Here is a 70,978-nt window from a genome sequence, read left to right as displayed (position 1 = left end):
GACTCATAGGAAAAGAACTGGCACCACTTTATTTTAGTATTGGGCAGCGTGAAAAGGCTGCAAGTTTTTTAAATGACATGTTACAAATTTACTATCGGGAAAATTGGTCGAAGTTAATTGGAGAAACACAACTTGAACTAGCCTCTTTCTATGAAAAATTGTCTGATAACACTAAATACATGAAAACTTGCCTCAAAATTGCTGCCAACAATACTGTCGAGATGGATGTTAGGCAAGATTGCTTTGACAAAGTTTCAGAGTATGACAAAGGAGGTAAAAAAATTACTATGAAGACAGAGAGAATATTTGTTGTATCGAATACTAGGGTTACATGCGAAGATGACCCATTAAATAGTGAAAATATTGTTGAAGTGTCTCTCAGTATTGAGAGTTTTCTTGCAACAGATATAAATAATGCTACTGTTAGCGTATCTCTCGTCAAAGAAACCTATGTAAATAGCGCCATGCAGAAAAGAAATATAAATGAGCAAATGGGCTCTGCTAAACATAGGTTAATTAATTCAACTTTTGAAGAAAAACCATTTGCAAAGGAACTTTTTTTAGACCTAGTTACATTTCACGAAACTAAAGATGATGGAACTTTGCTGAGTAAAGTAGTGTGTACAAATTCGCATCAAGTTTTATGTCGTAGGGATAGTCAGAATATAAGCCTTCATCGTGAAACAGAAGTAAACGAAGATGATTATAGCTTAGCTTTTACCGAATCAAATGTAAAACTACCTGCTGGTAAAACCAAAATAAAGATCACAAAATCTGGAATGGAAAGTGGTGCCTACAGACTCGCCCAGCTTTGTATTGCTTGGGAGAATATACGTTTTCTCTATACTTATCCTCCACCAGCTCCTTCAATTGTCATTATTTACGAACCCCCCTCTGTAAAACTGCAGTCCCAGAGTGGTACTCCCATTGCTGGACTTGTCCAAGGTCTGGATTTAGTTATATCTAGTGGAAGCACTGTAATTCCTAGTGGATCTTCAGTCTCTCTGAAAACATCTCAAGGTTTATATATAATTTCCAAAGAAACTGATGGGTGTTCCATGGAAGCTGTAATCCAACTACAAAACATAAAGAGATTTAGCTCTGAGAAAATTCCATTTAATGTTTTAGCCGAGTTTGGTCCTCAAAGAGATGCCAGTATGATTGAATACCGAATTACACTGAAATGGACCCTTTCATCACAAACTATAACAGTTCCTTTTCATTTTTTACCACCCTTTATGACTGCTTTCAAATTGCATACTTGTAACAAAGAAAAATTTATCCAAATATTTGTTCATGGATTAACTAACGAGTCTTTCTCATTGAAAAATTTCACTTTAAAATGTTTAGATGAAAGTGATTTAAATTTAGAGCCTTTAAATGAAGAAGATCAGTTTCTCACGGTAAATACTGATCAAACTGCTCTTTTTCTATGGAAAATTGGCGAAATTAATTTGGAAAAACCACTGTCTAGATTTCTGTTCAATACTCAATACCAAAGTGTAAAAGTAGATAATTCTAAACTTTTGGAATATAAGTACGAGTTTAAATTAGGAGAATATAGAACTCAGTATACCATTAGAGCCATAGTCGAACCACCGAATGGGTCAGAGTTTTGTAGAGCAGGAACCATGTGCCATATGACCATTAAAATTGAAAAAGAACCCGTAGCCTCTAACACAATGTTAATGTATGAAGTTATTGCAGACCAAAGTGTTTGGTCAGTTTGTGGTAAAACTGCGGGAGTTATTAATTTAACTGAAAAAGACATTTACAACGTGACTTTCGACGTTATTCCACTACAAGGAGGATTTCTACCTTTACCAACAGTTCGCCTATCAAAATATATACCCGATAATCCATCCAACAGTTTGATTAAAGAATCCACAACTTCAACAGTGAAATTAGAACCATTTGACCCAGGTTTAGTCTACAATTGGAGTCGTGCCATGCAAGCTCACATTTTACCAGCAGTTAACGCAAATTCAAATGAACCTTGACTAGAAAATCAATATGTTGTGCGCAGTGTTTAACGTGATAGAAACTGTGATGAAATTGATTATTTGTAATTAAAAGTAACAAAGACAGAATATTAAAAAAGGTGAAAATATTATAAACTGTAGTCTGTATTTGTAAATAAAAATTTGTTAATCAAATAACAACAAGTATTGTGTTTCAAATAATTGGTAACAATACTATGTTAGCTTTCCTCAATCTAATATATTAAAAAATGGTTCCGAGAACTTAATGACAATATTTTTGTATTTCAACCAGGGAATTTAAAATCCTCAAAGTCTTGGCAAAAAGGGTATTTTAGCTATTTGTAATATTTAAATAATAACATGAGGCAGATTTGCACGAGGGAATGAAATAGTGAGCTTAAATCAAAGAAATAAACTTCAATACCATTATAAAAATTTCATTTTTTTTAATTATAATTGGCTTAACCGAATGAAAAGTCAATTTAACTTAACAAATACCAAAAGCCAAAATCATACCATTTATTTATATGCCCGGATAATGGGCTTACGAAATAACCGTTTTAAAATTTTTTTTATACAGTTATACTCATCAATTTGGCAAATTAAGCTTTTCAACTGGCCGAAAGGAAAGAAGAGTAGACAATGGCCACTGATTTGCACAAAAAAAAATCTTGTTTACAAAGTTTATACTTATCTAGCAATAAAAATATTCAAAATACTTTTTTATATCTAAAAAACGCTTAAATTGAGGGACTAAACAAGGCAGAAAATATTTTTTAATTAAATGAAACAAAATTAAGCTTAAAATACTAAGTAAATGTGGGACAAAAATCTTTCACGTACCTAGCAGACTTTGAAATTGCCCAAAATAAGGCCTTTTTTGGATTAAATAACTTCGTTTGAGCTTGATAAACTTTTTAGAGGTCATTGAAAATTGTAAAAAAATTCTAAACAAAACTGAGTGCCGATGCACTTTTTTAATAATTAATACTTAGTCAAATCTAGCTAGATGATGTATCCGCACCAATCCTCAACAAAATCTCGTAAAGGGGAACACCAAAGATATTATCAAACATTTAGAGGTGTTTTTTTTTTTAATATTTTTACGATTCTCAAAAGCTGAAGTTGGTGTACGGAAAAAGCTTCTAATTGTATCAGTTTTTATAATTTTTTGTTTGTTTTTTGGTCATAATGCAAGTCCAAAGAATTTTTCTCATTGTGTTCTTCGAAATCATTTATAGCAAATTACATTTCCTTTTTGGTTTTGGCTCAGGTGGCTCCAACGCAGCCAAAATTGCTTCATCAAAGACATTTTTTAGCCCTTTCTAAAAGTAAAAAGTATAAAATGTGTTTATCATATTTGAATGAGTGATTTTACCAGTACCTTAACCAAACAAAAATTTGCAAAATTTTAACTAACCTGTGTCAAAGCAGAGCATTCAACGTATTTGACAGCTTTCAATTCCTTGGCTAATTTCTCCCCTTGTTCGTTAGAAATTGGTTTCTGTTTATTTTTGGAAAGCTTTTCAACTGTTCCATTATCATCTCTCAAATCAATTTGTGTTCCAACAAGAAGGAATGGGGTTTTCTGACAGTGATGAGTTATTTCGGGAACCCACTGCAAATTACGTAAAGGAGTTTTTTAAATAATTGAAATAATAAAACAATCTACATATAATTGTGATTAAAACTAGAATTAAATGAAATCACAGATGCCACCAAATTTTAGATGGTTGTGTATGAATTTTTTGTTACATTGTACATTGGAACTTTAGATATTGAGTAATATATAAAATTGCTTACCTTTTCTTTCACATTTTCAAAAGACGATGGTGAAACCACCGAAAAACAGACCAAGAACACATCAGTTTGAGGGTAACTTAGTGGCCTCAACCTATCGTAATCTTCTTGACCAGCAGTGTCAAAAAGACCCAAAGTATATGGCTCACCACCGATCATGACAGTTACAGCGTAGTTATCAAATACCTAATAATGAATAATAACTGATTGATAAATATTGAAATTTAGGAAAACCAGAAAATTTTCCAAAAATAAACTTACTGTTGGTACATATTCCGATGGAAATTTGTTGGTGGTATAAGATATTAAAAGGCAGGTTTTACCTACGGCTCCATCACCAACCACTACACACTTTATTGTTTGCATTTTTTTAGTTCAATTTGGCAATAACTTTTGTAAAAGAACTGATTAAAGAAAAGGAAACAGAAAAGTTCATTAGAAGTATTTTTTAGTTTCTTAAGTCTAGTGTAGTTTCTAATTACTTTAATGAGAAATTAAATTGGTAAATGTACTCCGATAATTATAATAAAACAGTGCAACATTGTTTTCATAAATTATAATTAAAACACTTTTGAATATCATGATAGATTTTCGAAATCTTATAGATTATTTAAGATTTCAAGAGTATGATTCTGACAAATTGCTTTCACTACATCTAAAACCATAGTTATTTTTTACTTCTGCAGTATAAATGTAATGGCTTATTTGGAATGCAATAAACCTCGAATTCTCTAAAATTCCCATAAAAGGAATACAAACTATAATAAATCAACAGCTGCACTGCACTCTGTGCAATTTGTATTTTAAAAATGATAATAGGGATTTAAAAATTTCAGCAACTTAAATAAGCACAATATCCATTGTAATTTAGAGATTAAATAGCCCCTAGGAGCTTGAAGCAGCACAATAAAATTGAGCATAACCTAATTGTCTTTTGACTTAAAACATCAAATAAAAGTTATCCAAAGACAATAGATAGAGGGATTTAGGCCTCACCCTTATGTCAAATATTGTCCTTGACAGGCTAAAAATGTTACATGGAAAACAACTTTCATCCCCAGATGTATAACTATCATGACATAGATTATTCAAAGGTTACAGGTGTTAAATGTTTAAATTTTTTAAAAACAATACTGTTACCCACTAAAAAGAAAAAACAGAATCACATAATTAAATCTTCCTTTTATCCATAGAATTAATGGATAAAATAGGAAATAAAATGGATAATAGCAAACTAATGACACTTACTTTTTAATATAATCAAATTAACAGAATCTTAACTTAAGCTAATGAGCTTAGCGATATATTAATAGAATGTAACAAAATACTTGGGCTAGGAACTAGAACTAGCCTTAATTTTTAATTTACTTAGGAAGAAAATTAAGGGACCGGAATATCAATCCTATATATATATATATATATATATATATATATATATATATATATCAATCCTATATATATATATATATATATATATATATATATATATATATATATATCAACAACACTAACTTTAGTGTACTCTTTACACCACAAATTTGAATACGCATTTAATGAAAAATATATGTTCTTTAAAACGTTATAAGAATACCTTACTACAACCAATTTATTTGATTTTGAATAAAAATTTAAGCAAATTCACATACTACGAACTTGTTTCAATGCTATCAGTTCCCTTAATAATATAAATTTAAAGACCTTTATCAATAACTGACTAGCAGTATATTAAATGGTGACACTTTGTTAAGAATGTTTACAAGCTATTAATGTAGACTTAAATAAAACACTAAAGGGTTACTTTACAATTAAAAAAAAAGTGAGATAAGATATTACTAATTAGTCCTCTAGGCATAGAGTTTCAGGAATAGGAAGTGCCAAAGTGGGCAAGGCATTTTTCCAATAATTACCTAAGCCTTTGTTCTTTTCCGGTATGTTGTTTCGTCGTTAATCCCACCTAGTAAGGTTTCCAACTGATAATTTATAAAACGAATACTTCTGTTCAGAGTGCCAGTATTGATATAGCCCGTAGTTAGGCATGGACTACGCTTAAAAATTTGATAATTAAAGCCTCAATATTTCACAAAAAAACCTTACGAAAATGAGTAATGACTTAATGTTGAAATTATAGCCAACAGAGGCCGCGGCGAAACGTAAGGGGTGCTGACCATTGAGTTGTTAATATGGTACTTCTAGAGCCACAATTTATATCTGCTGTGGCTGTGGTCTTGAGGAACACTTTCTTGAGAATTGAAATAACTATCATTAGTTGGTAGCGTCACCTATCTTCCAAATAAAATATAATTTTTTCAAATGTCGTCTGCTTATACTCGTTTCACGGTAGTGGTCATAGATATAGGAAACGTATATAAAGGTCTAGATAGAATATTTCAAAGGGAGTGAATACGGAGGTGACAGCTAGCAGAAACGCGTAATTTCTGCAGGCTATCCTTATAAGGCGCTATCTATCGGTAAGAAAGCCATTGTCTCCTGCTTAAAAATTATACTAAAAGTCACCAACAGATAGTGTCTAAAGACTACGGCCTGCGGAAAGGTCAAACACTTAGTACTAAAATGCTAAGAGAGCTCACGCTCTTGGTCACGTGCATTCCTCGGTGTCTGCTAGGTGTCAATTCCGTATTTTATGTTAGGCTTAGACGCCCCGAAATTTATCTAGACCTTTATATACATTTCTTATATTGAGTTGGGAATATTAATCTAGAGGTCAAATCAGTTTCAGTATTTCGCGAAACAAGTTTTTAAAAATAAGAATACTGCCGTCTGCTCCCAAATGATGGGAAAACTTTATCATTCAACCCGTGGCGCCGTCTATCTCTCAATGATTCATTCAAACAAGACGCGTTTTCCGGCAAAAATATTTTTTCCAAAAATAATTGATGGCGCCACGGGTCATATGTTAACGTTTTCTCATCATTTTAGAGGAGACGGCACATTCGTGATTTTAAAAAACTTGTTTCGCGGGGAGCAAATTTGATTGGATCTCTAGATTAAAATTCCCAACTCAATGTTGGTAGATAGCGCCACAGACAATCTGGCTAAAATTATTATCACTGTTAACTTGCGGTAGATGACACCACCGGCTAATGATAACTTTTGCTTCGTACTTGATTTCAAGAAAGTTACCCAGCCATTAAATACAAATTTTGGCTCTAGAAGAACTATATTCCCAACGCAATGGTGCTGACTGAAGAGCTGATCAATCAATTTACACTGTATAGCGCCTCCAGTCCTCAAAAGTCAGAATACGGTTTTAAATTAATGGCAACTTAATGCTGTTTTTATTTTTATTTAACATTTAAATTCTTTTTTTTAGGTATTCAAATTTAATTACTCGACATTTTTTCTCTCATCGCTTTAATTTATTTGATTTTGTATCTGTTCATATCATTCTGTAGTGCTGCTCAAACATAAGCCATATCAAGGCTTTTTGAACAGTTCTCGGAAATAAATGAATTGCTATTAAATAATGAAATCTACGTGGACTGACCACTCATTTCTTCCTAACTTACCACTTCTATTCATAATAATAAAAAATAATCGAAGGGTCAGACCAGGGATAAAGATACACCTGAAACTTATCAAGAATAGGCTCCACTCTTAGTGTTTTCCCCATCAGTATTTCAGAGATAATTGATCAATAATACAAAATTATTGTAAATATCAAAAAACTATTGAGCTGTGGTCACCCTACGATAATAAACAACTGCAATATTTTACTTTTAAGCAAAATATTTATTCTCCAAATAAAGAACTATTATCACTAGTGTCATCATCATTAACAAATAGTTCTTTAAATTCTTCACGTTCTTCAGGATTGGCAATGTTTTTTCTCTTTTTAACTGGTCTTTTCTTGTCAATGATCTTTTCAAATTCTTCTTGACCATCCTGAAAATTAATATATATTAACAAAGTTTAAATTAGGATGGGAAAACCCAAAAAAATTAGTTCTTTAAACTTACATCATCGTCATTAGTGGCTATACTTCGAAGTATGTTTCTATCTTTCGTTTCCCTCCATGAAACGTAAAACTTGTTAAGTGGAGTGCCACTTTCTTTACAATTACTTTCCCACTCATACACTTTTTCAACATCTGATAAATTTATTGTTATTGTCTTCCTTCTGTTAAAAATGTACTTTGAATTTTCATCCAACTTTTCCAAAATACGTTTAACTTCCTTGCAGTAATTGGCTACTTTGCATTTTTTTAAAAAGGTTTTCATCTGAAAATTTTTAACAAAATGGTTTCACTAAAATTTAGCCAGTCTAAAAACCGATTATTACCTGAGAAGTTGCTGGTAAAAACAATTCAGGAAAACCAATTGTGTGGCTATAAACATTGGCATAGTCCATAAATAACTCAAAAAAATGCTCAATACAAGCATCCTTAAACCCATTTTCACGTTGTTGTGACTTAGATACTTTCAAAACACATGAGAAATTCAATGGTTTCATGCTCAGAGATGATGATTTCTTTCCCACAGTGATGGAGTTCAAAACCTGATCATTTAAAAATATATCAATAATGTGTTTCTAGCGTAAAATCAAACAGATTTCGCAACCTCCAAAATTTTTTTTATCAATTTGCTTTTAATATAATTTAGTATGTAGTTTAAAATTGATAAATTATTGGCATGTGCGAGTACTCGATTTTGTTAAATAGCTACCGCAGCGCCATTTTGGGAAGAAACTAAATTCTTATAAAATAATTATTACATTTTCTGAACTGGGCCTGTGGTTGGCACAGAGTATGGAGGAAATAGAGATATGATCTAAATTCATTTTCAAATTAAAAAGGTACTCCAAGAAAAGACCATGCGCTATCAAAGAATTCTCTTTGGCGCTATAGAGTAATATTGGCGTGACGTATGCTTTTTTCTATAGATAAAAAACGGCCCTCAAAATGGCAGCCATAGCCCAATTAAATTTGTGCCTTTTCCATAACGATGAATCCCGAAATAACACTGCAGTAGCTATTTTGAAGCAAGGTTTACAGATGTTTTTCCCCATTGTCAACACCATTGGGGGTGAATGTTTCGTTGTGGACCTCTCCCAGTTGTTTTATCTCTATTTAATCCATACTCTTTGCTAGAAACCCCCTTTTCAAGCAAAGACTTATTAAGTTATTATTCAAGTACTGGAAACCACTTTTTAAGCTAAGCCTAAAAGCTCGAAAGCTGGATAAAATTTTAAAGCTCGACTTGATACTTGAAAAGTTAAATTTTTCATACTTGAAGCACGGCTTGAAACCCAAAAATTAAAGCTCGCACATGCCTAATAAATTTCCACTGATTGCCTAATTTTGATATTAGTGAATACCTCCAAAATAAGAGGTAAAACTGGAATAAATGTTCCAGTTTCTTGAGAAAGTTTCGTTAGCGAACGAACAATGTGAAACCTCAATGGATAAAACTTTGAGGTTGGAACAAGCCTAAGAATAAATTGTGATTATATTAATAAAATTCGTAAGTTCAGCAAAATTGAAAAAAATAGAAATATACCGTATGGTTCCTAATGCAATTTGAACTAATGGATAAATTAACGGCTTGGTTACATCAGTCTTACGACTTTCAGATAGAAAATGGGACCAAAGTAAAATACAATGCACATATTGCCAATTATACACAGTTTGCAGAGAGTCCTTTGTTTTGGTCGTTGTGGCATTTCTTAAATGAATAGCTAACTGACGGATGTAAATAAATGCTTGATGATAAGCCGCATTGTGGTCCAAACAATAAAGCTCAACTAGAGACCTTTTCATGAAATTAATCAAAGGCCATGTTGAAGGTGAAGTGAATTTGCAGTTTTTCACGTACGCCATGTACATTTGCTAGAATTTTGGGAGAACTGTTTAATTTCCGTTGCGCATTTCTCTATTATTTGAAAATACCTTTAAAATGTAGTCTAAATATTCTTTGGGCATTGTTCGGACTAATCTTATGATACCAAGAAATGAAAGAACTCTGATGCTTTCTTCGCTAGTACACCAAAAATTTACCAACTTCTGTAAGTATAAATTAAAAATGTTATTGTACAATGCGTTGCAAATGAGATAAAACTGTAAGAAAATTAATGAAACCTTTAATAGCAATCTGGCATGTTTCAAGAACTGAAGGAAAAAAGGAATCAAATACAGAACATGCCTCAATAGAAGGGTTACAATTTCGCTTTCGGATACAACTGACATCATCTATAAAAACAAACCTAAATTAATTCTAAATTAAAAATAAGTCATACATTGGAGTGCATACCTTAACCACATCAGTTAAATAAGTTTTAAGTGGTACAAGAATCTTAGACCACTGTTTGGATTTTGAAGGATCCATAACTTGTTTATCACTTTTGGGCATTGTTGGTGGTGGCAATTTCAAAACTTTGTGCATTGCTGGGATTAGTCCGACAAGACAAAGCCTTACAATTCCATTAAAGGCTTAAATTGAAAAGAAAAATTCCTAATTATCACGTAAAGAAATAAAAAATAATATTTATTATAAGTACCTGTATTTCCTTCAACAACGTATTTAGAACTGGATGAATTTGAGTCACTAGCTTGCTCACATGCAGAATGGAAGGCATGAATCACGGAACGGATGGTCTCTATGTTAGGGTTTTCTTCTAATGTGTTTGTCCATGACGAAATCAATGACGAAGTAACTTTTACGCTCTTCTTTCCCAAATTTACGTTGTCACATTCACCTTCTGAAAATTCACTGTCATCGCTAGCAACCTAAATTGCAACGAAGAAATATACTTTGGTAATTCTCTTCAGAGGATAGAGATTTCATAAAATATACTTCAAGTTTTGAGTCTGGTTTATGAAGTTTTTCTTCTTGTTCTGGAGAAATTGACTCATCGTCAGAGACTTCAAAATTAAGAAGATTAGCATCATTTTCTGAAAGATACTTGTAAAATTCAGGATCTTTGTTTTGCAGACTATTCATCGTTTTTTTAAATTTTTTAGGATCAAGGTCATCTTCATTTTCACTATACCAACATCAGAAATAAATAATAATTAATACGTGAAATAACAATAACTTTTATAAAAATAACATACTCCTCGTCTTCTTCCCCGCTTTCAACTTTGGATGTTTCCTCATTATCGCTATCAGAATCAAAATCAATGACTGATTCATCGTCATCAATTTCTTCATCACGCAACTCTCGGGTACCCAATTTCTGTTTTTTAAGAGGTATTGTTACGGATCCTTCATCATTAGAAATGTCATCAAAACCAGTGGACATAAATTCGTCTAAAGATTGCACATTTTTCATTGGTTTCCTCATTTTCCTTAATTTTCTTTAAATTTCAATAAAAAAAATAGTTGGGTTGGTTTATTTTAACCTCAATCATAAGGTTTGTAAAAGAAAAGCACTATATGCCTCAATCATTACTATTACTGTTCTATAGGCCTAGGCGTATAAAATGTTTGGTATTACAATACTAGTAAGCTAAAACTATGTCCCCAACATGATTACGTTCACATTGAGAAATATAAGATGCTTTACTTACGGAGATTTAGAAACTTTGGATTTCACTTTAGGCATACTTATAAATTTATTAATTATTTTAAATTACGTCTATGCTTGAACCTAAACCACGTGAGTAACTAACTTGAATTTGCAGTGCTACCAGTTGTCAGAGTATTATTGTTTCTTCACTGGGGTCGGAAATGAACCCGGATGCTCACTGAAAAATGTAAAAATCTCTGTGTCCTGCTGATAAAGAGCTTCTCTCACAGATTGAAAATATAGTTAATTTCTGTCATAGCAGAAAAATTTAGTAATTACTCTAACATCATGTCTAGATTCTTTCGTTATTGAATTATATTTAGCACTTTGTAGAACTTAGGAAAGGGAACGCCGTCAAGTTGTACACTAAATGATTGATGACACTTTTTCTAGGCTGAAACTTTCAGCTGTGGTACAGAGATAATTTTGAATGAGCAGAAAGGCTTCTCACATTCAATTAGTTTTTTAAGCTGCTGGATTTTCTTATACTAAGCAGACGATTGAAATGCAAAGTATCTGCTTTGCAGACGAAAATCCAGCAGCTTATGAGCTTCTCGAGTTGGCCGCTAAGTGGCTCTATATTTAGCCTAAAATGTTAATTTAAAGCAACTGTCGGCTTTATCATTGCTACCAGTCCTGTACAAAGAGATAATTTATGGCAATGATTCAATGAATCTATCCGATTCTTTGAAAAAAACTACTTTACTGGAGAGCGTGGTGCCCTCTATTAAGGGCAAAGGAAGCTAAAATTCAAAATGGCGGTGACAGAGAACCTATGTAGAGAATTATAATTATGGCGTTTTCCATTGGAGTCCTCTGAGCGCTCCTGGAGCGCTCCTAAATATAAAACGTGTTCCATTGGGACAAAAAGGGCAACTCCAAAAAGGAGGCACGTCTTCCATTGGCACTGTTGCTCCCTCGCGGATTGATCCGAGCTGCCCCAACTCGAGGGACGGGGCAACCAAAAAAAGCAATTTTTAAGCAAAGTGACTCCGAGAAAAATTCGTATTCCATTGGGAGGGCTGGAAGTCTAGTCCTCCGAGCACCTAGCGGAGTTCTCCGTGGTAGAGCGATGACGTAGAAAGCAAATCCGGATCACACTCGGAGCAGTCCCAATGGAAAACGCCATTAGACAACTTATACTGTACTTAATGGTCTTTAACCTAATTTATATAACCCATATAAAATAAATTGCTAAAAATTACTATAATTTAAGTTATTGTCTAATTTACGAACGAGCCAATCAATGCTAGGGATACTTTTATGTCCCGCCTTTTCGTGATTTGATTTCGATGCTAGCGACATCTGCTGAAAAAAGAGCTACTTCACGTCGAGCCGACACTGTCTTGCTTTAAGGGAATTAGGAATAACGCTAAAAATCTTCTCAACATAGTCATTCTCCATAAGAATAAATAATTTAATACTTGGTGAAATGTGACCTATTAAAGGGGCTCCAAAGTTCGGTGGCAAAATGTATGTAAAGTCAGTAAAGTGCGAAATTTACGGTTAAAGGGGCTCCAAAGTTCGGTGCCAAAATGTGTGTAAAGTCAGTAAAGTGCGAAATTTACGGTTGACTCTGCCCGCCTCTGCCAAGGCCGAGTGAGGGGTTGGGGGGTATGAAAAGCTCGGTGGCAAAAAAAAAAAAAATTAGGCATGCTGCTTGCCCAATTTTCTTTTTTTTTTTGCCACTGAGCTTTGGAGCCCCTTTAATAAAGTTCAAGTTTTTATTCTCCATTCCAATCTCTTGGTTGCTTGGATATTTAAAGTGTTTCTATTGTACCTACGAATTTCTGTTTAATATTGAAATATATTTCGGTTACTGGTCGTTATTTAAAGAATTCATTCATGCTTGACTTCAAGATTTTTTTTGCGTTGTGAAAATAATTAATACACATATTTTTATTATTTAATAGTACTTTTTATGTGGGAAACCATATACGTGTATATATTGTAACATTTTTGTCATTAAATAATTTTTCTATTTATTAAAGGGCAACGCAAGTGGCCATGCAGAGGGTAAATTATCTTAAAGATAAAAAGAACGACTGCGCATAGCCTTTCCCTCTGTAAAAAAGCAGAACCATATTTGCCGAATTTATTTTGTATAAATGCGCCTCTCGTGGTTCTTACTTCTTAGACGATAGCAAAATCCATGCATTCCGAAGAAAGTGAAGTTTTCGAGGTTACCAACAAATCGGATCCTTTATACAAAAAAAAATAATAAAACAAAGATAAATATTCTGTTGGGGTATAATGATTTGGAAATTGTTAAGGGTTTTCGGTTTCACTTAAAAAAAATTAAAAAATTAAATTTTCAAAACTCACTGAAAAAGATGAATTTGACCTATTTTGGGTAAAAATGGGACAAGGATTTTGGGTAAAATTGATTAATTTGTATTAATTAATTAATGTATCCGCCACTGTCATAAACATAGGTTATTTCGCATTTTACAACTGTCAACTCCCTATATCGGTTTTATTCTCTAAAGTCACGGTCCCATTATTATTACAGAATTTGACAATTAAATCTAAATTGTTATTTTCCTGATTATGTGCTCTAGAAACTGGACCTAAGTAAAGCTCTAGGCCACAGAATCGTATGATTTTCTGAAATAGGGCTTGAAAAAAGCTTATTATCTGCTATCACGAGGTACGGTAAAGATAATTGAAATTCCAGTCGAATTCTTTTAAATGATTCTGGGGCCCTTTAAAGGGCCATGAAATCTGGTTTCAAGCGATAAAGTCCAGGTGGCAGGAAGAAATAAAATGCCCATCTTAGAAAAATGGCGACCGAAATCGGTTTTTGCCAATATAATCTGTTCTATTAACATTTTTGATATACTTCCCATGGGAATGCCATTCTCTACAGAAAAGGTTCCAATAACCTTTTCCATAAAAGTGACCCTTTCGGAGATGTTGAAAATGCTTTTTTAACTGCAATAAAACGATGTTTCACGTAACATTAAGTAGGCCTAAAACCAACCGCAACACCGAATTGCGAAAAACGAGGACCGTCTCATGCTTTCGTAAATCAATTAAACTATTTGATAAATAAAAAATCGATTGATTGAAATAAAATTTATTTTCGTTGCGTTGCAGTTCATACTCTTTTTGGTTTCATTGACACGCTACATAAAAAACGAAGATTGAAGTAAAGTTCACCAAAGCAAACATAACGACAGCGCCAACAAAGGATCCGGCTTGGGTAAACACCCCGCAATAAAACAAGGCTTTGTGTCCACCGTACTGACGTAAAGCTGAGGCTATACAAGCCTTAACGTATGACAGTAAACCAGTGAACAATATCCAAAACAAGATCTAAAATGACAAGATATATTCAACAAAAGTGAGCCGAAACAGAGACGGTATTGCTTAAATACCAATAGAGCTTCTCCAGCCGTAGTCCCTACGAGTGGAGAATTGGGACTCAAGACGGCGGTAGACAAAATATAAGCTCCACTGACGGCCCCGGCCAGCGTCAAAATGGAAATCACGTCCAGCCTGATTGTCCACTTGTAAAAGGCTACGAAACTCGCTAACGGATTGGCGATATTGGATAACGTTACCGATAAGTGATACGCGATGTTACCGTAAGGTAAACAGGAATAAGTCTGAAACAGAAACAATCTAAGCAATTACCGTTTCTGTGGTCATGTATTCCCAGACCTTTCGGGACTCACTTGAATAGCTGGCAGTACTCCGTTAGAGAAACAACAAATGACTCCCTGCAAAACCAGCAATGATTTATATTTTACTCTGCTCAATTCACCTGTCTTGAGTATGGGGGTTGTTTGGCTTTGTAGCTGAGAATCACCGTGACTAGAGGAGGTGTCTGCGGCATAAAGCGTGTCTTTCGACTTGGCATCTACACATTCTATTTCCGCTCCCTCGTGGTTAATCTTTGAAGTTAAAATCAAACATTTTGCTTTTCAAATAATGATGAAAAATTAGTAAACGTACTTGTTCCGTCAAAGCAACGGGGAGCGTATTTAACAAGACAAACGATATCCAACTGACTAGGAGCATACACGTTAAAAAGATGAAGAAAGTTTCTATGGAAAATCTGGCCGGAGTGTACACGGGCGTAACGGTGAAATTGTACTGTTCGGTAAAGTTGTCGTACTCCGTGGTATTCCGGCATTCAGGGTTCCCACCGACCCCTTGACCAAGGGCGACGATGGCCGGTATTAGGCCGCTTAGTCCCTCCCCGACGATGTATGGTATTAAGTAGGTCTGTTTAAAGTTGCTCATGAAGGGCAGATAAAGGACGGAAGACGTACAATCCACAAACGCCAGGAAGAAGGTCAACACCAGGAACGCTACGCTGAACGTGGAAGAGCCCACTATCGTCGTTTTGGACCAGAAGAAGATTAGCAGGAAACAAGACGTGGTTCCCACGAAGAGGGTGCCGTGAATTAAGTATTTGTCGTATCCCTGGAGAAAATAAAATGGCCACGAGTTAGTATTGATTATTCCGCCTAGAGAGTTTAAAGACGGGATAACAAAATACAAGCCGTGGGTACTTGTCCCCGAGACCTTTGGAAGGCATCGTTTCCTGAGGACACCGTAGAGAATGGGTCCGATATTGGCCAGTTGTGTGATGACCACGATGTAGGACGCCAACTGACCCGCCTCAGGCAAGCGAGGAATCAACAGCGGAAGTTCAACCCATAGTCCGTTGATTTCTATCCAGGAACTAATGCCGAAAAGAGCGGCTAGTACGCAGACAAAATTGTTCCGGCTCGAAGTCATCTGTGCTTGATCATACGGTATTTAACATTGCTTAATTCTGTAATTGAATTTGATAAAAATGTATACTGTTGCGTTCTTACTAATAGTAATAATCGATACCCCTCCGCAAAATATGTTTCCTATCTGCACATTTTGGCGGGAAAGCTAAATTGGTAATTTTAGGTGTTTTTCAAATAAAATAATCTGAATCTGACAGCACTGCTATCTACTTTTTCCGACTGAATATTTTTGCCTGGCAGCGCTGTTACTCTCCATCGAATGATCAAGGATTCTTTAAGTATTTTCAAGAATGTATTGAAGTTACTAAGAATATTTCAGCATAGCATTAACCCCTGGTGCCTTCCTCACAGCTTTAGGGGAGAAAGTTCGTCTGCATTTAAGGCGCGTTCAAGGTCATACCATATAGCAAACTTGAATGGGAAAGCAGACGAATTTAAGCTACAAAGGTTGCGAGGATGGGAATCAGAATCCTGTAGTCCAATATTCTTAGTAACTTCAAATCTTCAATACATTCTTGGTATTTTGGAATGATCGACACCAATATTTTTCTAAACTGTCGCGGTATTGTTCGACCGTAATTTTCAATTAGCGACTAAGACTATGAACAATTAAATGCAACTATCGAAAAACAGAACTATTAAAATAAATTATTGGTAAAAAAGAGAAAGTTTATACAAATGGTTACAGGGAGTTTATCAGCGTTGCCAGACGTTCTATAATTATAGGAAAAATCTATAATTTTGCCACAAAATTTTCGGTGTCCTATAATTTTAACAGTGTACTATATAGGGCGTTTTTTCCGTTTTTTCGATGTTGATGACCTATAAATCCTATAATCTGAAAATCTCTTACTGTAAGCGTTAACCGTCGAAGAATTTATCGGATAGCAGCCGACAAATGCGATGAATAAAAGTGTATTTATTATTTTTAATATTTTATTTATTTAAAAAGTTTTATTTTACCATACGTCAATGGATTTATTTGAAAGTGAAATTTTATCAAACATCAGTGGTATATCCGATGCAAAATTGAAATTACCGCCAAATACAATGTGTCCTGTAATTTGAACTGGAAATCTATAATTTTTAGTCCTTGGGCCTATAATTTGATTTTGGCTATCTGGCAACGCTGGAGTTTATTCTAAATCAAAATTTCGTCTGCTAGCACACGCCAAACTGGTTCTTAACAAGCGCCAGTTAGCCTAAGCGTCTGTTAAACCCGTTGACAGTAATGATAAATTAGTATATCCACCATAAATATGGAACTTACTTTATCCAGATCAGGAATAACCGATAACGTTTACAACAATTTTACAATATATAAAATTGTAAAAATTATGTTTTCCTACATGTATCTATCATAAAAAAGGGCGTGAATTGGATTACGTAATGAACACTCACGATTTAGGGGTATTTAACTCTGTCAGATTTCACATCAAAAATAAAGCCGATTTTATCTATTGATAATGCACGTCAAACAAGTCCAACTTAATTCCGTTCTGACGAAGCAATCACTTTGATATGAAAGACCCTTAAGTCTAAACTTAAACCAGTATTTCTTTGGTAAAAAGTCAACAATTAAATATCCCACGATTTGCGAAACAAACTCTTGGTAAGTTGTGAAATTTGGAAAACCAGGATATCCGCTCACCGCGGTGCGCCTTTCGCCCTTATTGAAAACTAAGTAAGAAAGTAACACAATCGTATCCAAAACGTACATGACTCTATCTAATTGATAAGATTAGTAAAATATTTTATTGTACGTGTACATTTTTTTAATTTAATGTTTAATGAGCGAGGGTACTCTTCAGATTAGAATTACCCATGTAAATAGATACACTCCAAATAAGATTAAAATCACTTAGAAAAGCAAATTGTTAGTCTTTCATAGACACTTCATCAATACCACAAAACAATAATTATACACCAATCGAGTATTTTCATTATACCAGTTTTGGCATCCGGAACAAAAGCCATTTTAAAAATTAAGAAAAGTTGATGAATACCTCAGATAACACCTACCTGTTTTTGGAAAGAAGTTATCGGAAAATAAAACTAATTTACGAAAATTTCGCCAACCAAAGAGGCTCACGAAAGTTGAAACGGGGGGAATAACGAAGTGGGGATGAAAATATATTAGTAGCGTCTACCCATTTTTTACCCCCTTAAATTTCCTGTATGCATTTTTGCTTCAGCTATATAGATATTTTTTAAACTGGGTATATATATATATTGTTGGCCTGTAAGGAATTTCAAATGTCTGGTATAGATAATAATATTATTCCACGACTTTTAACCATTACTCGGTCCAGTCAGTCCACCCTCATTTAAAGTTTGCATGGATTTCCCATAATAACTAGCCATTTTTTCCGCCTTAATGGTATTTCAAGTTTGAGTGTGGTCGGGGGGCAAAGAGTTCTCGGAGGCAGGTTAGGGGGAATGCGAATAATATCCCAAAGGAAAAAAAAGGAAGGGATTTTTCTAGGGATGAAGAATTACATTTAAGCCTGGGTTACTGTCTCCGTATCACCATTCCAGCGGACGCAACTCCATCAACTATCGTCCGCAATTAATGGCTCCTAAATATTAAAAGACAATTGAGTGTGTGATAAATCGCCAACTCGTGTTTGGTAGAGCTACGATTCAAGTTGTTGTACGGCCGGTTCGATTTTTCCCGCCTTCTATCTCGGGGTATCCACGTGGGATTCCATAACAGACGCTTTCTGTTACATTCACACGAAGTGCTATATAAAGGAACGGTCATGAGTGGCGAAGAATCTTCTTCGTTTTTCCATCCTCTCGTCAGCAGGGATAAATCCGAGAATAGCGAGGATGGCAAAAAGTCAAAGTTCAACGCTTTCAGGTATCAAATTTTACTAGTTTCCGAAGATATTTTTTTCAATTTATATAGGAACAGACTGAACAGTAATTATAATAATTTTAAACGGAGTTTAACTTCCATATTTATGGTGGATCAACATTTAACATTTTTATCACCAGGTTTAACTGAAGCTAGGGGTGATTGGCGCTAGTTACGTATTGACGAGGCTTAGGTCGTAAGATTAACGGAAGTTCATAGGCCTAAACTACCCTAAGACCAAAAGTCGTCCGAGTTGCTATTGTTCTTATTTATTTGCTATCGTCTAATTTATCGTGTTTTTTTTTCAAATTAAAACGCGATTGCTAGTATGCAACATTTAACATTCTAGGCAATGCACTACACGGTGGTACCTGACTACCTGTACCTAAAGTAACGTGATACCAAAGATATCGGAGGTATGGCAAAATGTACACCTAGACGTAATAGACAGAAAACTTCTTCTTACAGGCGTTTTTATTTGACGCAAAGTTCTACTTAAAGGGGCACAGCATCGTTTAAATGTCCGTGACATAATTACCAAAAGTGTGCAAGCTCCTATACTTTCCCATGCTAAAGATTTATAGAATAGATAAATAGATAGATGACATAGAAGACTAGGCTAGGATGAACTATGCACCTTTTTTATGGTTTGTTCTTTCGTTTTTTGTATTAAAACGTAGATAGATGGCAGTAGCGTTTCCGTCGAGTGACAAAAATCAAAACGCTTGCTAGCCTTCTCCAGGTGGCATTATTTCTACTTTTAAACTTATTTCCCTCCCCAATGTATACCCTTCCCTCTCCACTCCCCTTTTTACTTCGCTCCTAACATTCAATGAAAAAAGGTTCGATTGACACACTTTTGGTCATTATGTAACTTTTGTTAACACGAAGAAGGGCCTCATACAATTCGGGTCGAATTTTTCAAATGATTCTGTGATCCTTTAAGGGCGGAATTTTCGTCCGATCCACATTATAAAATTATTCGTAATATCAGAAGTATATACCTTTATTACATATAAGTATTCATATAATGTAGAAAAATGAAACATGTGCCTTCGCAGGCTCGTGGCACTTTTCAATTTCCCGCCAAATCGCGTTCAGGTACCAAGAATATAGCTTTTGTACGGTCTATAAATTTTCAATTCCAAAACGTAAAGATAGATGGCGATCGTTTGAGTGAAACCTAACAAACGACCAACGTGGTGAAACAAACGCTTTCCCTTCCACTGTGCAACTAACGCGAAGCTATAGTGAGTCTCCCTGAACCAAAAGGGACCTACCCGGGGTGGGAAAATAACTGAACTGAACTGAGCAGCGTCATGAAAAATTGAAGGTGGACAAAGTTTCGTTACTATGCGACGGTGGGATTTTGCAGTCCCATATTCTTGGGTACACACGTATATTCTTGGTCTAACCATAGTCTAACAATATAAAATGCAGAGATTACATTTAATTAAGTTATTTTTAAAAATAATTCCGCCAGGCGAGTTGAAACAATATAGGATAGTTTGGCCAAATCAATTCCGCACTCCTACATCCTACCGCTTTCAGTTATCAATATCAATTACTGTAAAAAGTTCAAAGCAAAATTTCAAACCCATCATTATTTCGCTATTTACCTATGACGAAATTTCAAGTCTATCAACTTTTACAACGCGGATAAAACAAAACATTTTAAAATATTAGGTCTCGGTAATAATCTTGCATCTTATGAATAATTTATAAGTTTTTACAAAAGATAAAATGAAAAATAAATTTACTTTTGAAAATTGTTCACGATCTAAACAACTACGTCATACGTATCGTTTCTCGCTGATTGATGGGGTAGCCAGAAAAGAAGGGGGCATACGGATAAACTGGAATTAATAATCACCAAACGCATAGCGTTAATAACTCACGTTCTTCAACTTCCATACAAAACCAAGAGCTCTGGAGATATTTTCTAGTGAGAGAAAAAGTCATTATTAATAGGTCGTTCACCTTGGGCCGCTGGAAAAACGGAGAAGGAACATCGAAAAATTAAGGCCTTTCCAAATTTCACTACGTTCACCGGATTGCGTTGAGAAGTATTTTGACGTAATGTGAAGCGGTGAGGACTTATGTATCTTCTCATATGTAAGATAATCACTCATAAAGTGTTCCATAAAACTGTTTTTTATAATGAAAACGTGTTCAGGGTAATGACGTAAATTACGTTACTTCCAACAGCCGTGACGAAAAACGCGTCATCCACTTTTTAGATGGGAAAAGAAGGGATTTTGAAAACGCGCGTTTCAAGCTTTGACAATCTGTAGTTCAAATGCATGTATACACACATTTCCTGTTTGCATTTATCATGATTAATTAAAAGTTCCTTCCTCGCGTTTGATTGTACAAGTTAAATCTCTTTAATAGACAGGTTAAGCAAGGCGCTCTAGAAGTTTGAACGATGTCTGGAGTACCTTAACGTTCGTGAAGAAAATTTATTTAAAAATCGATTAATCGTATTGAATTTTAACACATGTACATGACGATAAGAAAAAAGTGTTTGCATAATATTAAAGCACGCCTTACGTATGGTAGTGAGCATTGTCTAAGCCAGTGATTTTCAAGCTTTATTTTTCGCGAAACCCTTTGCTATCAGAAACAAAATACGCTAGATTATAAATATGTTATTTGACTTTTCAATTTAAAGCAGTATTGACGTTTTTAACACAATTTTACATGTTTTCTAGACCAGCTTGTTAATTAGGATATTTCATGGATAACCAAAAATTCCACGAAAATCCCCTGGTCGTCACGAATAACTATTAGATATCTATTGAACGTAGATTAGATATCCATAGAACATACTTATATCTAAAAGGATATTTTTAAAATCTCTGGTATGTCACTACAACATCCCTCGGATATTGAATATCCTCCGTTTTGATATCTATCTAACCTGGATATATGGATATCTTACAGACATCATGAATATCCAAAGTAACATCCCTCGGATATCTGTAAGACCTTTTCGTGTTTGCTGGGATGCTGTTCGAAAAAGAACAACTTACCTCACTGACAAAGGAGACTACCCGAGGTGGTTATCTCCGATTTGGTTCAAACTAGGGTGGTAAGTAGACCTTCATGTAACTTGAAAATCCCTAAAAGGGTGGACAAGAATGGGCTTTCGTTTTGCCATGACAACCAAAAATTTTTTTCTCAACTTAAAAACTGATTACTCGTATTTACCCAATATATGTATATTTACTCATATTTACCAAAATTTAAGTATATTGGTCCAAATGTACCAGATTTAGCTATGATCTGAATTATGTATCTAATTGATGAACCTTTTTTATTTTTTTAAAAAATATTGTTAGAGAAAATCAGTTTTTAAGTTGTGAAAAACATTTTTGGTTGCCATGGCAAAACGAAAGCCCATTCTTGTCCACCCTTTTAGGGATTTTCAAGTTACATGAAGGTCTACTTACCACCCGAGTTTGAACCAAATCGGAGATAACCACCTCGGGTAGTCTCCTTGTGAGTATTTTTGAGCTAGAAAATTCCAATATTCAATATTTTTTATTTAAACGCGTAAATATATTACATGACTTGTCACATAAGCTCGATAGAAATATGGCGTCGTCTTCCAGTGCATTAAAATATTCAACTCCGTAATATCGGTGCTTACGTAGACACCGGTACTATAGACGCGAAAAGGAAACCGTTGAGAGTGATCACGTGACTCTCGACGTAGACGTTTAAACGTCTTTCACGCTTTGCTTAACCTGTCTGTAATTAACCTTATTCTAAACCATATCATCAAACGTTTGAAAAAAGTCTTAAAAACAAAGTTGTAGTAGCAAGGCCAGAAAATTCTCGATTTCAGAAAGAATTATATCGTACGACTGAAAAATGGCCGGAAATTTGATTTGGGTACATTTGTTCGAATTTCATTCGTCCGAACGGTGGTTCAAATGTCCGAATGCCGGAAAACAGGATCGTATGTCCGAAAACGTATTTCATTTGCCCGAAAAATTTATCACAACTTTTGTTGGTGATTTACTGGCGAATTTCATTTGTTCGAATAATTGTTTGTCCGTTTTTTCGAACATTAGGAATTAGTTTTTTTTTAAATATTGTTAATATTAGAAAATAGTAACATTTACGTGAACCTAACCTAACCTAAAATATCCACAACATTGATCGATATTAATACGAATATGAAGTAAAATATACAATATAGCAGCAATTAAGAAAAAAAAACTTGAACAAACAACGATATTTACAATGTAGTTTTTTATTTTTTATTCTTTTACTAAAAAAAATCCGGACCAAAAAAACAGCAATAAGAAATACTAATTTAGCGACAGAATTCGGACAAGTGATTCTACCGATTCGGACGAATGAAACAAACAAGTTGTCCAATTCGAACAATTGAAACATTTGTTATTTCGGCGGTTCGGACTATTGAAATTCGAACATTTGTTCCACCGTTCGGACGATTGAAATTCGAACAAATGTACCTACCCCGGAAATTTGAATGTGGCCGAAATATTAAAAAAATCAAAAACATTTGTAACGCTCAAATGAAGTTAGGCTAATTGAAAAATAATCTCGATAAAAATATTTTCAGGTACGTTAAGCTCTTATAGTACCATAACGTACTCGCAGTCCAAATTATCGAAAATAGCGTATTATATATAGTACGCCGATGAAGTAATCGTACGGTCCAAAAATTTGCTCGCAATTATCGACAGTGTACTATAATTATCGTACGTCTGGCAGGTCGAATTATCGAAAACCAAATGGCGTTGAAATAATCGTACGGCCGGAAAATTGAATCGCAATTATCGACAGTGTACTATAATTATCGTAGTCTGGCAGGCCGAATTATCAAACACAAAACGGCGTTGAAATAATCGTATGGCCGGAAAATTTACTCGCAATTATCGACGGTGTACTATAATTATCGTACGTCTGTCAAGTCGAATTATCGAAAACCAAATGGCGTCGAAATAATCGTACGGCCCAAAAACTGTCTCGCAATTATCGACAGTTTACTATAATTATCGTACGTCTGGCAGGACGAATTATCGGAAAACCAAACGGCGTTGAAATAATCGTATGGCCGGAAAATTGAATCGCAATTATCGACAGTGTACTATAATTATCGTAGTCTGGCAGGCCGAATTATCGTAGTCTGGCAGGCCGAATTATCGAACACGAAACGGCGTTGAAATAATCGTATGGCCGGAAAATTGAATCGCAATTATCGACAGTGTACTATAATTATCGTAGTCTGGCAGGCCGAATTATCAAACACAAAACGGCGTTGAAATAATCGTATGGCCGGAGAATTTACTCGAAATTATCGACCGTGTACTATAATTATCGTACGTCTGGCAGGATGAATTATCGAAAAACCAAACGGCGTTGAAATAATCGTATGGCCGGAAAATTGAATCGCAATTATCGACAGTGTACTATAATTATTGTACGTCTGGCAGGACGAATTATCGAAAAACCAAACGGCGTCGAAATAATCGGCCCATAAATTGGCTCACAATTATCGACAGTGCACTATAATTATCGTAAGTCTGGCAACGCTGACTAAATGTCATCAATTCGATTCCACCGATTTGTAAAAAAAAAAAGGGTGGGGGGTTTAAAAAACCAGTCTGTTTCAATTTTATAAAATGAAGGGGAAAGTATTGTGCAAGGTCTCTGTTCAGCGACGCGTATCGCTTACTCCAATACTCCACAAACATTTCGACCTTAAGTTCCAACTGGCCCACTATCAGCCTCGATATCTGGGATATTAATTAGAACTACCCCAAACCGATTTTTTAGTTCCCGGGTTCGTCAGTGAAAGGTGCTGGATCGGGTGCTTAAGTTCAGTGCGGAAAAATGTTACTGGAAATGAAGGTCCCGAGATGAACGGAATTAGCCACTTTTGCGCTGATCACACTTTCATACTAGATTTGGACATAACCGAAGAGTTCACAGAGTAAGAAGGACTTATATATAACTATTATCTAATCCCCCCCCCCCAGGCTCCAGAAAAACTAACACCGTTTAAAATCCAAGGGTAAAATTATAAACAAAACATATGGTCTAGTAGACGTGTTATTTAAGTGGCTTATAATTGGGGAAATGCAGGGCTATGAAACTGTTCAAGTTATCATTTGGTAGTTGGTAACACTGTATAGCCCAACCCACAGAAAATTCACGCTTTTTACAAATTTTGTAATAATAATATATAATAATACTATATAATAGAACATAAAATATCATTTAGTAGATCCAGAACGAAACCAAAAATAGATGTAAAATAAACTTTCAATATAAAAAATATGCAACCATGCAACTTAAATTAGTCATAGGCAACTCCATAATAGAAATTAGCAGACTGCAATTTCTGGCTCCAACTCTATAGACGCCTGCTTTAAAGAAAAAGACCATAAACGCGGATCTGGAGGTGGATTGGGAGTCATTATCCCTACCTGTAAACAGGGTTGGCACTTTTTTATTTTTTTAATATAAATCAAAATAAAGTTATTTTATTTAATTGAATTTATTAATTTTTATACAATTATAGACCCTTTTCCGGTATAATTAACGGATATTTTACTTTTATCAGTTAGCTAATCTGGAATTAAATGAAATCTTAATTAAATTGAATTTAATTTATTATTTTAGTTTGCTCAGATTTTCTATGTATTTTAATTTTTAAGAACCTATTTTTGGTCATTTTTCATTCCTCCATTGAATACAGCAATGATTTTTTTAGAAAATCACTTTATTTAAATCAAAATCAACCCCCCTTGCCCGTATATAAATAACAGCCTCGCATTTAAGTCTGCCGATTTGTATATGCAGTTGCCTATCCTTACGACTGGATTCGGTTTCAGGCATTTTCGACTGGTAAATGCCTTATCTATTCTACTATTACGTGTAAAATAATTTAAACCATACTTGTACTTCTTGTGATAATCAGCTAGGCTAATAATCCTTTGTTCTTATACGCGAGTTCAATTCGATTGGATATACCGAAATATAACGATGTAAAATTCACTATAATTTCGCTGCGACGTTCTACCTGTTGCGAAGTACGCGATAAACTGAGGTATGAGTACTCGGATATTACGTAATCGCCCGTTGACGATAAAGGTATAGGTAATTCTACCTACTATATTCCCAGAAATCAAACCATTACAACAAAAAATATCAAAGAAAATATATATTGTCTTTCATATTAGTTATTGTTAAAATCAATAACATAATAATAATAAGTATGAAACTTCCTGTTCTTCCAATGTTAATTTTTTAACGAAGGTATAAATTATCACGTGGGTAACGATTGAACACTCTTTGTTACTAGTCTTTCGAACTTCCGCCAGACATTTTTTTTATTTCAAATCAGCCAAGGCCTAGTGAAAATTTAAACGCTTTCAAAAGAAAAATAAAACTTACTTTTAAATATAACGATGCATTGTTAAATGGGAATATGAATTTGACAATTATAAAGACTCGTTTCGTTCCTGTAGATTGTTATTTTCCAATTTGAGACCAATGCGAGTTTTCGCTCGTATTTATCGCCATCAAACTAACCAGGAATTTCCCGTTAGAAAACATCCGATTACGCAATCGCTGTGACAGATCTATCATTAATAGCATATGTAACATAATTGACGGCTTTTAAAATTCATTTTGCGCGTGAAAATACCTCTACATGTTATGGTCAAAAAAGCACGCAAAGAAGGCTGTGTGCCCAAGACATGTACCTGTAGTGTCGCGCGCTAAAACGTCATTTCAAAATCCGTCAATTATGTTACATATGTTAATAGGAATCATTCAGTGTCATACTTACTGTTACGTTACTTATGTTATTACGAACAAGGAAAGCTTCATTTTTCTTAGAGGAAAAACATTGTTTGATGTAGTTTCAGCGCGTGTGGAAAGACAACTACTTTAAAATACGAGATAGAATCATGGCCAAAATATCTAGAGATCCGAAGCTGTCATCGCTAGTGGATTTCGCCTTGAAAAATCCAAACTTAAGAAATGAGAAGGAATTATCTTTTTCTTTTACAAACGCAGAATTCGAGACTAGTTCTTTAACGAGTACCCGATAGAAAAAGTATAATTTAGTTATTATGTGGCTTATAATCGTTCCGCGAAGACGCGAAAGTTATTTCTCGAAAGGTAGGAGGGGGGAGAGGCAGCTGTGTCGCAAAACTCGCCATTTTCGCGTCTACGGAAGACACCGTTACGGAACTTGGATTTGGACTGAGATTGCGATGTCCCCAGTAAAGGTTGCGTACCGAAATTTCCCCGAAATTTATCCGTTTTAACGCGAAAGAAAAAGGGAAACCTCGACCCCCTTTCCAGGATATCGGCGCTGCTGGGCTACTCGCGAATTAGAGCTTGTCCACGGTTACCACTTTTTTTTTAATTTGCATCCCCTTTTTGCTGTATTTGTTCGAACGGAAAATACACGGGTTGGCCGCTAGCGGTTCTATTTATGAGAGAATCAACGTTGTTACGGTGTCTTTGTCATCTCATATGGGAAGTGTTAGTCACAACCAAGACCACCGACTCTGGTATCAGCCGTTTGCCACCACATTTGCAGGTAGGCCTTGAAAAGATTTTGTTGGTTTCGCTACTATCAAATCAAAAGACAGCCTCGTACGCGAGTTTATAATTTAAAACTATTGATAGTGGTTTTTTTATCGTTGATAAATATTTATGCAATTTTTGAGGGGGAAACGAATATGACCATAAGTCGCATAGTGGACGTAAGTATGACACTGATTTGGTTAACGGTAGTTTGTCGCGTAATTGTAAGTGTAAGAAGAGGAGACTCGTCACATTCCGATTCGATTATGTCTAAGTACAAGTTATTCTTACTGTTTAAAATGTTTTAATTTTCACTAAGCCTTGGATAATTTTTAAAATTTCTCGGACATTTTAACTGACATTTTCATTGAATAGTAAGCGCTCGCAGATGGTTCTTAGTCCTTGGCCACCTAATGGTTTATATGGTTATTTGCGAAACGGTCTATTATTAAAAGCATAAGTGGCATAATTACCCCAAGTGTGCTAATAAGAGCCTTTCCCATAGAAATTCATCAATGAGAGCTTGTTCTACACGGACCAAAGAAACGTAGGACTCGCGAATTCCGATCTAGTACCCTATGTGGTCTTTGTAATGTTCCCGCCAATTTCGTCCCCGAATAAAGTGACGTAAATGACGTCACTTTTTCCAGTGACGTCATTTACGTCATTTCCGTTAAACAAGGTATCATTGTAAAATTTATCTTACTGATACACTTAGGGTAATTATGCCACTTATGATAAAAGTAAGTGGCATACTTACTGACATTATATTACTTACGATATGACGTGGTTTGATAGTCAAATTTTTTTATAAAAATATTTGAGTTCAGCGTAGTTTGGTTGCTTAAACCAGGTACGACGAATCACAGCGGTGAGTTGGAAAACTATATTATTCTGCACTTCACTTTTCTGCGCAAATTTTATCTAAATGACGTGTTACCTGCTGTACCAGATGGTACAAACTAATTATTATCATAATAAGATACGAAACGAACCATACCCGGAAATTATATATCAATTTTAAAGAATGTAAGTACGCATTTCATTTGTATTGAAAAAAATACCTGAAAATAATAATAGTAAATACTTTTAAAAATGATTATCAAGAGTTTTTCCTAGTACAGATATTTTTCTAAGAATTAGATGTAATGCTTGGTTGAAACACTAACAAGGAGAGTACCCGAGGTGTTTATTGCCGATTTTGTTGAAAGTCGGGCGTAATGTAGACCTATATGAGAGATGAAATTTCCCAAAAGGAGACGTTGCACTACCCATTCGATTTGCCATGGCAACCGAAAATGTTTATGACCACTTAACGAGACAGCGTGTAATAAACAACGAAAATCGGCTTATACAAATAGTTTTCCTGATAATAAGTTTAGCCCGCGAAGGTACGTGTTTCATTTTTACGTTCTAGTCGGATACTTCTCTCGTAATTGCTATATACTTCTGGTATTCATAATGGAACTTTAGATGTTTTAATAATATAATACACCTTTACGCAGTCTGTACGACCTTCTCTTCAAACTTTATCCCAAATCGCGTACCAATCGAAAGTTTAAGTTTCCTATCCAAATCGAGTATCAATAAAAAAAAATTCCTAAACTAAACAAAGATGTCCTTCAACCGTAAATAAATCTTTCAGCCAAATTGAAATTCTCATAGTTCGCGTGGGTTTTTTTTATGTCGTTTCGCAGACGTACCAGATCCCTGAACGCACCGAACCCCATTTACCAATTCGGACCTTGTGGCCGGATTATGAAAAATTCCGCCATGGTCATGTAAGTGATACTATCTTTTTATCTATCTTTCTAAACGTAACTACTATGTCAGATATACTAACAGGACGATTCAAGATCCGGCCAGCCAAAGATTGACTTGGAACAAACCGCCGCTGACGGTGTTGGTAATCAAGAAAGTCCACGATTCTTTGGTCATACAGCCGTTTATCGACCTCATCAAATGGCTTAGTTGCGTAAGTATATAGGCTTCGAGCTTAGGAAATATATCGACATCAGACATCTGCCTTAATTTATATTCCTACTACACCCAACTTTTACTATTTTTCTGCAAATTAGGTTGGGCATCCCTTTAAAATGATACTACCTCAAATAAAACGTGGGGTCAAATTTCACCTCTCTCGGAAGACATACGCGCCTCCCACCATCTCTACTATCCCCATCGGCCTTGGATATGTAGTGTTGTTAATTTTCCGGAAAATTTTCCGAATTTCCGCAAATTGGAAAAATACAAAATTGAAACATAAATTACTTTTTAAGGGTTTTTAATGTTTTTAAATTTTTATCGATATAAAATGTCTAACATCAGTAAACATACTACAAAACATTAATAGCGTTACATTGTTAATCAGTTTAAACTAGTCTATAGGTTTAGTTTTACTTTTATATTCGAAAAAATGAGGCGAAAATTCCGCTTTATTTAAATTTGCAAACAATATATTAGACTAATCATCGAATAAAAACTTTTTTTATTCTTTTTCGGAAAAATACGGAAAATTTTCCCACTTACAATACTATAGTATTTGTAAACTACGTAGCAAACAAACGGAAAAATAGACGAAGAAGCAAAGATTCAGTAGCGCGATCGAGCGCGAGACGTAATATTTATTTATCTAGATTTCCAATAATTCTTTGAGTTTCTCGAGATTTCTATTATTTCTTTGGATTTATCTAGATTTCTATTATTTCTTTGGATTTATCTAGATTTCTATTATTTCTTTGGACTTCTCTAGATTTCCAATAATTCTTTGAGTTTCTCGAGATTTCTATTATTTCTTTGGACTTCTCTAGATTTCCAGAAATATCGAAAATATTTCAAATATTTCACCTGTATTACTAAATTTCCAGAAATATCGAAAATATTTCTAATATTTCTCCGGTATTTCTAGATTTCCAGAAATATCGAAAAAATGTACGTTTATTTCTCTAGATTTCCAATATTTATTCTGTATTTCTAGATTTCCGGAAATAACTATTTCGATTTCTCACTATTTGTACACCAGATTTCTTAAGTGGCTTTCCCCTCTGGAAAAACGTCACCGGCGTGTGCTTTAATCGCGTCGAAAGACGTCAGTTGTTAAGGAACCAATGAGATATCGGGCTGATTTGATTTTGTTTAGGGGGACGGATCTTTTTGTTAGAACGTGAGTGGGACTCGGAGCAACGCTAAAATCGCCTCTACATAGTCATTATCCCTAAAGAGGGCCGTCTTTTGGCCTATCGAAAATAGGCAATTGCCTATGGCTCGTATCCAGGGGTGGATTTAGGCATGGTCTTTATGGGCTGCCGCCCAGGGCCCCGTTCAATCGAAGGGACCCCTTCGTGGAAAAAAAAAATAAAAACATTTCAAATTTAGAATTTAAGAAAAATTAAATTTTCCATTTACCTTGCAAAATGCATTGGATAGGCCGCAAACAGTGTTAGTCCAGGGCCCCCAAATTTAACGGTCTGCCCCAGTGGTGTAGTCCTAAAACTAAAAGAACCGGGGCGCTACCTGGGTACGGCCAACTTCGATTTCGCGCAGAATCGAAGTTGGCTGTACTGGCCGGTATAAATATACGTCCAACTTCGATTTTTAGCGTGATAGAAGCAGGCCGTATCTAGCTAACTATTTTAAATTGTTATGCTATTTATAATAAATTCACACACCGTTTATTCGAAAAAAAAAATGATTTACGAAATAGAAGCAAGGCGCGCCCGGGCAAGTTGAAAAAAGAGGCAGGGCGCGCCCTGGATAAATGGAAAAACCAAGGCGGGGCGGGGCCCTGCCTTTGAAAAAAGCACCGGGGCGACGCCCTGTGCCGCCCTGGCCCGACTACACCACTCCGCCCCTGCTCGTATCCGAGAGGCTGATCACTCGCGTAATCAGCATACAACCCTGAAGCTTTCACTGTAGTAATTACACAGAAGTAATTACATAACTGATTACCAAAGGCTGTAATCAGTTTCGTATGACGGAAATTGGTGTACCGAATTTTAGGCAGTGGTTAACCCCTCGCCCGTATCTTTCGAATGTTCCGTATGCCCATATAAACTGCGTTTCAACAATCGGATTATTTTAAAAAAGAGTACAGAAAATGCTTTAATCTAAACAAATGTCCAAGACATTAAATTAAAATACTCATGGGTCCCGTGTTATGTTAAAATATTTTACGTCAGTAGATATTTCGTGAATAGAGAATGAGCTGTAAGCCTGTATACGAAAATTTCCAAACCGCCTAATTTCCCAACAGAAATGGTCCGTCCGTCATTCACAAATCGTAAAAGGAATTGTTCAACAATTCCATAAATTAAAAACGAAGCTAGCGTTTATATCAGTCAATTTTAGGTTCCGATTAAATAATTTTACATTATACCGACGAAGTAAGCGTCAGATCTCGCGTTTTAATTTTTAGTAGGCCTTGGTCTTAAGCAAAAATTAGCTGGCGAAGGAAATTCCTCGCCATAGTTACCCGAAAGTTGCACTCAGCGCCAAGGTCGCTTCCGGTGTACGTGTGAACTTGATAATCCGGTTGATAATGGTTTTAGGTGTCAGCAAGCGTTTAGATAGTGCCTTTAAAATAGAGATTTACATACTCATTTCATTATCAGAATAAGAATTCTTAGGGACAGGGCCGTGTTAGCAGATTTCCGGGTCCTAGGCAAGGTCTTCAAACCAGGCCGCTATACTTATTGTCTTTTATTTTCTGAGTTAATTGATTAATAATTTTTTTTAAATATTATCAACAATTTTAATCTGTCACTATATGATATATAAAAATAATTTAAATATTTAATATTTTTAAAGTTTAAAATTACTTTATTTTCTTTCTGACTTTTGTTTAAAAAAATTGTTAAATAGACGTTTCAATAAATCATCCTCCAAGGAAATAACCAAGAAATAATATTTCGGAGAGCCAGGACCTGCAAGTAACTGTTTATATAGTGCTTGTTAAAATAATGGAAACTTTTCACCGATACGGTAGAGCAACAAGTGTTTTCTTTTAACCAGGTAGCTTTTTTGACATATTAAGGCTTGGCAAAAACACGACGTTCTGTTTACAGGTTAAACGTTTCCATTATTACAACAAGCACTATATAAGCAATACCTTGCGGGTCATAGCTCTCGGAATTATTACTTCTTGGCGATTTCCTTGGAGGATGATTTATTTGAGCGCCTATTGAAATATTAATTAGTCCTATCTAGCTGAAGTATAATGTTTCGTCTATGTAGACGATGTTTTAAGGTCTTTTTGTTGTCTTTGCAGGAGAAGAGAATGGTGGTTTTCATTGAAGCTTCCGTTCTAGATGACGCCCATCTGAAGAATAACCAATCTTTTTGGGCGGTTAAAGAGAAACTATGTTTCTTCAAAGAAGGCAAGTATGAGTAACTTTGCACGGTTCGGTTTCAACTTTGGTGGGCCGGGTCGGGTTCCAATTTTGTATTTTTCAATCAGGTCGATTCGGGCTTTAAGACTAGCCCGACTTTTATCTTGGTAATCTTCCACTTCTTTTTACATACATAATTCGCAACCGAAAGCTGTCGCTACGCCGCCTTTTGGTTGCTGTAGAAAACTAGATAGATAACGTATTAGCAGGCGCTATTTGCGTATGTCTTCTGGTATCTGAAAAAATGAAAAAAAAAATTGTAAAGTTGAACACTTGACCTTATGCGCCATATTTTGGAACCCCAGAAAAAAATTTTATACTTTATTACTTAGGACCCAATCGAGATAGCTTAATTTCTCCACCACATTCCTCCCATTTTCCTAAATAATGTGAATGATATTAATGATAACTTACCACTTTTTATGTGATTATTTCAATTTTCAAGGCCCCGAAATTATTAATATTTTAACCTAAAAATCTGATAAATCCGAAATCACTGCCTCGCGCAGTGTAAATAGCGTTTACCCACTTCGAAAACGCTGGCTGCGTTCAGTAACTCTCAATGAAGTATCTGAAAAATGATTTTCGTTGTGACCGTTGCTAACGTGACTTAGCATCTTGTTGAACACTTTTACGCTTGTTGTAAATTCTGTAAAATATCGTCTGTTGCGGCGTCTGCAGCTAGCCTTACTCCGTGCTACGACATCACGTGACCGTTGAGCAACGGAAAAAGCTGCTCTTACAGCCGATGACTTCGTTGCTCAACGGACGGAAACGTGGGTAATCGCTTCGTTACAAAACCGTCAGTTCTCTGAATTCGAATCTAGGGTACCGTTAAAGTTGGGTGATGAGTGTTGCCACCTACCGACCGAGTTTTAAATTGAATGTATGAAAGCTAACCACTCCGCCTTTGCGAATATAGGTGGTTTCTTGTCGCCTGTTCTCGGACTAAAAGTGTACTCTTTCTACCTTAAAACGTTTTATTCGCCTGTTCTGGGAATGAGAATCACTCCGCCCCATAAACTATTCGCTTGTTCCGGAGTATTAGGGTTACTCTTTTTACTCCTGTAAAGGAGGTGTAAAAGAGTAAATCGTATTTTGTCGTCTGCTAGCCAGAATTTATATGCTAGAAAGGCCACAGGCAGCCATTTTGGAAAAACCTTTTTACTTCGACTCAAACTTTGCCACCACAGAATCTGAGTAAACTGACGTCATAGAGTTACTCTTCTTACCCTACTCCAAAATCCCGGAACCAGCGAAAAGAAACCACCTAATGACGCAAAAATCGAAAGAGGACAAACCTTAGTTACAAAATATGAGAGAGGTGGGTTCAGAATCTCTACAGTCCCATATTCAATAAATTCTGCCAAGCAGTACTGTTGTTGATAACCCAAATTTTTACCGAGAGACACATGCCGCACATTCCCCTATTTCTTCCACTGCTAAAACCAGAATTAAAACTTTACAGGGCAGGACGACATCACGGATAAAATAGACTTTATAGTGTGTCTAGGCGGCGATGGGACGCTCTTGTATGCGTCATCTCTTTTTCAAGTATGTTATTATAACGAGGTTCGTGATCGAGAGACCAGTCCTCTAAGTAGACGACACGAGTTTTTTCTATTCTGAAATAATCCGTTATCTGCTTAGAGTTCCGCTAGCGCGGTAACGAGCCTACCATTGTTTACATTGTTGTAAAAAAGAAGGGGAAAGTAGGAGGCGATATTAACATTTTGCAGTATTTCCTCAGCAAAGTGTCCCGCCGGTAATGGCTTTCCACTTGGGCTCTTTGGGCTTTTTGACGCCTTTCGAATTCGACAACTTCCAGGACCAAGTCACTAACGTTCTCGAAGGTACCGAGGTTTTTGATACTTATTAAAATCATCGTTAAAAATACCGTTTTAAATAAGTTGATCCTAGCCTGTTATGGAAACTGAAGAAACGGTGTCATTGCTTTTATTTCTGCAAAGCTCTTACAAACAATTCTAGATAATGACGTCTGTTAAATAGTGGTTGGGCAATTAATCTAGAAATGTCGGTAGTCTAATTACAAAATTTATTCTCTATACTTAGTTGCAGGTCAGTACTTTTACTGATTATACGAACCTTGGTTTCAGGTTAAAAAAGGCAAAGTATCTAGTAGATTTGGCGGTAAGATACTAGCTCGAATTTTCGGTAAATCGTCGGCGGGAATCTCGAATTTGGCATGTTTACGGTTGAATTTCTAAGCATACCTGCGCGTGTTATATAATTTTGGAAAATACCGTCTATTGCGTTATATTTAAGTGATAATTAATTAATTAAGATAGATAAGACTTAATTAGAAACAGTTGTAATAATTTATGTTTAGTACTACTTAGTGAGGCATACGTAAATAAAAACCGTTTGGTGACTCCAGGGTAAGTGTAGAACAGGTAATGACGATATTACCACGTTGATGTACTTAAAGGGGCTCCAAAGTTCGGAGGCAAAATGTGTGTAAAGTCAGTAAAGTGCGAAATTTATGGTTAACTCTGCCAAGCGAGTGAGGGGTTGGGGGAAGGAAAAGCATGCTCAATTTTATTTTTTTTGCCACCGAACTTTGGAGCCCCTTTAAAGGTGCGATTTGATGATTGCTTAGGAGCATAGTTCTAAAAGTACGCTATAATGAAGCTTAAAAATAATAATCTACATTAGAAATTTATTGATCACTTTGAAATTTACGGAATAGACATTTCCTAAAATGGATTAATATAACACGCGTAGGAACCTTTAGGAATTAAAAAAAAAAGAAGCGAAATTCGAAATTCCCGCCGCCGATTTACCAGAAATTCAAGGTATTATCTTTCCGCCAAATGTACTAGATATTTTGCCTTTCTTTAGCCCGGTATGATAAGGGCCAATCGCCTTGCTCTTCACCGGCACCCTCCCCCCGCGATGACTTAATTTCCCACGGGCCTGAAATGTAGGTGGAATCTCTATTATTTTTACAAATCTAGTTGGGATCGGCTTATTAATGCTTCTGAACGCTATGCAGGCATGTAGACTGTGATGTCACTGGGGCCCTAAATGGGTTAGAGTGTGCAATAACTGGTGGCTTTACCGGGGAGTCGGGGTCCAGCTCTTGTAACCCATAAGGGTGGTGGCGCACTGGGAGATGTTAGCTCTGATCAAATGGTCCTATCTCCACCTCCGACTTCGGTCAGGTTTGGGTTGGAAACTGAGCTTCGGCTCAGGCTAACGGAGAGGGTAAGGGCAAACTGGCCGCCTCGGCGGATTGGGTACCTGCTGTGGGGCGTCGGGCCTCCGTATTAGGGCACGGTGGTCCTGTTTCCCGGCCTTTTGGAGCACACCGGGATCTCCGGTGCCAGCTGTGCGGGGTTATGTGAACCGCTGTGTGCCCGTCGTTCCCCTTTAGGAGCTCTCTCCAAAGGGTATGACTCTTTACCTCCGTAGGTAGGGTGTTGGCTGGAGTTGCTATAGCATCCACTCTTAATCCCACTGCTGTGTGTGAAGTGGGGATTGGTCCACCCATTGCTGCACCTTCTGCTGGGTTGAGTGGCTGGCGTCTAAGGTGCGACCATCAGTATTAGGCTACTACTACCCAGGGCTTCCACATTTGATGTCTAAAATTTCCCTCTGGCGATAATTTCATTTAACAAAAAATCCCTTTTATACCATTTTTGGATTGGAAATACCCATTTTCATCCTTCTCTATATTTTGGAGCTTTTAGTACTAATTTATATAAATATTCAGTTTAATTCTGAAAATAATTCTAAATATAAGGTTTTATTTTGTACAAAATTTCTTAAATTTGAATAATTTTACAAAATCCTCAAAAGTCGCAAATGGATATGTAGATCATGACTTTCATTATTATTTAACGTATTGGAAATATTTTTTACACCCGTGTCTCAAAACATATCCATGGACTAAATTTACATTTAGAGTACGACTACAACAGGCTTTGTTATCAGAAAAGCTAAAAAGTCCCTGTCTTCCCGTGCTAAGAACACTTTTCCCTCATTTCTCCCCCGCGAAATGCCGTTTTCCCTCACTTTTCCCGTATTCCCTCTTAAATTGCATTATTTCCTTTTAGCATTTTGGAAGGTTGAAAAACCCCGGAAAAGGGAAAAAATCCCCGCACTGCTACTACCGATGCTGATTTTGTCACCTGTCCGGGCTTGGGGACGCTGGCGTAGGGAACTATGATGATAGGCCTTCGGTGGTATGGCCCCTGTTGCTAGGTACACACTGTGATGTCAGTGGGGTAATTTTGGGTTACTAGAAAGGTTTTATACTCCGGGAATTTTTCGCGGGTGAATGATACCGTCATAATCGAAATCTGATGTCATGATGCCATGTCACAAGACCCCTTTTCTAAGCCCCTTTCTCCCTCTAGTAAATGATTATAGTAGTGATGTGTTAAAATTGTCTTACAACACAGCTCCCCAACTTTTCTCCATGGTATAAAACGATTTCTTTTTTCAGGGCATGCCGCTCTGACGTTACGCAGTCGCTTGAGGTGTATCGTAACCCGGACCCAGGACAAAGGTGGTGTTAAATCGCCACATTCGAATACATTTCTGGTTAGTATACCTATAAGTATATTATATTTTTATATCCATCTCCCTATACTGCTAGTGCATGACACAAAGTTTTAAAGTTTCCGCTGCTTTTTAAAATTTGCCGGTTTATTAGGCTCTCGCGTTAGCCACTGGTTATTTTAACATCCATAACATTATCAGATATTTTTATATCCATCTCCCTATACTGCTAGTGCATGACACAAAGTTTTAAAGTTTCCGCTGCTTTTTAAAATTTGCCGGTTTATTAGGCTCTCGCGTTAGCCACTGGTTATTTCAACATCCATAACATTATCAGATAGAGTTCAGGAAGGATGGGGGAGATACATCATTGTAGTGACGTTCTATAACTATAATTATTAATAATAAGCTATGCAGGCCCGTAGCCACGGGGGGGGGGGCAGGAATTCCCCCTCAAAAATAAATGTTGCCCCCTCAAATCAAATTTTTATTTGCCCCCACCTACCTCCTCAACTTAATCCATTCCCCCTCAAAGAATATTATCTGCCCCTTCATCTTTATTAGTTTTTTAAACTTCTATTCGTTGAAATTTTCCTTTTGGACCACTTGTCTTTGTCTAAGGTTTAGATCGTTATTTATAGGTAACTATTTCTTAATACAAGTTGTAGAGTGGTCTGCTTGAGAAAGCAAGGGTTTTTTGTTGAACACCAAAAACATTTCATGGCGCCACTTATGTTAATTTTCGAAATTAGGTAACGAAAAAAATGTGCCCCCTCACCAAAAGCTAATGCCCCCTTAACGAAATTGTTCTGGCTACGGGCCTGAAGCTATGTGTATAATCCTATAAATTAAAATGTGTACAACTTGCATTGCAACAGACCTGAGACCCTTTTAACAGCGATACAGAGGAATTTAAACAGCGTGGGAGGGATGTCCACAGAAACCCATTAAATACGGTTTATAAGTCTATTTTACATAATCAGACGGTCAGTTGGACGGTGTTAGCTTGGTCGATGTAGAACTTACAAATGTGCATGTTTCACTTTCTTCGCATAAAACTTACGACCTAGTTATGCGAATTACTATTATTAATGAGTGGGGAGAAGGGCAAGATATGTGCCCATTTGTGCACTTCGCCCAGAGGTCCATTGTGCAACCCCAGACCTTATTAAAGCTTTAAAAGTCCAATGTCCGACACAAAAAGGAGAATCCGCTTGGCATACGTGTTAAAGAAATCCGAGGTTTTCAACTGATGCATACCAAAATGCTCGAACCCTTGGGCTGTGTAATATTCGCACCGATAAAGTACATGATATGAAGTTTCCTCTTCAACCTGATAAGCCCTATAGATTGGATCATCAATGATTCCAATAAAGTGAAGATGTCTGTTAAGTAGGCAGTGGCCCGCGAGTAGGCCAACGACCAACCTGATACTGGACTTGGAGAGCGAGAGCAACTCTTTTTCTCTGCCTAGATGGGCCCGAGAAAGCCTGCCTTTGGCCATCCATCTCAAGCCAAAGCTTGAGTTGACGGTCAGTCATAGAATTTGTGATCAGGCCGCGTACTATGCCAGATGGGATAGGAACGGCAGGTTCAGAACTAAAGTACCCATCCTCTGCCACCTTCTTGACCAAGACATCAGCTTTCTCATTCCCATAAAGCCCCCGATGGTCAGGAACCTAATAAAGCTGAACTTTATTGTTGGAGGAGATTCAAAAAGCTATAACCCATTTTAGAAACTCCCAACAGTTTATTAGGCTCTCGCGTTGGTCACTGGGTATTGGAACGTCGATGACATTCTCAGATAGAGTTCGGAAGGAGGGGGGTACATCATTGTAATGACTTTCTATAATATTAATAATTATAAGCTGTTTAACTTGCATTGGAACAGGCCTGTGGCCTTTTAACAGCGATACAGAGGAATTTAAACCGCGTGGGAGGGTTGTAGATAACCCAGCCACAGATAACCACTAAATACGCGTTATAAGTTCATTTTACATCATCAGACCGTCGGTTGGACGGTGTTCGCTTGCTCGATGTAGAACTTACAAAGGTGCATGTTTCACTTTCTTTGCATAGAACTTACGGCCTTGGTATACACATACTTCTAGTATAACATTTAATAGTAAGAAAAACCAAATTGAGTGACACACGAAATTGTCTTTCTACACTATAGGTTTTAAACGAAGTCGTTGTAGACCGAGGTCCATCACCCTATCTTTCAAATATAGATCTATTCATTGATGGAAAATACATCACCACAGTTCAAGGAGATGGTATGCTTATAAAACAACCCTTTCTTTAACCCTAGACATTGTAATTAGTATAATTATTTGAGTTTGGTTAAGGTTTAATCGTCTCAACACCAACTGGAAGTACTGCGTATGCTGTGGCAGCCGGCGCTTCCATGGTTCATCCAAGTGTTCCAGCAGTCATGATCACGCCCATTTGCCCGCATTCTCTCTCTTTCAGGCCCATTGTGGTGCCAGCTGGAGTCGAACTAAAGATCATGGTCGCTCCTGATGCCAGAAGCACAGCTTGGGTGTCTTTTGATGGAAGGCATCAACAGGAACTGCGCGTTAATGACAGGTGAGATAATGCCATTACAAATGTCACTGGTTTTATAAGCTACAATTAACACTACTTATGTTTTTGTCAGTTTGCGAGTGACCACTTCAATTTACCCTGTACCTTCTATATGCGCACGAGACCAGATTAGCGACTGGTTTGCTAGCCTTGGGGAGTGCCTACATTGGAACGTTCGTAGGAAACAGAGACAAATGGAAGACTATGATCAAATCCAAACACCCACCGCCATAGAAAAGTTGGAAACCATTAACGCCATCCCAGATACAGATTCCGTCATTCTACCAACCAATTTACCCACACCCTAGAAAAACTAATAATCCTGCTTGTGGAGTTTTATTTCTGGGTTGCATTAATTTGTTGACCCAAAAACCAGATTTTTAAAAGTGCGATTCCAAATGCGACAAATACAAAAATGAAACAATGATATTAACTAGTATATTTTACGATACTAGAATTTTTGATCTCTTATGAAATGTTTTACCACTGTGATAGATCGATATCACTGTTATATTGTAAAAAACAACGAAATTGTTTGGAAAAGGTTAGAGCGCATTTTCACTTAGTTTTTTAATTGTCATCTCTTATAATATTTTTATTTTGTATTTTTGATAAATATATAATAAATGTGAAATTTTATCCACAGTTTTAGATGAAATAGCATTTCTAAGATATTATAAACATGACACTTAGCAGGATCACAATTTATCTGATAAATACAACTTACAAGTCAAACAACAGTTTGACTCCTCCCAACAGTAATTTTTTATAGTGCTGATACCATTATGACTGCGTTTCGTTACTAGTCTTAGTCATCAGCCTTTTTTTGATGAGCTAAGGTTTAATGAAAATTGAAACATTTGAAAGTAAAAAAAGTTTATATTTCCAAAATAATGATTTGAAGTTTTAACTTTTTATATGAAGAATATTATTTTCTAATTTAAGACGTAAACTAGTGAAAAGTTTGGCAAAATTGAACTATAGCGGCCTCATGTATATTTGTTTTTTTTTGGCGGATAATGTAGCACTTGACGCGTAGATTACGAAGTGATTTTTTTTGGGCCGCAAATGATAATTTTTTAATTAACTTAATTTTAAAAAAGTAGTAACGTTTTTCTTAAAAATAGTATCGTCGTGTATCCGCCGACACCACTTTTAGGCGCGCACCCGCCCCATTCTGAGCATTGACGGTGGGCCTTCTTTGGGCCTAGTGAAATCGTATCAACTTAAATAGTAACAAAAATGAGAACAGGTTTAAAGCATACTTTAAAATTACGCCTATTGGCGCCGCGCACTCGCTTCGCTCAAGCGCTGGGACGCGCAGCGCCTTCCCAACCCCATACTAAGAAAAGCGATGGGCCATCTATAACGCGACCTAGAGGACAGTACGCATCAAGTATTTAATTTTAAATTATCAAAAACAACCAAAAACGTGAAAAGGCCCAAAAAAGTGCAAGCTTTTCAATTAAATTAAAACCTGAAATAAACGTTTGTGGCCCAAAAATACAAAACACCTAGAAAATGAACAAAAACTTTAATTGATTTTATAAACTACCGGAATATCACGTGGAAATTATTAGGACACCGAAACTGTGGTGTCGGCGAACACACGACGGAAATAAGTGCAACGAAACACGTGAAAATGCCCAAAAATGTGAAAATTTTTAAATTAAATAATCATTTGCGGCCAAAATAAAAAATAATCTCGGCATCTACGTGACAAGTTCTATCAGGCACAACCAAAATGAATATAAAATTCAATGAGGCCGCTGTAGTTCACTTCACCCAAAAGGATATTGTTAAGGCATTACCATTTACTCAAAACACTTAAATTTAAGTTTATAACTGATATAATTTAGTGTCATATTTATTATTGTTATGCCATTTATGCTGTAAATACCTCTGAGCTCAAAACTCCAAATGAGGATGATTTTCAACCATTTACCAGATAAACAAAGCAAAACGTTAATAACGAAAGATTTTTCTACTAGATGGTATATCATAACCAAATTAACCAATGGGTGAGTAGATGGTATTTAGTTTTGCATTCCTCAAAATTGCTTTTTGAGAGGAGTGAGTCAATTTAGAACCACGTAGAACCTTTGTAAAACCAGATGATGATAAAATTCAACACTCATTTTAAGAAAAAAGAATATCTAGATCCTGTTTATATTGTTTGTTTATCAATTTTGTCATATCATCCATTCCTTTACTTTGTTTTGTTGCCAGTTCCGTTTTAAGTTGTTCACATTTTTCTCTTAATTTTTGGTTCGCTTCAATTAGTCTGTGTTTTTGTACACGAGAAGTGGATTTCCGCATCGATATGGTTGACGACGATAAATATTTCAAGGCACACTTTGAGGATGGAGATGCATAAGCTTCCTCATTTCTCTGTATTCCTAAAGTGCGCACATGTCTTGACACATCTCTACATGGTTTACATTGTGGTACTGTTTTTTCAAATTTCTTTGGCATATTTTTAGGTGACTTAAACCAAACAGCACACATCTTTGACGATGATCTTGTATATGGTTGAGAATAAACTGAAATATTTTTAGGTACGTATGGAAGGGAGGATAACTTTTCTTTAGCTTCACTTGAAACACCAGCGCAGAAAGTATAGCCTTCTTCAAATATTGGCTTAAAAAATGACAAGGCTACAGATTCACGTAACTCTTCATTTTCAAACAGGTTTCCCTGAACCACAGGTCCATCAAAAACAGTGTACATCGTTGCATCACCACTATCATTGACCAAAAATTTCACAGGCTCTGAACCTAGTTCAGGTATGAATATGTCCTTGCGAAAAATTTCTAAATACCGCTGCATCAAATAAAGAAATCTTACTTGTAAAATAATGTAAAACATTTTAATAGTTCATGTACCATTGGCTTACCATTTTAGAGGTAAGGGATGTTTTTTCCAGCAACGTAACATTCTGATTGATTTCATCAGAATCCTTTAATTTGTTGATCCATAATGTAATCTTCCCAATGTAATCGTCACTATCAACATTTATTTCCTATAACATTGGACAACATAAAATATTTTGTTTTCGTTAATGACCGCGTTAAAAAATTTTGGTTGTGATGTTGTGTTGTGTGTTGTCCGGCTGACCAAGGCTTACCTTATTGTGGAGTTTCATCTTTTTGGATTGACCTCCCTTGCCACTTACTGCTTTCTTTGATTCACAAGTTTGACATGATTTACTTACACAATCTTTGACATAAAAATTACATTGCGTTTCCTTGTCAATATCAATTCTAATTTGGTCTAAACCAGCCATTTTAAAATCTAAATAATATCTTAAAGACGTCCTGTCGTCATAGCCAGGGCTGCCAGAAAATCTTTTTGGTATGACGCCCAAATTGTTCAAAAAATCGCCCAATTTCTAGCCATAGAAATCGGATAACAAACGAGAACGCTTAATCGAATGGCTGACAAGGTACCGATTAGATTTTTGGCTAAAACGACAGTAACGCCATCTGCGCTGCCTAAAGAGGCGCGCTCGCGTGTAACTTGGTTAAAAGGTTTCCCCCACCCCATTGAAATTAATGTAAAGTTGGCGATAATTAAATGTTAATTAACCTACCAAATGATATAAGAAATATTCCACTGACAATTTCTCCCGTTTATATGAACTTAAATGTAATATAAAATCGTCTTGAAAAATCGTTTATCGCTTTATAACATTCAAAAATAATATTTTTCCCGCACCATGTAGATAACCGAGCATCTGCTCGTCTAGGTAAAGTTTGTGTTGTCAACGCACGTATTAGAAAGTAGGTTGTAATTCGGAACGATATTAATACTTTTCACGAATTTTGTCATCGGTGAATTATAAATATGACTTGAAATAAGTTTCAAGGTTTATTTAAAAGCTAGTTTCATAACTTTTCATCCATTGGTTCGTTCAGAATGTATCTTTAAAGTAGACGAAAATTTTAAGGCGCGGAATCTTGCCCATTCTTAAGCCTCGGTTTAATCTACTGTGTATTTTGAAACGGAAAAACCCGATCACTATCGTTAAATCTTGGTTAAATGATGGTGAAAGCTCCTTGTAGTAAGAAACAAATAACGAAATACGTTCTAAGCTTATTTAACGCCAAAAATTCCACGTATTTCGTTATTTGTTTCGTATTAAAAATATCATATTATTAATCCAAGATTTAACAATAGTAATCAGGTTTTTCCGTTTCAAAATACGCGCGTTGACAACGCAAACTTATTATATTTTTAATGTTAATAATTTTAATATTATTTTTTAATGTTATAAAGCAATAAACGGTTTTTCAAGACGATTTTATATTACATTTAAGTTCATATAAACGGGAAAATTTGTATGTTGAATATTTCTTGTATCATTTGGTAGGTTGATTCGCTCGCGTTCTACATGTCGAACAGTCTCATCGGTGTCGTGTTTTCTTTTCAAAGCATTGATACTGGTCTTTTGGATTTATACCTTACGGCAACCAATATGAACTTAAATTGAAGTGACCCATTATTCCGACTTTCCCATCATTTTGTCTCACACAACCTTCGCAATAGCTTCATTTTCAAGCGATTTATTGCAAAAATAACAAGAGTTAAGGCGGATGCACACATAGCCTTCGCGCGCGAAATTTCGCTGGCAAATCGCGTCGCGTCGCGTTACTTAAATAGAATGGAAGTCATGGCGCATGGGCGCGTGCGCGAAAATTCGCAGGCGAAATCGCTTGCAAACCGTATGTGTGTTTGGGCCTTTAGCTGGGTGGTAAATTTTAAACGCGGTTACATGAAGAGCGACGGATGCGTTTTAAGTCAACGAAGGCGCAAAATTGTTAAGCTTGTTTTCCACTGGCACGCGCAACGAGTCGTTGCCAACGACGCGTTTCTCAGCTTTGAAACGTTCAAACGTTTTTACGCGCGTAAAGAAAATAACATTATGACGCGCGCTAGTGGAAAACAAGCTTAAGACGCGTTTCAGGTACAACGTTAAAACCGCGATTACGACACAACGATTGCTCGTATGTAAAATGTTCATAGAACATTTTTTTGTAGGAAATAGCCGGACCCTAATGCTCATACTTGGGTTTATAGCCGTACATACAATACTAACGTAGATATTCGCGATAAACCATTACTGTGCACCGGTTTTCTCCATAACCATCGCTCGTAAAACAACTATTTCTAACAGTAACCTGTGAAAAGATATGTTTTTTTTGAGTAATTACTCCTTAAATATTTAATTACGGAATTTTGAACCATTCTTCATTTTTTATTTAAAAAACTATCTTTCTGTGATTTGAAAGAAACGCGTTTTCTAGTGCGTTCTTAGCGATTGTAAATTATGGTAAAAAGAAAACTATTTCTAACACTAACCTGTGAAAAGATATGTTTTCTTTTGAGTATGTACTCGTACACGATTTGATTACTTTAATTAAACATAAGTTACTTTAAAGATGTAAAAAAAACCGGGTTAGCGTCGAGCTAAAGTCGGCCATTTAATTTTAGGCGAAATAGAGTGTTAGTCCACCAGTTTGGCACCGATGGCGTAACTTTCGTGGCCAGCCAAACGAAAAGCACGGGCCAAAGGCAGGGTTTTTTTAAAAGTTCTAATCGGAACCCACGACAAAATTTCAAAAATCGTTCTAGTTTGTTATCCGATTTCTATGTTTCTAGCCCAACTATAAAACAACGAGTTTCAAACTAGCCCAAAATTCAGCCCAAATAATTTTGGAAAGTAGCCCAATTTACCGCCCAAAAACGTAAATATTTTAAGAAAAAGCCAAAGTTTAAAATTTTCGTTTAAAATTTAAGGAATATTTAGATTTAATAGAAAATATTATAAAACATTCATTGAGAACTTGGAAAAACTAGGTCGTCGCAAAAACCGAAAACTGCATTTTCAACAAAGACTTGAGCGGAGCGAGCTACAAATCCAGTGGTTAATTAGGCTTAGATTAATTATACCCAAGTAGAGAAAGAAAAGCGAGATAAATAATTTAGTTTACCAAAGGTTACTGTTTATTTGGTAAAGATAAAATATACAGCTAATGCTTATCTTTTTTGAAACTTGCCCTATATGTGGTAATACCGCAATGGATCTTAAGCCTTTCAAGTTCAGTTTTTTAGCAGATAATCCACTCTTATTGTTAATTTTTAAAAGGCGTGCAATATTTAAACCCAGGTCAAATATTATGCCATCTAATGATTTAACTCGTGACACGGCCACATACGTCATTCCAAGGGCAAGCTCCCCTTTTCCCCCAACTCCTTTGGCTTCCGACGGACAGCAATATTTTCTCTAGAGTCGCTTTCCGAAGCTGCCTTTTTCCTTTCCCCCAATGCGTGACGGACAGCCAACAGTAACTTTCCACAGTGGGTGGGGTGCATTTGGCCAACTCCTCATTTGGCCGACTGCTCATATGTCCGAATGCCCATTTGGCCAACAGCTCATTTGGTTGAGTTTTCGGTCGGCCAAATAAGCAGACCATATGGCCGACTACTCATTAGGCCGACTACTCATTTGGCCGACTACTCTTTTAGCCGAAATTCTGGTCGCCCAAATGAGCAGCCCATTTGACCAACTACTCATTTGACCGACTGCTCGTTTGGCCGACTGCTCATTTCAACGACTCTTATACTCTAGCCTGTCATTATATATGTCTTTAGTGTTATTATTATTATTATTGAGTGGGGTGGCAAGCCAAACACTTCGACCTAAGGTCCATTGTGCATCCCCAAACTGGTTGACTTAAATAAGTCCTATTGCCGACATAAAGCTTAAAATCTGCCCGGCCGTGATATTAGAGACGTCATACGTCTCCAACCGATGCATACCCAAATGCTCAAACCTCTGGGCTGCATAGTAATCGCAGCTACAGAGTACATGTGAGGCAGTTTCCTCCTCAGCTAGACAAGATCTGCAAATCGGGTCATCACTGACCCCGATAAGCGTTAAATGTCTGTTAAGATGGCAGTGACCTGTTAGTAGGCCAGTAACAATCCTAATACTGGACCTAGAGAGTGAGAGTAATTCTCTAGCTCTCTCCCTAGAAGGGCCAAGAGTGAACTCTTTGGCCTGCCTTTGACCCTCAATTTCAGACCATTGTCTGAGTTGACGATCCGACATAAACTTGGAGATTAAGCCGCGTACAAGTCCTCGGGAGATGGGGAGAGCAGGTTCTGGACCAATGAACCCAGCCCTCGCACCTTCCTTGGCCAAGGCGTCGGCCCTTTCATTCCCAAGATGCCCCTTATGCCCAGGTACCCAACAAAGTTGAACTTTATTGTGCAACCCAAGAGTGCAGAGGAGATCTAAGCAGCTAAAAACCAGTTTAGAAAGAATACTATACTGGCTGAGAGCTCTAAGAGCAGCCTGGCTATCTGAATAAATCTGGATAACCTTCCCATGATACCCCTGATGTAAACAGTGAGCAACACAGGAGCAAATTGCAAAAATTTCAGCCTGGAATACACTAGTGTGTATCCCTAGACTTTCATAAAAGCCAAAATTATTAGTAAGGCAATACATCCCCGCACCAGTGCCATAGTGTGTCTTAGACCCATCAGTGAACCAGACGATCTCTCCTCTGGTACCGAGGGTCAAGTGACTCCACTCCGCACGGCTAGGGAAGTTGACCTCAAAAGGTTTACTAAAGTGGAGTTTAGTAACCATCAGATCAGAGCCCATTGTTAAAATCGGCATCTGATTGGACATATCTCGGAAGAGCTTGGTGTGGCTATGCTCCCAATTATTAGCCTTCCACCAGCCATTTTGGTTAAGCCTATAAAATAAAAAGGTGGAGAGGAAGCATATTCAGGAGTATTTCCAGAGAAGCGCTTGGGGCTGTTCTCATGGCTCCTGTAATGCCGACACAAGCCAGCCTTTGCAGAGTGCGCAGATCAAACTGCACAGTCCTTAAAGTAACCCTTGGCCACCAGACCACAGCTGCATAAGACAGGATAGGTCTGATGATCATGGTGTACAGCCAGTACACAGTCCTGGGGCTTAAGCCCCAGGTCTTGCTAACTGCACTTCTAGTTCTCCAAAATAACATTTTGCCCCTCTTGACTATGTAGTCAAGGTGTGGTTTCCATGTTAGTTTGCTATCCAGGATGACCCCGAGGTACTTCACCTCGGTGCTCTCCACTAGGTCCTTTCCAAATAAGGAAATACCCTCAAACATACCTTTTATCCTTCTACGAGTAAAAGGAACCAAGACAGTTTTATTAGGATTAACCATGAGGTTGACCTCCCTGCACCAGCTCTCAACTGATGCTAGGGCCCTCCTCATTACGTCCTTCACTGTTGCCGGGAATTTCCCAGTAATGATGATAGCAATATCATCGGCGTAACCGAAACAGCGGCATCCTCCCCTGTTCAACCTCCGAACGAGTTCATCCACCACCAGGCACCACAGAAGGGGAGAAAGAACTCCCCCCTGTGGGCAACCACGACTGGTGGAGACCATAAGGGAGTCACCCAGCAAGGAGGATACCACTTTTCGGTCAGTTAACATAGATTTGATCCAAAAGCACAATGTGTCATTGATACCAAACCTTTTCGCAGCCTTAAGTATAACTGCGCTGGAGACCTTATCAAAGGCTCCCTCAATATCAAGAAAAACTGCTAACGCAATTTCCTTGTGCTCAATTGCTTTTTCCAGGCAGCTGCTGATACCATGCAGGGCGGTCTCAGTAGACCTGCCCTTCTGGTAAGCATGCTGCGCAGTCGACAGAGGAGAGTTGCAAAGAACCTCCTCCCTAATGTAGCTGTCCACCATTTTCTCCAGAATTTTTAGGAGAAAAGAGGTAAGACTAATTGGCCTAAATGCCTTAGCTTCCAGGTAATCTGAGTTACCAGGCTTAGGTATGAAGATCGCTTGAGAAAGCTTCCAGGTGCTAGGTAAATGCCCTAGAGCAATACAAGCCCTGTAGATTCTCAGCAGCATAGGGCATAGAATATCAATGCCCTCCTGTAAGAGGATAGGAAAAATCCCATCCGGTCCCGGGGACTTATAGGGTTTAAATGACTTTATGGCCCATATAAGTCTGGAATGCGTGGCGACCTTATTCGCCACTGCCCAATCTTCCCTTTTGGTTCGATTGATCCTCAAAGGGCGATTGTCAGTGTTACCATTGCTAGTGAGCTTAGAGTCCGGAAAGTGTACATCTAACGCTTCAGGACCTCACGCTGGATGGTGCCCATTTCCTCTGCGGAGATGGTTTTCACAGGATAGCCTTCTTTAACGATGGCCATCTTTGTGGAGCTTAAGGTTTCGCTATAGGTTTGGTCGTGAGACTTCACCTTTTTGGAAACCTGAGACTGGGAATCGGGGGAGTCATTTTCCCTGGAACGTTTTGAAAGTGATGGCGGGGGGTCGTCCTTACCAGAGACCTCCTCCTGCATCAATCTTTCCCTGCGGCGTCGATTCCGCTTTTGAGTTTTACTGAGGGGTTTCTCCCACTTGAACCCTTGCTTCACCGACTGGGTCTTGCCAGAGGCAGACCCTTGAAGGCTAGGCCGGGTTCTTGTAGGGGAAAGTCCCCCCTCCAGGTTAGAAACAGGGGGGGTAACATCCTGACTTATAGAACGGGCAATGTATTCTAAGTATTGGAGCCTGATGGTGACGCGCACTCACTTCGCTCGAGCGCTGGGGGGCCGGACCGGCGCCCCCCAGCCCCGTTCTTCATAACCAAGCTGGGCCTTCTAAAACGCGACCTAGAGCACAGTACCTAGCCAAACGCACCTAGTATCGTCCAAATGCTAAATGAGAGGTCGGCCAAATGAGCAGTCGGCAAAATGAGTAGTTGGCCAAATGAGTAGTCGGAAAAATTAGCAGTCGGTCTAATGCACTGTCCATTTGTCCTACTTCACAGTCGGACAAATGTGCAGTCGGCCAAATGGACAGTCGGCGTAACGTGTATTTTGTGGTCGGCCAACCGAAACTCTCCATCCACAGTGATCTAGATCTATGACAAATTTTATGATTATCATTTATTTTCTTGAAAGTTTGGCTAATTTTTAAACATTGTAATAACCTTTTCACTGAAAATTTTTGGCCTTAAAAAGTCAGGAAAAATCTCTTAAAATGGTCAGGGAATACGAATCTAAAAATTTCGGGGCAACCCTGTTATTGATGGACGAAAATACCAGATTCATCATTCGTAAATGGAACTATTAAATTTTAATAGACTTGGTGGAGGGATAAATTGCGAATTTTTTATAACAAGTCTTGATAATCCAAACCCGACGTATAAAATGCTTTCTAACAAGTCTAATCCCATGCAATTCCTAAACTAAAAATAAAAACGAGGTAAGTCGAATACCGAAGAGATGATGACTCTTAAGTTCCAATCGCAAATATGAAAATGACCTAAAACCGTATTCGGGTCTTTCTTTACCCCCTCCCCTATTTACCAGCACCCTAGGCTATATAACTATATTAGGGTCTTTGTATGTAGAAATAAGCAATAAGGAAGGCAGTTAAGGGGAAAACTAAACACGCACCTGCACAGAAAAATGCCACTATAAAAAATGTATTATATGTATAGACCCCATGGAGAGCCGTCTAGCTAACAGGAGTAAAAACATAATTGCAGACGATAGTTTTTCAGAAAGAAATAATAAAGAAGAATAAGTTCCATCAATTGCTAAAAATAAATTCTATCCCGAAGGTCAAAGCGAGGAGTCTATCGACTAGCCCAAAAAATCGCCCAACAGCCCAACGATAAATTTATCGTGAATGACTGTTGAAAGTAGCCCAATTGGGCTGGAAAATCGCCCAACTGGCAGCCCTGGTCATAGCAATGATAGCAGGGTTATTCAACTTTAGCAGGTTAGAATACGCATGGACTAATTAATTAGTCAATGGAATACGGTGCCCGGAAGTGAGACTCGATTCCTTCTCTTTTATCGTTATTCCACTATTATTTAGATTCAGTAAATAAAATTATAACTTTACATATTTATTAGAGATATTTATTTATATTGATGAACTTTTTGGAGAATCAAGCTACCTACAATCATGGCTTCCTCCATGCTACAATCGATGCTCATTTTGGCGAAACAAGCTATAGGTACTGTGTTGAAGTTTTCATGTTTTTAACTTAGTAAGCAAAGGCAAAGCGCAACGAAAATTAATCAAGCCAAGTTCATGAGAATCAAATCTGGTTAAATTTATTATAATTTAAGTTACATTAAGATACAAAGATACTATTAAAATAATAAAGAGCCAGGATACATGAAGTATCCTGACTCTTTATTATTTTAATAGTATAATTTTAACGCCATGACTAAATCGATTTAAAATTAAAGATTCAAAGAGTTATACTAATTCATGAACGTGAGGGCGTGTATATATACACACACCTGATAAAAAACTATGATAAGATAAGATAACAAAAAGTCTACATAATTTTTTTCAACACTTTCTCGATGAGAACTTTTTCTTGCGCATGTAAATTTAACTTATCGCGTTGACGATCAAAACAAATAGGGGCTTCGTAAGTATGTCCGCTATATCTGATCTTCGTTCGGACATAGGTGATATCAAGAACTCCCTCTTCGAACAACTCTCGAACGTAGAATTGCCGGATACTGATATGTTTAGTGCGCCTGTGAAATTCCGGATTCCGGATGAGCATCATGGCGGCAGCGTTGTCAATTCGAAGAACAGGCTCGTCGTTGTCTCGTTTGATGTGTACGTCTGATTTTTTGCTCTGTACCCAGACGACATCCTTCGATGCTTCAGTGGCGGCTGGATAGAGCGACAGATAGCTGCTTCCTCTGAGAAGACATACAGGCAGTGATCACCATCGGCTCGTTTGAAACCATTATCTCGTATTACTTTGTCAATTCGTACATTCCAACAGCGTGGTAACTGCTTCAAGTCGTACAAACTTCTCCGGAGTCTCCAGACTCTTCCGCTGTCATCTTCAAAACCTTCTGGTTGCTTCATATAGATTTCTTCGGACAATTTCCCATGAAGAAACTCCGTCTTTACGTCAAATGGCTTTAGACAGAGTCGTTTCTGGGCGATGATGCTGGGGAAACGGGCAACCGAAGCAAAGGTTTCGTTGTAATCGACTCCTTCTCTTTGACCACAGCCCTGTTTGGCAATTGTCCCATCTTCATGCGAAAGACCCATCTGTTTCCAATGATTTTGCGCCCTTTAGGAGGTTTAACCAGTTCATAGACGCCATGCTCGTTCATGGACGATAACTCATATTTCATCACCTTCTGCCACTTGACGGCGTCGATACTTCTTCTGCTGTTCGTGGTTAAACGTCACATACCAAGAAAGCTTTGTTCGCAGAAGGACGAACGGTGAATGGGAGAGTTTTCTTTAACTTTGAACGATCTCTCTGAACGGGTCTGGGTTCTACGTCTTTTGAGGATTTGACGGGTCCGGGTTCCATGTCCGAATCTTCAGCGTCGGAGGACTGCTCGCCCTGGATGGACTCATCATCAGAATAGTAGGGCTGTGCGAGTACTCGAACATCATCGAGTACTCGGTCTTTTTTTAGGTCGAGTACCCGAACTCGACGTCGTATAAGTAATTGGAGATTACTCGTTAATTACCGTGTACAAAAAATTGCATAGTTGGGTACCCTATTACTCGAATAAGCTGCTCTCTAAACTCGTCGGGTATTTGTTTTTTCTATCCTCGTTGCTTCAAAGTTCAAATTGGAGTTATTACCTAGAAAGTTGTGAAAACTGTGGTTCATTTTAATTAAACGAATATTTTTCAGCATTGAAAGTTACTTTATATTCCTTTTAAATTGAATTTCATAATTTCTTGAATAAAACCAGCTTCTAATCAAGTACTCGATAACCCGACTCGTTAAAAATATTCCTCGATATTTTTTTTAGTTACTCGACTCGAATAAGAGAAAGTTTCCCCTTAATCAAGTACGCGATTACTCGACTCGACTTCAATATTTCTCGACTCGAATACTCGATTAAAAAATTTGATACTCGATAACCGACTCGATTGCCTAAAACCACTACTCGCACAGCCCTACAGAATAGCCATCGACGGATTCAGATAAAAGGCTTGCCCTGATTCGTGATGTCGTCTGACGTTGAAGAATACGTCTCTATGCTGCAACGCTCTGGATTAAACCGAACATCTCTAGTCCGCAGGACATCATTGAGCTTTGGAACGTAGATTATATAACCATCTGAATCTCTTTCGTATATCATGAGAAATCCCTTGTAAGCCTTCTTTGTCAGCTTTCTTCCTTTCTCTTTTGGAATGTGCACGAAGCATTCTGTTCCAAAAACGTGGAGATAAAATACCCACTTGGAATTCGGGCATGGGGGAGCTTCCCCCCCCCCCTAAAATTCGAAGAGTTTGTCAAAGCAATGCGCACTTGGCGAAATGAAAATTTTGATATTCTATTCCAGCATTTGGAAAAATAGTGCTCAAATTGAAAATGGTTTCATATTTTTCCAATCTTGAAGTCTTGAACACTTCGTTTAGAAACCGACTTCTCGAGTATCGCACTACGCTACGCATATCTTCATAGTTTCTAAGGAACTGTTTCGTCAACCTCCTAGATTTATTGTATTATTTTTACGAGTAATGTCTGTTTAAAAACATAGCTACGTCTCGCGTCGTGCTATCGTTTGTATCTAAAAGTCTATTAACTGAGGGAATAAATGAGGCCCGTGTCTTACAATTTAACGGTTAGTTGGTTTAACAAATTTTAAAACTTCAGAGATTCAGGTAATGATTTGTGTTATAATTTTTCATACTATTATAATTTTAATGTATAAGAACGGTGAACGGTTTCGGAACTTTCGGTTAATTGACTGATCCGACTGAAAATAGTTGTTAAGCCGATTAAAAGCTATTATATTTTCTGGAGAGGCTCTCCCCCCTACCAGCCAACTACCTACACGAGCCGTACACTATCTGCCGGCCCTAGATACAGCCTTCACAGAGCTTGTCGGTCTTCTGTGCAACGACTTCATATCCTAGTCTTTTCAGCGTACCTGCTACATATGAAGTTTAACCTGGTGCTCCAGTCTTTCATGCCAAGTCTGAAGATCTGCTTTTCGAACGTTTCTGGGACCAGCGGCTAGATAAGCAGAATGTAACGGCTGCTCTACCTTGATGTCCAGTCTATACAGACTTTTTTCAACTTTTCCAGGCAGACGGAGACTTTTCTTGCTCTTGATATTCTCGTAGAGAGCGCACAATGTTGCCGTAGCTTTGAACTCAAAATTTGAATTTCGCTTCATGACACTCTTTAGAGAGAAAACGTTACATGCGAAAACGTTGATATGCCAGACATTGTGGATGACCTCTCGACAGAACTTCTTCCCGATTCAAAACTGGATTATGATGTCTCCTTCACCGTCTGCTGTCTTCTGCGCTTTATTTCAAAACCAAAGAGTTTCAGGGGTATCAAATTTTCGAAACTGGATGCACTTTGAGGCGTCATTCGTAATGTGCTGTGTGGCTCCATAGTCAAAATACCAATTATATTCTGATGTCGTGCAAGCAACCAGGCCTTTGGCTGCGAAGAACCCTCTACAGTTCTTGTTGCCGCAATTTTCTCGGGTATTTTTGCCTTTTGACGCTCTCTTAGACTCCAAACAGTTCTTAGAGATGTGGCCGAAGTTATTGCAGTTATAGCATCTGAGCCGGCTTCTTCGTTTGTTCCCATTGTTCTCGCTCTCTGAGGATGACGGCATTTTCTTCGTACTGTAATTATCAGATTTTCGAGCTAACAGCCGGATCACTCCCCGAAAGCGTTGCCATCCCGGGTGGCACGACTGATCAGCAATTTCTCCAGCTCAGCGACAGTCAGCTTTCCCTCTGGCAGGTTGTCCCAAAACATCCCAAACTCTCGATACTCGTCTTGTGGCAGCGACTCAAATACAATGAGGATACAGTCATCCAATGAGACGTTTTTTTTCCCTTTTCGCTGTCGTCAGGATATCTGCCCACAAGGAACGCATTTGGACGAGATGTGTGGCCATGTCGACATCTAGAGATTACGTTGCTCGCATTATCTGTGAGAGAAGTTTTCGGAGCCGATTTGATGACTTTAAATCGAAAATCTCCAGGACTTTGTCCCACAGTTCTTTGGGCGTCTCGCAATTTTTTATTTTTTTTTGCTCCATAGTATTTACGAGCTAGGGCGTATTATAGCTATTCAGCTCCAAAATAAAATAAAAACATATCCGGTACAACGAAAACAATAATTAAATTTGAATTACTGTCAAAAAATGTAGTTAAAAATTATTAAGTGGTAGTACAGAAATTAACGATTATGGACCTGAAAGCAAATAACAAAAATTAATTAGAGAGAGAGAGGTGTTTCCTTAGAAGGGATTTAAATTGGAGAATGGAAGAAGCCCCAGTGATCGAGTCGGGAAGCGAGTTCCAGGAAACCGCAGTACGACAGAAAAAGGAAATTTTTTTAACGTCAGTACTACAATGTCCCAGGGCAATCTTTTTGGAACTGCCACGAGTGACCCGATCACTGGTGTTCTTAAAAACGAAAAAGGACTGTTCGGGGTCAGTTAGAATTTTATAAAGGTTTACAAGATCGAGGAAGGAATGACGATCAACCAGAGAAGGCCAGTTGAGAGTGGCAATTCTCTGCTCACGTGATAGGGACCGCAATGGAAAAATTATTTTGAGGCACGAGCCTGGACATTGTCCAACCGATTAATATCGACTCCAAAATGCGGATTCCAGGCCGAACTACCATTCTAATATGGGACGTACGTAACAATTGTACAACCGCGTAATGACTTCCACGGGAACGCACGAAAAATTCGTGCGGAGAGAAGCGAGAAGACTATTTACACGCGAGCAAGTTTTAGATATATGACTATGAAATTTCAAGCCAGTCTGTAGCCAGATGAGATAATGACACCCAGGTCACGAAATTCTGAGACTCTGCGTACATTCACATTAAACAGGTAGTACGGTGTAGGGAGACTAGCGTCGTGGTTGCATTTATCAATTGACAATAGAACAGATTTCGATTCATTAAAATTAAGACCATTATTGATTGACCAGGACTCCAGGGCCCCAAGATCCTTTTGGAGCGAGAGAACGTCTAAATATGATTTTATTACGTTAAAAAGTTTGAGATCATCGGCATAAAGTCTAAAGTTCATAATGTTCTGGACCTTGACTGACAGTGCTGACCAGATGACTGTGCGAGCGGTACTGAATACGCAGCCGGATACGTCTCTTCTGCTTCTGTAGTCCTGATTTGTTCTGTCTGGCCTCCCGTGACAATGTCGTACACGTCTCCTCTCGTCAAGACATTGCTGACTTGTCTCTTCCAACTACGCCAATTCTCGGGAACAAACAGTTTGTCAATGTCGTGACGTAGGAAGCCGTCCATCGTAGGAAACCAGGATACACTTGACACCAGGAAACTAAGCGGATCATCTTACATGGCGTGGCGCAGTGGAAGCGTGCTGGGCCCATAACCTGTTGAAGTTTTCAACTTAGTAAGCCAAGCGCGACGAAAAATGATAAAGCCAAGTTCATAAGAATTAAAACTGGTTTAACTTATTATAATATAATTATAGTTAAATTAAGATACCATTAATTAACTGAACACACTGAGAATTGTGAGTTATACTAATTAATTAACGTGTTAAAAAACTAAATATTTACATCCGAGATAAGCTAGATAAGAAAAAGTCTACATCATTTTTTTCAACACATTGAGTTGGGAATATAGTACTTCTAGAGCCAAAATTTGTGCCAGTGGCGCTATTTACCAAGTAAATAATGAGTATAAGCAGACGATACTTAAAAAAATATATTTTCTTTGAAAGATATATGATGCCATCGACTAATGAAAGCTGTTTCGGTTCGTACATGATTTCAAAAAAGTGTTCCTTTGGAAATTATGTACATCTTTTACACCGGTGGGGAGCAACTCCTTGACCTTCAAATAAAATTTAGATTTGCCCAAATCTGTTGCCTCCTACAAATTGCCTAGCTTTGACCCCCTCAAAAGTATCCTTTTCCTCCTTATCTAAATTAGTTTTTCCCTTTATTAGTCATGTTGACTTACAATCATGCGATTTTCCTTACAAGTGCATTGGTTTTTATCAAAGACTATATATCCGCTTCGCTAAATAGACTGGCTTGTTCAATGACTCAACTTGCATACTTGGGAGGCAAAGAATGCGGCGGGTCGTTGGAGGATGACCACCAACCACCAATAATCGGGTGGTTTTCGTACTCCCGCCGCGGGTGTTCTGTCAATATCCCTTTGTATGCCCCCGTTGGTGTGGCCCTAGGCATATCTAGCAGAGACGATGAAATGGTGTTGTGAATGCTAGTATGCAACAAATGATTATGATACATCAATCGATTGAAAATATCGTACTCTCGCGTTTGAAATATATATTTGGGCACTGTTGGTGGACAAAATTGGGCATTCGATTTATCTGCAACCGTTACGGCAACAACAGGGCAACTGATATTATGATACATCAATCGATTTTAAATATCCTACTCTTCTGTTTGAAATATATATTTGGGCACTAGGGGCCCCACAAAATTGGGCATTAGATATATCTTTAACCACTACGGCAACAAATGATTATGATACATCAATCGATTGAAAATATCGTACTCTCGCGTTTGAAATATATATTTGGGCAATGTTGGTGGACAAAATTGGGCATTCGATTTATCTGCAACCGTTACGGCAACAACAGTGCAACTGATATTATGATACATCAATCGATTGGAAATATCCTACTCTTCTGTTTGAAATATATATTTGTGCACTAGGGGCCCCACAAAATTGGGCATTAGATATATCTTTAACCACTACGGCAACAAATGATTATGATACATCAATCGATTGAATATATATTTCGGCACTGGGGGTCGACAAAATTGGTCATCGATATCTCTGGAATTTATATACTATATCTTTATTCACTTTTGGTATACCCTGTGCCATTCGGGCAAAAATACCAATGATAAAAATCCTATTGAATAAAGTGCGAATTACACGGATTTTCCTTGCAAACTCGATGTGGAACGAAAGATAATATGGAACTTCGTACCCTAGATTTTAATTCAGAGCTTTCCGATTGACAGTTTGGTATCGAAGCGATTACCCACTTCTGGCACGTGACCTCCGAAAACTTTTCACGATTATTGGTGTTTTCAATTATATATACCTCAGATATCATAGTTTGCAAAAACTTTGCGCAAAATAATATATTTTTGCAAACTTTGATATCTGTGATAATTAGAATTGAAAATATCAATATCGATGAAAATTTTGCAAAAACCTTGCACAAAATAGTATATTTTTGCAAACTATGATACCAGAGATATATATAATTGAAAATACCAATAATAGGGAAAGTTTGCAAAAACCTTGCGCAAAATAGTATATTTTTGCAAACTATTATTTCTGAGGTAAATAGAATGTTGGGAAAACATTTTTTGGAGGACGCTTTTAATGGCGAAATATCATTGAGTACCGTGTCCAGTAGTTAATACACCCAAGGGCAAATTCTTCCGAGGAGAGGTACATTTTGGCAGGCTTGCCAACTTGTTCAAAATCTACTTTGCACTTTTGGTTGCAATTTTCATCAACATAATTTTTCTTTCAGTTTGATCTCATTTATGAATGTATTATTATGGTATCTATTTGGTATGTTTGTACACAAGCAGGGACGTCTTAACATTAAATAAATAAAATTTCAAAGTTGGCACTGCATTTTACCTGAGAGTACTCTTATTTTCGCGTTGTCACGATAAGCAGACTGATCAAAATGAACCCCGCAAATCGCGTCTTCCTGTTGTGGACCAGGTGTCGCATCAAGTTGCCTTATAGCCCAAGCCATTTCTTTACTAAAGTCGGTCTTTTAATTGGGAAGAACACATCCTTTTTATTGATGTTCAAGGAGTGGGCTGATACGCTCGAGAAAATGGATTTATCAGAGGAGCAGTAGGTGAGATGTGGAGTTAAAAAAAACGGCCCTTTTCAGAGCCACTCTCTTTTTGGAACAAAGGTTTCACTTATTATGTATTGGGCAGTAGATAACTTTTACTCTAATAGTTGAAATAAGCTTGAATAGAGATATCAGTAATGGCCTTGGTGAAACGTTGGCTTGACTGTCAAACCAAATCAATATGGATTTCATTTTATGTGGAAAAACCAATCGGTGGCGTCAAAATACTTCGCTGTTGAAGTTAACAGTCGGCCTACACGTATTTATTTAAATAAGCTTACTTGTAATACATGGACGAAAACCACAAAATTATCCGCTTACATTAAATAGGCATGCATTAAATTTGTTGCAGTGCAACGTTAGATTCTCTTATCAATACTATATTCCTAAGTGTCTTCTGTCTGTCTTGCGTCTGTTTCTCTATAGACGTCCGAGCCGTTCAACCTAGGACCTCCAAATTTCTCACAGCTATTCTTATGGCGCAAAGGCAGCGAGTCGCGCTATTTTCATCGATTTACAATTTGGGTTAAGTTAATTAATTAAATAATGTTAAAAAGCGAGTCAAAATCTATGTATTTTTGCCCCTGGAAAGGTGCCGTGAATCCTGCATCTCAGTGATGACTGTGGTGTAGTCCTAAAAAAAAAGAACTGGTGCGCTACCTAGTATTTATATATTGCTGCAAAAAATGCGACCTAGGTATCTACGGCAACCTAAAAAAAAATTAAATGCCGTCAATGTTCACTGTTTTTGCACATTTCATGTTACAATATAACGGAGGTTGAGCTACCTTATTATGAGAAAGACGGTGTTACGAATTTTAAATGTAATGATTGCAAGATCTCGAAGACCGACGAGTCATTATTAGAAACTCCGAATGACCAATCAAAGGTTTCGTTAACGTTGGATTCCTCTAAAAGCGAAGTCTCTGACGATGAATAAGTTAAGTCTGAACTATTTCCGATAATAGCAATTCAATAGGTGATACTCTGATATTGGAATCTCCAACAGTTTTGGAGTTACAAATTGAAGTTACCGCACTTAAAGCTCAGAATGAAAAAATGTCCCTGCATGGAAATTCTACAACCCTAACCTCTCAAATACATTCGCATCACTCAACAACATTGTCTCAAGTGTCCGTGACATTTCTATTCAAAATTCGCGCATTACTGCGAGACCTTAAAAGTGTGCGAATCACTAACGCGCCTTCCCAAGATTCTAGTCAAACGTCTCCTCTGTCCGTGGACGCAACGAAACTTAAGAAACCGCCAAGGGCAAATGAAAATGAATCCTGGGCGACTAAAGCGATACGGGTTAAAAATAAGAGAAATACGAAATCGACCGATTCCAATAGCAACCGGAGCTCTAATAATAAAACCAGAAGGAGATAAAGGGGAAGGATGGCACTGCCCATATGCTAAAATGCTTTACGAGTGTAACAACAGTTCGACCAACCTCGAATTTCGTGATTTTTTCTAATTGGCTGACAAGCGTATGCCGTAATGATGACATACGATGTCGTCAGAATCGTCAGCTCACGTGACTCACTGACGTCGCGAAAGACGCGAAAATAGATTGCTATGGCGGCGAATCTTAGTAAATCTGTTCAAGTTGATTTAATTTCGAGGGGTAAAAAGTTTAAATCTACCCAAGTTAATATAAAGCCAAGTCAAGTTAAATGTTTAAGTAAATACGTGCAAACAGACGGCTTTAAAGTTCAGGAAAGCGATAGTAAAAAGAGGAAACTAAACGATTCGGTAAGCCTTGTTTAATAACTAATTTACTAACTTTGATGCTGACCCAAACTAGTCCTTCGTTTCCGGTTTTAATAATTAAATTATAAACAAATACTACTTTAAAAGGTAATAGTCAAAACTATTAATAGTTTTAATTAAAATCTGAGATAAAATACAAACTTCCAGGTTTCCAAACAAACAAAGTCTACATCGTCCAGTTACTCGAGTCGACTTAAGCAGACAACAAGGCGGAATAGATCTTAAAAGAAATTGATTTGAAAATCTTCATCGGTTCATTGTGTAAATTGGCGCGTGCTTGCTCGGAAGGGATAATCTTATTGGCTAAGACAAATGCAGATAAATATTGCTAAGCCCACGTGATTCTATTTTATTATCAGAATAAATAATTACACGTGCGACGAAAAAATGGGCGATATCATCGAGATTCACGCGTTTTTAATTTAAAAACCCTTCCTTTTGACGGTTTTTATTTTGGAGCGAATAATTTCTTTTAGCGTCTATTGTACCGCGGAGATCTCTCGGGACTACGTTTTTTTTGGGAGTAAATTGGTTTGAAAAAGTGTGTTATCCCGCCATATTTTCGCGCCTTTTTGAGGTTGGTCGGACTGCCGTTACAAGAGAGAACCCTTGTGTCATCCTTCCCCATTATCTCCTTCTGATAAAACGAATCAAGTTGGACAAAATAGAAAAACTATAGCAATTATGGGAAACAAAGAAAATTCACCTTTGGAAGCTGCTCCGAAGAAAAATTTAACTATTCTTCAAAAAAAGGCAGTGTTTGTCTCGAGGTTTGGTCCGAGTGTCTCGAGCAAACGACTAAAAGAATGGCTAATTGAAACTTATGACTTCAAGACTATCGACTGCTTGAAATTCCGAACCAAACACGACCAACACTCGTCCTCGTTTTACGTTTCCTGTAGCAGTGACGAGTTTGATGACCTACTTGATCCTAACAAATGGCCTGTTGCAGGGTTCATACAACATTTCAAAAACCATTTTCCCTGATATTTCCAGGTCTTCCAGGGTAGTTTTGAATATTTTCCAGGTGTACTTTTTAAAACAATAGGGGTCTCTAAAATGTTAAAAGCATTACTGTTACACTTTCTAATATAATATAGTCAAGGTTGAACGTATGAATTCAATACTAAGTAATAATTTCAGTAATACCAAGAACGTATATATGTATAAGAACGTTGAACATAAGGCCTCGCTTGGGCCATGATTTAATCGGTTTCAGAATAACTCCGCCCTAAAATCCACGTGCAGCGCGCGCTTGAACTAGAAACGGTTTTAACCTTTAGCGCGCGCCGCACGCGGTTTTTTGGGCGGAATTATTCTGTAACCGATTGCATCATGACACCAGGCGCCAATTTGATCGTTCAACGTTCTTATACATATATACGTTCTTGGTAATACTAAAACAAATTGCATATAATTTGGAGTTCTCATAATTATTTTCTCTGATTTCCCGGATTTTTCAGGAACATTTTCATTTTCCCTGATATTTCCCTGACTTTTTCGCTTTAAATAAATTTCACTGATATTTCCAGGTTTTCACTGATTTCCATGTTTGTATGAACCATGTGTTGGAATACTCGTTAAACCATTCCGCGGACGACTGTACCGGAATCAAATCCAACAAGAAGACGGAGATACCTTGGACAACTTAACAACTAGATCCGAGAGTGACCAGGTAGCAGGAGAAGTAACTTCTACTACTGAGCAATCAAACCGGTTGCACTCACACCGGTTGCAATCGCCTTTAGTCACGGACCCTCCAATCCTGGAACAATTGTAATACTCTTATCTTCGACTTAAAGGTTGAAACAATTTTCGAATTCAATGACTCAAGAGACTCTTAGACCGTTAAGAATCGTACATCAAAATGTAAATGGTTTAAGAACCAAGTTAAACCTATTGCACTCTTATTTATTATTTACTCACCACTGACGCCGATATAATACATGTATGTATTACAGAGACTGGTTTAAATCATTCTTTTTTTGACATAGATTGTATACCAACCAAAAGTGACATAATGACCAAAAGTGTGTCAATCGGACTTATTACTTAATGAATGTTACGAAATACAAGTTGGGAGGGGAGAAGGGAAAGTATGAATTGGGGAGGGAAGGAAGCTAAAACCAACAAATAACGCCTCGTAGTGAGGAACGGAGGAAATAAGAAGCACTGGTCAAAGCAAGGATAATAGCTATTATCCTTGGTCAAAGTTAGTGTACTTTTTGATTTTTCGTCGTTCTGTGGCGATGCTATCGCCATCTACCTACGATATAGTACCATAGACTAAAAAAATATCCAGAAAGGCGACAATAAATAGTCTTTTATGTGGTCGATCTCCAGTCGAGCATTCATTAAACCTTTAGCATACGAAAGTACAGGGATTGTCACACTTTTGGTAATTATGTACCAACGAACTTTAATTGTTTTCGAGCTGATCGTATCCCTTATTTTGACTAACAAAAGCATAATCGCCATTAGACTTAGAGCTTACTGACGAATGCGTGTGGATTGAAATCTCAGGCAAGAACAGAAAAAATCTTATTATAGGAAATCATTATTTGTCTCCTTTGCGTAAATTAGACGTTATAACTGCGTACCTTACAGCGGTCTGTCCGAAACTTTATGACTTAGATAAAAATTATTTAGTTTTTGGAGATTTAAATGTGCCAGGTGTGGACTGGGTACTAAACAATTACGATCAATTAATGTCCCCCAGGTATAAAACCAAGAGCGTCCGCAGTTTTAGATTTTGTAAATGATCTGGGACTTGTTCAATATAATGTCTATAAAAAAGAATTTAATAATATTTTAGATCTTGTGTTAACTCATGATATGCAAATGACAATAGAAGTAGATCTTTGTCCTTTAATCAATGTTGACAAACCTCATCCTCCTTTATCTATTAAACTTTTATGGCCCACTCTAAGTGTTCGGCGCGAAGAGTCTAAGGAAGTACTTGATTTCAAGAGAGGAGACTATAAAAGTCTTTATAATGATTTAATGAACAAGGACTGGTCATGTTTTAAGGATTTTTACAATATTGACGATGCAGTGGCTAAACTCGATATTATCATTTCCAATTGCCTAGACACACATATTCCTAAAGTAAAAATTAAGAAAGGTTCGAAACGTTTTAAATATCCACATTGGTTTTCCGATGAGTTAATCCTTGCTCAAACCTTACTTTCTCGTAATAGAGAATCCTTTGGTGTTTCCAGGTGTTTCTATAGTTGAAAATACACGAAATAACCTAAACTCGGTTTGGTCATACGTGAACGACAGACTCAAAAACAAAAGAGGCGAAATTGTAATTGAGAATGATGAGACCGAGTTAGCTAAACTTTTTAAGGAACATTTTACGAAACCTTTGGTGTTTCAAATATTAACTATAATTTAGAAAACTTTCCGATAAAAATAATTAGTTCGTTTACAAATCTGGTAAATTAAGGAGAATGACGTTAGAGAGGCTATTAAAAAACTAAAACCGCGTAAAGCGTTTGGCTATGACAATCTTCCGGCGTACACCGTGAAAGGTTGCACTGACGTATTTGCTCCGCTCTTATGTATCATCTTTAACCTATCGCTAAAATGTGATCAATTTCCTAATCAATGGAAAACTTCATTGGTATTACCAGTTTATAAGAAAGGACTAAAAGGTGATATTGATAACTATCGTCCAATATCACTTATAACATAAGCCTCTAAGCAGTGGCGTAGCTAAGACCCGCGAGGGCCCCCCGCAAAACAATATTCGAAATTTTTTCCGGTATCTAGTATATACTTTGATATGAAATTAGGGGGCCCCTAAAGCTCCGGGGCCCCCCGCACTGCGGGGTCTGCGGGGGCCTTATCTACGCCACTGCCTCTAAGTTTGAAACGCGCATAGCGCCCTTTGTACCACCACTGGACGGGTGAAAAAGAATAAATCAGGCGATAGTATCGGCACCTGGTAGAGATAAATTGAAGCTTCTTCCTTCCCCCTTTCTCTCTCTACGCACCTCTCTCTTACCAAAGCAGCTGGCATCATGCATTGCGGGACGCGTTACGTTTCTCTTTTCGCCAGTCGTTTGCTTGAACCAACACTGCCTTTTGATTCAAACTTAGGGTTGATAGGCTTATGCTTATAACTGTAATAGCGAAAATATTTGAAACCATAATGTACAAATATATCTACAACTGGTTTAAAGTTTATCTCTCTCCCGAACAGCATGGGTTTTGTACAAACCGCTAAACAACAACTAATTTAATGTGTTTTGCCACTAAAGGGGAAACATGTGTTCGAAACCGCGGGCAGGTAGTTTGTATATATCTAGATTATTCTAAAGCGTTCGATAGTCTGAGTCATGAATTGTTACTTGGTAAATTGCACCTTTATGGTATGGGGGGAAAGGTTCTAAACTGGTTAGCCAGTTATCTTGAAGACAGAACAAATGTGGTAAAAATTAATTAAAGTAAGTTACGTCACTAATATAGGTGTGCCACAAGGCTCAGCCTAAGGTCCCTTATTATTCAATATTTTATGTGAACGATCTATGTCTAATTATAAAAAATAATTTGAATATAAAAACTTATGCTGATGATAACAAACTGTTTAGAAACATTAACAGCTCTATAGATTGTACATCCTTGCAAAAAGACCTTTGTGACCTTGATGTATGGAGTACCAATAATGGTCTTCCATTAAATTCTATATACTAAAAAAAACAACTGCATAGAATTCAATTACAAAATCGCCGATAAAGGTATTACGCGATTTAACCAAATTAGTGACCTCGGAATATGGTTGGACCATAAAATGTTGTATGCTAAACACATAAAAAAACTGAAGGACGACTGTTTACGTGTATTATACGCAATCTAAAATTTTATTCGTAAATCTATATATAAGCCTGGTAAGAAGCAAAATTGAGTATTGTCTGCAAGTATGGGAAGGGTGTAGTAATTACTTGCTTAAAATGGTAGAGAGAATTCAAATAAAATTCGTACATTTATCATCACTATTTTTTAAAAAACAGACCTGACGATTACGTTGAGATTTTAAATAGTTTAAATTTACAAACAATATATAATCGATTTTTTAGAGCAGACGCTTTATTTTTAAACAAACTTCTCACTAACAAAATTGATTGTATAAACTTACTTAAAGGGAATATAACCTGCAAAGCAATCTTTATGGAAGACCCCTTCAATTTTTCAAATTTCGCTGTACAGTGGCGCCAAACATTTTTAAAGCGAAAGGCAAGAGCGGTCAGAGCTGCAAGCGTTGGTGTTCCACACCAAATACCTGAGGTTTTTTTCCCTTTAAAGGGATCCATCACTCACAACAAGGGGAGGCATAGGTGCAACATAAAATCCAGACTTGCAGTGTGCTTGAAAACCAGTTTTTTTGTGACCCCTATGCCTTCCCCTGTTGTGAGTGAGAGATCCCTTTAACAATGTGAATATCAGAATTCCAAAAAAATACCAGAAGTATTACCAGTTTCTACATCCCTCTAATTAGGCCTAGACTACAAGATAAATGTAACAGGCTATTTGAAAATGTAGACTTCTTTGAAACTAACAATTCTAAATTTGCAAGTTCTTTAAATGTATTAATACCTAACAAGGATTTTGATGTATTTTAATTTTAATTTTAATCGAAAATATGATACCATATATATGTCATATTTCTGTATAGTATTTTTGAATTACTTTTTTTTAAATGTATCCTAAAATTTATTTGTTTTCTTTTTTATATATATTTTTACCCCTCCGAGGGACAAAGTTTTTTTTTTTTTTCGGTAACGCCCACCGCCGCTACGTTTGTTATTGGTGCGTATTCTCCAACTCCTTCTTATTGACTTTTGGGACGGATCGAGTGCTGAGTGTTATGGCAACCTCTCATCTTCCAATGGCAGGGTTTCCACCAATTGTTTACGGTATTCGTCTTAGTATCAATTTGCGATCGTATCGGGCGGGATTTGAACCCGAGACCTTCTGCTTCACAGGCGGACGTTCTACCACAGAACCACCGACACTTGTTACGCTTCACTGAAAATTAGACCTTCAGCTTTATCGGAAGCGTATTTAATAGAGTACGAAATTTTGGTTTAATTGAAATAGAATTGAAATTGAAATTATTGCATCGAAGAAATTCTAATTTAGCGTTTTCTCTATTGATTAAAAACAAATGCGCCACCCAGGTTTCGAACCTAGGCCACTCGGCTTAGCAGTCGAGCGCTCTACCACAGAACCACCGGTAGCTGCTTAACTTCACTGAAAATAAGACACTCATCGTATGCATAATAAAGTCTTGAATTATTTTATGAATGAATTTATGAAGGCCTAATCTGATTTTTTTACGAATGAAATAATGTTGATTTAATCTTGTAAATATTTATGAACTAAGTATATATTAAATTTTTAATTTTATAACTAATTTATGAATTAATAATTTAATTGTAAAATACGATCATGACGAAGAAACGAACCCAGGTTGTTGAGTTACTGAGCAGATGTTTTACCGCCGAGCTACTGTTTTCCCTGAAACGAAACACATCACAGGCAAAATATTGAAGTAAAGGAACCGTTATGATACGGCGATTTTTTTATTTTGGTGAACTTGTTTATATTATTATAAATTAATTAAACTCCGTGGTTTCGTCTCAATAGGCGCTTAAATAAAACATCTTCCCAGAAATTGCCAAGAAGTAATATTTCCGACAGCCAGGACTCATAAGTTATTATTTATATAGTGCTTGGTGAAATATTAGAAAGCTGGAAACTTTCTCGAACGTAACATCGGTTTTATGCTAAGCCTTAACATGCCAAAAAAGTTACCTGGTTAAAAGGAAACCCTTGTTGCATACCGTACCGCAAAAGTAATATGTTTAGTTCTAAAGGAATGAGTTTTCATCTTTTTCCAAAAGATAATTTTATACGAAATGAATTAACTCTGCCTCCATGAGAAGCAGATTGCCCGGTATTATAAAAATATTACATAATTTTAATTATTTATACCATAAGAGGATGATAATAATAATAATAATATTATCTTCTTATACTTAGTTTTAAAAACATTATATATGTTACCTTAAAATATATTATCGAAAATAAACATTAGTATGTTCCTTATACACGTGAGCCGAGGCGTTTCTTATCTGACGCAAAATTCTCATGAGGGCAAAAACGCGTCTCCAATTGACTTAAATATGACTTTGTGGCTAGCCCATAGAAATCTCATAGGTAACTAGAATGCTGCCGCCTACGGTCGAGCTTGACGCCAGTTCGCCTTGAACCTTCAGCCAATGAGAGGCCGTAGAGTGGTTCCGCCAAGGAGGATAATAATCCTACTTGGATCCGCTACTATAGCGGGAGATAGGTGACGTCATTCTCTCTGGTGACATTAAATTCTTGGCAGAACCACTCTTTGAGCTTTGATTGCCTGAGATCTGGCTATCGTCTGCCACGGCGTTTGGCCCATTTGCCAGTTACACGGCAGCATTCTAGTTACTTATGAGATTTCTATGGGCTAGCCATTCTAACCGTTTAACCGACCGACCGGAAATAGCTCCTTCCCAGAAGAATTTGGAGAAGGGAGTAGAAACCGAGTATCTTTTATTGAAGCGTCCATTATTTTAGTTAAAATTAATATTTTATACCGGGCGGGATTGAACCTTGATTACGTTTTAAGTAAATAACTCTGAATTGCGGTCGTCTCGAGAAATTAATACCACTAGGGACAATTCTTCCGAGGAGAGGTATATTTTGGCTTGCCAACTTGTTATATATTTACAATGACTTGACTTAATTTAAAGCGTGTTAGAATATGAAAAGTACTATGTATGTTTTTAGCACGTAATAAATCCAAATTATCTATCTATCTATATGTATATATATATGGTATTTACGAGCTCTTGGTGAGGGATGGTGTCAAAGGCTTTACAAAAATCAAGATGATGACATTGACTGATTTCCCTTCATCGAGCCACATTGTCCAATCATTGGTAGCTAGCCAAAAGTAGGTAGAATGTTTAGGTCGAAACCCATGCTGGGAAGGGTGAAGGAAGTCAGTTTCATCCAAGAAATGACGAATGTGTACATCCACAAGTCGCTCAGAGGTTCGTGCAACAAGGCTAGTATTAGCGATAGCTGATGGGTCTGTAGTTGGAAGGGTTGGTTGACTGGTTCGAATCCCGGCCTTGTGGATATGCGGGATAGTGGCTTGTTTCCAGGAGCATGGCACAATTTCCGTACTATAGCTTAAGTTTATTACTGTGGCGAGTGGGTGGGAAAGATATGGAGCTAGTCGTTTAAACAGGTAGAGGTGTAAGCCATCGGGCCCAGCCGTTTGGTTGTGGTTCAGCATTAGGAGTTGTCGAAGAATGGAATCAGCATCACAACAGAATTCGGTAAGTACTCTACTTGGTTCGCTGGTAAACGGGAGTGTGGTTGGTGACGGAGGGGTTTGGTTAGAGGATACTGTGATAAAGTGTTGGTTGAGGATATCAGCAATACGGGCAGCGGTACCATCAAGAGCTGTCATCTCGTTCATAGTGAATTTGGTTTAACGTAGTCTATTCACGTGTAGTCAGGTAGCAGCTGTTTAGTGGCAGCCCGGGATCCGAGGACCAGGGAAGCTGTGCTGGGGGAGCCTTGGAGGGTGGGAACAAAACAATACTGTAGTGTACACTCTCTGGTGGAAATAAAGAAAACTCGAATTGACTGACTCACGTCACGAGTCACGAGACTCCGCAGCTCGTTTTCCCCGCCAAAGTTTCGCCAAGGACTGGGTGAATTTAACAGAGTAAGTTGTTTTTGCTCAAATTTAAGTCGAACTCGAGTAACAGACTAACTTTACTCACAGTGGTCAAATAAATATGCCAAAGATTCGAAAGAACATAAAAGTGCAGTCAAATAATCTTATAGGTTATTTGAAAAATAAAAGAAGTGTGAAGCCGCTGCTGAGGGGGGGGGGGGGGTCATTGGACAATGTGCGATAACGTTTTTGAAATGATTGGGGGTAAAGATAATATAACTACGTACCCTAGATTCGAAATCAAGCTCCTTGCACGTAACGCAGGCTCTTACTGAGTTCCCAGCGGAAGTCGGAAAAAACTGCCTCCATGCAGCTGGCAGGGCTACGGCTGCCGACATCTAGTTAAAACGTAAAGTTTTAGTGAAAATTGCGCCGTGGTTTTTGACTTGCGGTTTTCAAGATACCAGATATTTTTGCGTTATATTGTTTTAAAACAATAATGGATCATGCCTGTAGCTCTAAAAATGTTTCTAAACGAAATAAAACTGAAGGTGAATAATATAATCTTGGGTTATCTATTGAAATTCCTTATTTCTCACCCTGCTATGGAGCCCGATTTTTCGGACTTCCGGCGCGAACTCAGTAAAAGCCTCACGAGAAAACGCGCTATCGAGAAACGCCGTGATTTCGAATCTAGGGTACGTAGTTATATCATGGACTAACAAAACGTTTTGTTAGTCCATGTTTATATTATCTTTGGAGGGGGTCACTGGACAAAAATGTCCGATAACTTTAATTTCTTATTTCCTGCCCTGCCTGCCAGCTAGCAGGCTGAGAAATAAGGAATTTTTATAAACTGGACCTGTGGCCAGAGAGCCTAGGTAGTTTAATCTAAGACCATTTACACCTGGACTGGAGAGGTAACGCTATTCCGCTTTTTCTGAATTGTCCCCGCCAAAACACCACCAAGCAGAGAAAATCCGCCTTTATTTTTCATCCCCCTTTCCGAGGTGGTGAACGCTTTGTGCTCCGTAGTCCGGTTCGAAGGCAGTGGGATGCGCGAACGCAAAATTTTACGGAGAGAGAGAACGAAGTAAACCTGTTTTCTCAGACCCCTTTTTTTGTGGGCGAAAGTTTCATAAGAGAGCCAGTGGTGGCGCTTCGGTAGTGGGGACTCTAGTAAAACGGAAATGCCTATCTTGACTCCAGTCCAGGTGTAAATGGTCTTAGGTTTAATTATAAAACTGGCCAATGGCCACTTACAATTTTTAACCTTCAAAATCAGGCTTTCATAATTTATGATCAAATAGAGTGTAAAGTATAATACAGACTGACGACAACCAGTCACGCACCCATACACACCATTGACATAAGGCCAAGCACACAGCATAGAAGACCAAACAATTTTAGGGATTAATATAAATTTTTTTTAATGAACTAAAAATCTTGACTGGAAAAAACTTTGAACTAATTAAGTGGTCACCAGGGCCACTAACACCCCAAG

The 70,978-nt window shown here is 37.3% G+C and overlaps 6 protein-coding genes and 1 non-coding gene across 16 annotated transcripts in view; 2 read left to right on the top strand and 5 right to left on the bottom strand.

The window, feature by feature from the left end:
- Positions 1–2,141, top strand: part of SIDL (SIDL trafficking protein particle complex subunit 10) — a 3,958-nt gene extending 1,817 nt beyond the window's left edge. For both annotated transcript variants that reach the window (XM_090160321.1, XM_090160322.1), the window contains exon 3: positions 1–2,141. This exon is cut by the window's left edge and continues 1,423 nt beyond it. In XM_090160321.1, the coding sequence (XP_090016447.1) occupies positions 1–2,000 (2,000 nt within the window). In that variant the 3' untranslated portion in view covers positions 2,001–2,141.
- A 267-nt stretch (positions 2,142–2,408) lies between these two features.
- LOC149925886 (cdc42 homolog) lies at positions 2,409–5,918 on the bottom strand. The gene is made up of 5 exons (XM_090160345.1): positions 5,690–5,918; positions 4,044–4,186; positions 3,786–3,968; positions 3,403–3,600; positions 2,409–3,307 (listed from the first exon to the last, which is right to left on the bottom strand). The coding sequence occupies exons 2-5, from the start codon at positions 4,146–4,148 to the stop codon at positions 3,218–3,220; spliced, it is 576 nt and encodes a 191-aa protein (XP_090016471.1). The 5' UTR covers positions 4,149–4,186; positions 5,690–5,918; the 3' UTR covers positions 2,409–3,217.
- A 1,593-nt stretch (positions 5,919–7,511) lies between these two features.
- Positions 7,512–11,446, bottom strand: Noc2 (Nucleolar complex protein 2). The gene is made up of 12 exons (XM_090161051.1): positions 11,308–11,446; positions 10,852–11,094; positions 10,592–10,781; positions 10,296–10,524; positions 10,049–10,227; positions 9,877–9,987; positions 9,688–9,801; positions 9,299–9,627; positions 9,117–9,228; positions 8,082–8,297; positions 7,760–8,020; positions 7,512–7,685 (listed from the first exon to the last, which is right to left on the bottom strand). The coding sequence occupies exons 1-12, from the start codon at positions 11,340–11,342 to the stop codon at positions 7,533–7,535; spliced, it is 2,172 nt and encodes a 723-aa protein (XP_090017177.1). The 5' UTR covers positions 11,343–11,446; the 3' UTR covers positions 7,512–7,532.
- Positions 11,447–14,369: 2,923 nt separating this feature from the next.
- On the bottom strand, positions 14,370–26,504 carry LOC149925884 (solute carrier family 52, riboflavin transporter, member 3-A-like). Of its 5 annotated transcripts, none has more exons than XM_090161973.1 (6): positions 26,358–26,504; positions 15,843–16,095; positions 15,267–15,740; positions 14,987–15,205; positions 14,687–14,917; positions 14,370–14,624 (listed from the first exon to the last, which is right to left on the bottom strand). In XM_090161973.1, exons 2-6 carry the CDS (start codon positions 16,056–16,058, stop codon positions 14,424–14,426), a joined length of 1,341 nt encoding a protein of 446 aa, XP_090018099.1. In that variant the 5' UTR covers positions 16,059–16,095; positions 26,358–26,504; the 3' UTR covers positions 14,370–14,423. The 5 variants fall into 5 exon arrangements, with proteins under 5 accessions (XP_090018099.1, XP_090018097.1, XP_090018101.1 ...); XM_090161971.1 differs by lacking the exon at positions 26,358–26,504 and adding an exon at positions 25,860–25,992; XM_090161975.1 differs by lacking the exon at positions 26,358–26,504 and adding an exon at positions 20,898–20,992.
- LOC149925883 (NAD kinase-like) lies at positions 18,667–40,654 on the top strand. 5 transcript variants are annotated; one of them, XM_090161976.1, is made up of 10 exons: positions 18,667–18,920; positions 29,201–29,284; positions 29,349–29,478; positions 32,770–32,878; positions 34,359–34,444; positions 34,641–34,743; positions 37,362–37,459; positions 39,594–39,693; positions 39,766–40,006; positions 40,077–40,654. In XM_090161976.1, exons 1-10 carry the CDS (start codon positions 18,820–18,822, stop codon positions 40,309–40,311), a joined length of 1,287 nt encoding a protein of 428 aa, XP_090018102.1. In that variant the 5' UTR covers positions 18,667–18,819; the 3' UTR covers positions 40,312–40,654. The 5 variants fall into 5 exon arrangements, with proteins under 5 accessions (XP_090018102.1, XP_090018103.1, XP_090018105.1 ...); XM_090161977.1 differs by lacking the exon at positions 18,667–18,920 and adding an exon at positions 24,572–24,891; XM_090161979.1 differs by lacking the exon at positions 18,667–18,920 and adding an exon at positions 25,988–26,010.
- Positions 40,655–42,080: 1,426 nt separating this feature from the next.
- LOC149925882 (uncharacterized) lies at positions 42,081–43,319 on the bottom strand. Its single transcript, XM_090160729.1, has 3 exons — positions 43,131–43,319; positions 42,900–43,025; positions 42,081–42,826 (listed from the first exon to the last, which is right to left on the bottom strand). Exons 1-3 carry the CDS (start codon positions 43,287–43,289, stop codon positions 42,143–42,145), a joined length of 969 nt encoding a protein of 322 aa, XP_090016855.1. The 5' UTR covers positions 43,290–43,319; the 3' UTR covers positions 42,081–42,142.
- Positions 43,320–66,682: 23,363 nt separating this feature from the next.
- On the bottom strand, positions 66,683–66,754 carry TRNAH-GUG (transfer RNA histidin (anticodon GUG)). Its single transcript has one exon. It is a non-coding gene; the product is annotated as a tRNA-His (tRNA).
- Positions 66,755–70,978: the final 4,224 nt, after the last annotated feature.

This window comes from Leiobunum rupestre, chromosome 10 (assembly GCF_980474605.1).
Source record: "Leiobunum rupestre chromosome 10, qqLeiRupe1.1.hap1, whole genome shotgun sequence".
In the NCBI taxonomy this organism is placed as follows: Eukaryota; Metazoa; Arthropoda; class Arachnida; order Opiliones; family Sclerosomatidae; genus Leiobunum; species Leiobunum rupestre.
Note: the sequence above shows the minus strand (reverse complement) of the source record. Positions and strands in the feature narration are given on the sequence as shown.

Coding starts and splice junctions, on each gene's coding strand:
- LOC149925886 (XM_090160345.1), bottom strand. CDS start 4,148: ATGCAAACAATAAAGTGTGTAGTGGTTGGTGATGGAGCCGTAGGTAAA. Junction 3,969..4,043: donor CATCGGAATATGTACCAACA/GTAAGTTTATTT, acceptor ATTCATTATTAG/GTATTTGATAACTACGCTGT. Junction 3,601..3,785: donor TTGAAAATGTGAAAGAAAAG/GTAAGCAATTTT, acceptor CGTAATTTGCAG/TGGGTTCCCGAAATAACTCA.
- Noc2 (XM_090161051.1), bottom strand. CDS start 11,342: ATGCCTAAAGTGAAATCCAAAGTTTCTAAATCTCC. Junction 9,802..9,876: donor ATGCCAGATTGCTATTAAAG/GTTTCATTAATT, acceptor TTATACTTACAG/AAGTTGGTAAATTTTTGGTG. Junction 9,628..9,687: donor ATTTAGACTACATTTTAAAG/GTATTTTCAAAT, acceptor CCAAAATTCTAG/CAAATGTACATGGCGTACGT.
- LOC149925884 (XM_090161973.1), bottom strand. CDS start 16,058: ATGACTTCGAGCCGGAACAATTTTGTCTGCGTACTAGCCGCTCTTTTC. Junction 14,918..14,986: donor GAGTACTGCCAGCTATTCAA/GTGAGTCCCGAA, acceptor TTTCTGTTTCAG/ACTTATTCCTGTTTACCTTA. Junction 14,625..14,686: donor CGGCTGGAGAAGCTCTATTG/GTATTTAAGCAA, acceptor TTGTCATTTTAG/ATCTTGTTTTGGATATTGTT.
- LOC149925883 (XM_090161976.1), top strand. CDS start 18,820: ATGAGTGGCGAAGAATCTTCTTCGTTTTTCCATCCTCTCGTCAGCAGG. Junction 29,285..29,348: donor AAAAATTCCGCCATGGTCAT/GTAAGTGATACT, acceptor ATATACTAACAG/GACGATTCAAGATCCGGCCA. Junction 40,007..40,076: donor GAACTGCGCGTTAATGACAG/GTGAGATAATGC, acceptor TGTTTTTGTCAG/TTTGCGAGTGACCACTTCAA.
- LOC149925882 (XM_090160729.1), bottom strand. CDS start 43,289: ATGGCTGGTTTAGACCAAATTAGAATTGATATTGACAAGGAAACGCAA. Junction 43,026..43,130: donor AGATGAAACTCCACAATAAG/GTAAGCCTTGGT, acceptor CCAATGTTATAG/GAAATAAATGTTGATAGTGA. Junction 42,827..42,899: donor CATCCCTTACCTCTAAAATG/GTAAGCCAATGG, acceptor TATTTGATGCAG/CGGTATTTAGAAATTTTTCG.